Source organism: Lactuca serriola, chromosome 4, assembly GCF_051521515.1.
Source record: "Lactuca serriola cultivar US96UC23 chromosome 4, Lser_US96UC23_V15, whole genome shotgun sequence".
NCBI lineage: Eukaryota > Viridiplantae > Streptophyta > Magnoliopsida > Asterales > Asteraceae > Lactuca > Lactuca serriola.
In genome coordinates, this window is record NC_136411.1 from 302314818 (window position 1) to 302386906 (window position 72089).

Consider the following 72089-nt stretch of genomic DNA (forward strand, 5'->3'; position numbering starts at 1 on the left):
CTTGATCAAACTAATCAAATAATATTATTAATATATTAGAACTTATAATATATTAATAATCTCCAAGTGTTATTTCTCTCATTTAGTCTATCCAATTGCATGGTGCCATGCAACCCAAATGGACCATGCCGGGTCGGGTCAAGTACACACCAGAAATAGTTATGGACTTAGACACCTTATCCAACAAAGTGTTCCTCCAATTCACTCAAACCAAGGCTCTGATACCAACTTGTAACACCCATAAAAATCATGCCAAATTTAAACTTTTAAAACATTTAAGATCCATCACCATTACAAAACTTATTTTCAAAATGTATCATATCAGCGTATCCCAGAAACAAAGTCATAAAAAGTGAGGAGCTGTACGATCACGCCTTTGCCTTATCACGATCCTCTGATGCACCTGAAACAATAAACTGAAACTGTAAGCCCGAAAGCTTAGTGAGTTCCCCCAAAATACCCATACCCATAACAATACACATATAATCATAACAACATACTATGGGTCCAATCAACCATCGGGTTGGAATACCCCAGGCCCCCAACCAACATGTTGGAATGCCAACACACTACGGGTCCGATCAACCATCATGTTGGAATACCCCAGGCCCTCAACCAACAGGTTAGATTGCCAACACACTATGGGTCCAATCAACCATCAGGTTGGAATACCCCAGGCCCAACCAATAGGTTGGAATACCCACATACTATGAGTCCAATCATCCTCGGGATGGAATACTCACTGCCCACAACCAACAGGATGGAATGCCCAGGTCTATTGGATTTCGCACAAAGCAGATAAGCCTCAACCGCCAAACAAACAGGTGCACATATATAACAAATAATCACATAACAGTCTATAGACAATACTTGATCCAACAGATCATACCATATAGCACATAACACCATCCCATCTACCAGGATGCAAATCTAACAGATCATACCACATATCATATAATATTATCCTACCTTCTAGGATACCAATCTAACAGATCATACTAGCATAAACATAACCATATAACAATCCAAAGGGCCGTCCTTGGTGCCTTAGACCCTTGATTATAGTGACGATAACTCACCTGGCACTGTTGAAGTCCCGCAGATAAAACTCCAGCTGCTGGTTGACAGATTCCCTAACTGTCAACATCAAACAATACCCAATTAATAATTGGGTTCCAAGCACGAGGTCCAACTCACACTACAAAACCCAATATCCAAGTAACAGGACAAAGCCCAAAAAATGGCCCAATTTTCCAAATTGGGCCTAGATCTCTACATGGTCTTTCCTTAAGGCCCGTTCAATTATTCTAGTCTAAACTATTTGTATTCCCACAGCCCAATATCACATAATCATACAGGCCCAATTATGGCCCATCTATGGCCTAATTTTCCAAAAGTGGCCCAAGACTCTCACATGGGCCTTGTCCTAAACCTAATATGATTATTTAGTCCATTTGCTTATTCTTGGAAAGCCCATTAGTAGTCCAATCGCCAAAGCCCGATAGAAAGGCCCAACACAAAGTCCAAGTGAAATTAGGGTTTCATATAAAATGACAATTAGGGTTAAGTGTTTCTCAATTAACCCATTAAGGACTTAATCCATTAAGTCCCTCACTTTACTAAATAAGTCATATGGTGTGATTGGGCTTAATACACAATTCCATTCCAATGGCCCAAATGTGGTTCTCGATAAGTCCAAGCCCATAATCCCAAAATTAGGGTTTTAAGTCGTTAGGGTTTTCCAAACCCTAATCAGGGTTTCCTACCCAATACTAGCCCATTAGTCAATTTTTTGGGCTTTTAGATCACTGTGGGCCTTATTGGGCCCATTAGGGTTTTATGCATCCCAAACGAATCAAACATAACCAGGCAAAGCACATCGCCACCCGACACGGTGGCCGGTGGCGGCATGAGGCGGCAGCCACCACCTTACGGTAGTGGTTTAGAGTTTTCTTTTTCATTATTCTGATATGGTTACAAATTTTACAATTAATTACCCACTAAACACACACACTAAATAAACGCACATGCATACAGCCACCCTTGTGGTGGTAGATGGCGGTGGCGGTGGCTTTTCCGGCCAACTAAACACCCCATCCTGCCTCACTAAAATGAACACACGCATAAACAAGCCTTCTGTTTGCTAAATAAGCCCAACCACCCACCTGGTGGCTTATGGCGGTGGTAGCGACACAAGAAGGCAACTAACGGTGGTTGACGGCGGCACAACAACGGTTGTCGATGGCAGCATCACCGACAACCGCATCTTCACGAGTTTGGCGCACGACAGCAGCAACCCCGGTGGTTCACGACCTACTCGTTCACTCTTTGCTCTGTCTTCCACCTTCGGTAGGCCTCCGAAGTCGCTATGTTCCCGGCAGTGGTGGTCTTCCTACGATAGAAGAATAATGGCTAGCGGAAAAGGGCTTCCACGGTCGACAAGACAACATTATAAGCAACTCCTCGCCCTCTGGTCTTCCCAGCCGACTCACGTGGCAGTAGAGCAGCAACAGCAAGCTCCGTTGGTAACAATGGGAAAGGGTGACGGCGAAGTCTGGAAGGCAGTCGAACAACGAATGGCGGCAGCATCACTTGCGACTTCATTTCCCCGGTGTTAGGGTGAGCGAGAGGTGGTTTCTCCGGTGGTTTGGGGCTCCAACTGTGGTGGTGTGCGACTCGACAGAGGAAAATGGCGGTTGAATGAAAGGATTCTTAGGGCTAGGGTTTAAACGATAGTGAGGCTATATACCCGGTTCCCACCAGTTTTTCCCATAATAACACAAATGGTCCCTCCTTGCCATATTCTTTTCAAAACAAATCCCAAATTTACAAATTAGACCCCGCCTTTCCAAAATCCTTTCCTCTTAGGTCCATAATTTACTTTTTAAACCCTACTTCCATAAATTCTTACATATTAAGTCCAAATAATACCTTACACCCCTTGACATATAAAAATATTTACAAATTAAGTCCCACAACTACACTTGAATCCCTGGAGTTCAATTCTTGTCATGTGACTTCCGAAACAAACACCCCACTAATTATAATTTAATTTCTGAGCTCTAACAATATAAAATAATAATAATTACTTCCTGGGGTTCCTGATTTATTATTTAATTAATCTCTTTAAAAATGGGATGTTACATAAAAGGTCAATATGAAATAATTGATTATGATGAAACCTATGCTCCAATCACTAGACTTGAGGCTATATGCATCTTCATGGTGTATGTGGCACAAAAGAATGTCAAGGTACATCAAGTTGATGTTAAAGGTGTTTTCCTCAATGACAAGCCGAAAAAAAGTATATTAATAGCAACCTCCAGGGTTTGAGAACCTTGCGCTCTCGAATTACTACGATAAATACGAATTACTATGATAAATAGGAGAAAGTTGTATATGGTTTGAACTAGGCACCCAAAGCTTGGTATGAAACTCTCTTAATGTTTCTCACTAACTAAGGATTCCTCGATATATTGTTCAGGCTCTCAGTGATCCCCAATGGAAGTTTTCCATGGACAATGAGATGTATTCTCTTGATTCCAATCACACTTGGGATCTTGTTCCTCGTCCTCCATACGCTAACATTGTCAGGTGTTGATGGCTTTATCGGCACAAGTTTGACGGTTAAGGAAAACTTGATTATTACAAAGGTCATCTTGTTGCTTAAGGCTTCTCTCAATAACCTAGCATAGACTTTAATGATACTTTTAGCCTTATTGTCAAACTCACCACTATTCGTACCATTCTCAGCATTTCCAGTTTGAAAAATTGACCTATTAATCAACTTGATGTAAAAAATACCTTTCTTCATGATGATCTTACCAAGGAAGTTTACATGAAACAGCCTCCCAGATACATTCACCCTAACTTTCCTGGTCATGTATGTCGTCTTCGTAAAGCTCTTTACGGCTTCAAACAGGCATTGCATGCTTGGTACCATCGCTTTGCTGTTTTCATTACCTCTATCAGCTTCCACATCAGTCGCTCTGATTGTTCTCTCTTCACCCATCAGCAAGGATCCGGTCACATTTATCTGCTCCTTTATGTTGATGGCATCATTCTCCCTGCCTCCTTGCCTTCTCTTATTTGTTAAGTTTTCACTTGTCTATCTTCTGTGTTTCCCATGATGGACCTAGGTCCTCTCTCCTTCTTTCTTGGCATTGTTGCCTCTCGTACTAAAGAAGGTATGCTCTTATCTCAATCTGCCTTTGATCGTGATATCCTCTCTCGTGATGACATGCTTTGATGCAATCCTTGCAGTACTCCGACAGATACCAATCCGAAGATTTCTCCTCATGGGACCCCCGTTGCGGATCCCACTCTCTATAGGAGCTTAGCGGGAACCCTATAGTACTTGACTTTCACTCGTTTAGATATTGCATATGTGTTCAACAAATATGTCTTTTTATGCATGATCCTCATGAACTGTATTTTTTGGCACTTAAAATAATTCTTCGTTATATTAAAGGAACTCTTTCACATGGTTTGCGTCTTCGGTCGTCCTTTGTTGATCATTTGGTTTCTTATTCTGATGCAAATTGGGTTGGGTGTCCTCAGAGCCACAGGTCGACATCTGCATTTTGTGTCTACCTTGGTGATAATCCCGTGTCACACCCCCAAACCAGAACGGCGGAAACGTTTGGGGATGGAGGACATCATGCTCAGTATCATAACCATAGTAAAGAAAGTAAACACAACCATCATAAATATAATTTAAAAGGTTACACGGTTTCAAAAGTACATTTTTCCAAATAAATTACATATGATGTCAAAATATAGCAAAAGAATCTACACCTTAGCATCTTGACTTCAGGAATCTTGTGATTACCTGTATTACTTACTGATTACCTGAGAATACAAGTTGTTTTGAAAAAGTATCAACATAAAGTTGGTGAGTTCATAAGCAGTTTATGAATGAAGAACGAAAGTTGTTTCCTTAAAGTTTGTTACGTGTTTGTTTCCAGAAAATCCAATATTTTCTAAAAGGTTTATTGTAGTCTTATCCGAACCAAAACTTAGTATATGTAAGTAAATCGTCATACTTATGTGTGGTTTCCAGAAAATCCAATATTTTCTAAAAGGTTTATTATAGTCTTATCTGAACCAAGACTTAGTATATGTAAGAAAATCATCATACTTATGTGTGGTTTTATATTTAAATAAAACTCCTTTGTGTAAAGTCTTAGAATTTCCGTGAACTGTACGTTTTGTTAATACCCCATGTGAGATGTTATAACCATACTAAAGACTGGAAGACCTCGTATGCGATGTTTTTCAGGCGTCGGAATGTTATGACACTTGTCACCCCAGACATGTCGGTCTAGCTGTTGCAAGCAGCTTAGTTGCGGGTTTGTCAGACCCAGTATAAATCTAAACACAACTATCACACTCTCCCTCTAGGAGATTTTGATTATATCTATAGGAATTTTCTGTGGTACTTAAGATCACCCCGAATGAGAATGTCTCACAAATTTATTCGTTAACAAGTTCACATAGTGTGTAATGGAATACTTGTTTTGTAAATTGATTGAGTTATTGTTTTTCTTTGTTAAATGAAGTGCACAAACTATACCTATTATAGTTTATCAAAAGTGTTGTATGTTTGAATGAAACCTTGTTATGCATGTATTTGTATTTCAATAAAATGACATTGAAAATACTAAGTGTAAATCGTACACACCTTAGCATGTTCCAAGGTGTGAATAACTCTTAAACATGTTTTTGACAGTTTTACCTTAAGTGTCCCTGTTTTAGAATATTTATAGAAAAATCATCGTAAGTCGAAAACTACATCCGTAAACTCTGAGAGTTTGGAAAAAGCGTCTAATATGTTCATAAAATTTCCTATAATTTTTGGTGGTCTCAAACCAGTGTGAAAATGTTCATCTTCACAACCTGGTCCGATTTTGTTGCTGCAGCGATAGACAGTTTTGTAAAAATCACCATAAATTATAGAAAAATCATATGGAGATGTTCAAGTAGTCATTTTAAAGGTATAAACCTTAAATATTTTCATATTAAACAGTTTTGAAAAATATTAAGCTTAAGTTGGGTAAAACAGTTCGTGAACAGGTCACAACTTTTCTATTGTAAGCTGTCAAGTTAAGTTTTGAATATGTTTTGGTGTTTTAACTTGTATTCCCCACCTGAAAACTAAAGAAAACTAGAAAATGTAGGGGTATGAACTTACCTTGAGTGATTTCTTGAAGAGTGCAAGGTTGAAGTCGAGGAGTATCAAGTCAAGAACACTTGATGAACACGTGAGAGTTTGGATGATCCTAAGAACGATTTTTGGTGTTAAAATGTGGGTGGATGATCCAAGAGTGTTATGAAAACATGGAATAACACTTGAGTTTAGATGAAATAATTACCAAAAAGTGAAGTAGCAGCTCAAGAACACTTCCAAAAAGTGGCTGGAAGTAGAGAGAAAAAGAGGCTCTTTTGGTGGTTTGAGAAGTGTAAAAGTGTGGAAGGATTAAGGTAACCCAAGAAATCCTCCAGGGATTTCTTTATATAGTGAAGGATGCTGGAGCAATTTGCAAGTTGAAATGATGTTTACCTTGGTTTGCGTGATGTGGATAAGATTGGGTCAATGAGAAGATGACACATGGCTACCAGTGGGCACACTTGACCCACTTGTGGTGTAGAATGCTTTTATTAATGCAAAATAATGATTTATAATTAATAAATCCTTGAGAAATGAATAAAATATGAGTTTAGGGAGTTTAAAATGGTAAAAAAGATGAATTTGGTGAAAAATCCCCGTCAAAAACGCGCTTAACAGGCAAAAGTTGTCGAAAACCGGGAATTAGGAGCGAACCTGCGAGGTTCGGTCCTTAGGAGGTGAGAACCGAGAGAAGGGAGAAGGAGGATCGAAGTGGGAGAAGGAACCGAATATGGGTCTCGGTCCGAAGGTGCGAGAGGAGCGAAATGGACCGAGGGCTCGGTATATTTCGGATGTATAGAGGTTTCGGCTCTGACTGGCTTCGATTCGCAAGGGGTTCGGTCCGAGGGCTAAGTTCGGTCCTGAGGGGACCTTCGGCTCCATGTAGTTCGGTCCTAAAGGGACCTTCAGTCTTAGCAGGGTTCGGCTCTTTGAGGTTCGCCTCTAGGAGGGTTCGTTTCCTAAGAGGGGTTTCGGTCCTATTTAGCTGTTTTTCGATATAACATTCCGATTCAAGCGGTTTTTGGCCGAGTTAAGGGTCGAGATGATCTGGATTACTATAAAAAGTAGAGAGAGATTTGGGAGAGATTTGATTTTAGCCATTATTCTTGTATAATCTCGTAATGCAAGGTTCGTGAAGCTCCTTATGCTTCGTTTATGATTGTTTTAAGTCCCTGAAAGGGTCCTTAGTCGTGTTTTGATGCATTTAACTCCCTTTTTAGGGTTTTACATTGCTAAACACGTAAAATATCCAAAACACTTGAATTCTTGGCATACCAATACACATTTTTATAGAATAACTTTTCACATACAAGTATTAGTTAAGTTTGACCGGTTTGATTTGTTGACTTTGACTTTGACATTGACTTGTTGACTTTGTCTTTGACTTGAATTTGACGGTTGTCATATTATCCCCCCGTTAGAAGGAATTTTGTCCCGAAATTTGCATTTTGAGTGGGACTTCACGGGTTGGGGAATAGAATTAGATACTTTTGTTTCATTTGGTTCTCACGTTCCCAAGTAAATCCGGGTCCTCGTTTGGCGTTCCACCGGACCTTTACGATGGGAATGCGACTTTGTTTCGTCGTTTTGACCTCTCGGTCCATGATTTCAATAGGTTCCTCTACGAAGTGGAGGTTCTCATTGATCTCGATTTCTTCCAAGGGAATGACGAGGGTCTCATTAGACAAACATTTCTTTAAGTTCGACACATGAAAGGTAGGATGAACGTGATTGAGTTCCTATGGTAATCATAGCTTGTATGCCACCGGGCCAATCCTGGCGAGGATCTCGAATAGTCTGATAGACGTTGGATTTAGTTTCCCACGTTTTCCAAAATGTATTAATCCCTTCCAAGGCGATACTTTCAGTAGTAATCGATCCCCAACTTGGAACTCCAAAGGTTTCTGTCTCTTATCCGCGTAGCTATTTTGTCGGTCTTGCGAAGCCTTCATTCGTTCTCAAATTTTGACGATCTTTTCGGTTGTTTCCCTTATGATCTCTGGGCCAGTGAGTGCATTGTTAGGGACTTGCCCTCTTGCTAGTTGCGTATCTCCCACCTTAGCCCAGCACATGGGTGATCTGCACTTACGGCCATAGAGGGCTTCGAACAGAGCAACTTTGATGTTAGTCTGATAACTATTATTGTATGAGAATTCGATAAGAGGTAAATGAATATCCCAAGCTTTACCAAAGTCTATCACACAAGATCTTAGCATGCCCTCTAACGTTTGAATGGTTCTTTCACTCTGCCCATCAGTCTGTGGGTGGTAGGCTGTACTCATGTCCAGCCTAGTCCCCATAGATTTCTGCAGTGACTGCCAAAATCATGACGTGAACTAACTATCTATATCGGAGATAAAGGATATCGGTACTCCATGAAGGCGCACAATTTCTTTAATGTAGATTCTTGTCGGTTTCTCCATTTTGTCTGTCTCTTTTATTGGTAGGAAGTGTGCGGATTTGGTTAATCTGTCGACCATTACCCAAATGGTGTCATGTCCACCCGTGGTCTTAGGTAACTTGGTAATGAAATCCATCGTAATCCGCTCCGAATTCCACTCGGGTATCTCTAGTTGTTGAAGTAGTCCTGAGGGCTTTTGATACTCTAGCTTAACCTTGGCGCAAGTCAGGCACTTGCCCATAAAGGTAGCTATTTCGGCTTTCATTTTTGGCCACCAATACAGCTTCTTGAGGTCTAAGTACATCTTGTCTGAGCCGGGATGCACAGAGTAGTGAGTTTTATGAGCTTCATTCATGACAACGTCCCTGGATCCACCAAATTTTGGTGTCCAGATCTGGTTTATGAGACAACGAACTCCGTCATCCCTGACTTCAAGATTTTTGTCCATTCCTCTCAACGCTTCACCTGCCATGTTCTCTAGCTTCAAGGCTTCTTCCTGTGCCTCTTTGATTTGTGCAGACAGGTGTGAATGGATGGTCATGGTTAACGCCTTTACTCGGCAACCCGAGTACTCTTTTCTGCTCAAAGCGTCTGCTACCATGTTGGCTTTTCTGGGGTGATAACGAATCTCACATTCGTAATCATTTAGTAATTCCACCCATCGCCTTTGTATCATGTTGAGTTCTTTTTGATTGAGGATATGCTGAAGGCTTTTGTGATCGATGAAGATGGTACACTTGGTTCCGTAGAGGTAATGTATCCAGATTTTCTGGGCGAAAACTACTGCTTCCAGTTCGAGATCGTGCGTCATGTAGTTTACCTCGTGCGTCTTCAGTTGTCTTGAGGCGTAGGCAATGACTTTTCCACGTTGCATTAACACACACCATAGACCTTGGTTTGATGCATCACAATAAACCCAAAGTCTTTGGTTCCATCCGGTAGGTACAAGATCGGGGCACTGCACAGAGTTCGTTTTAATGTTTAGAACGCAGCCTCTTGCTTATCCCCCCTAGACAAACATCACTCCTTTCCGAGTCAAGGTGGTGAGGGGAATCGCGATTTTGGATAAGTTTTGAATGAATCTTTGATAGTAACCGGCGAGTCCTAAAAATTGTCGGATTTTTGTGGGTGTTCTTCTTGTTTCCCAGCTTTTAATTGCCTTGATCTTTGAAAGGTCCACATGTATTCCTTCCTTGCTGACTACATATCCAAGGAAATTCACTTCTCGAATCTAGAACTCGCACTTTGAGAAATTTGCATACAATTTCTCCGCCCTCAGCGTCTCCAGGACTTGATGTAAATGTTGGATGTGTTCTTCCTTATTTCGGGAGTAGACTAGTATATCATCGATGAAAACAGTTACGAATTTGTCTAAGTAAGGTCGACACACCCGATTCATTAGGTCTATAAACGATGTGGGCGCATTTGTTAAGCCTAAAGGCATCACTACAATTCATAGTGACCATAGCGCGTTCTGAAGGCTGTCTTGGGAATATTCTCCTCTTGAACTCGTAGTTGATGGTGCCCTGATCTAAGGTCAATCTTCGAGAAGAAACTTGCTCCTTGTAGATGGTCGAAGAGGTCATCGATTTGAGGCAAAGAGTATCGGTTTTTAATGGTGAGTTTGTTTAATTCACGGTAGTCAATGCACATACAGAATGATCCGTCCTTTTTCTTGACGAACAAAACCGACGCTCCCCAAGGTGAGAAGCTTGGTCTAATGAAACCTTTGCTTAGCAGTTCGTTCAGTTGACTGGATAGTTCGTGCATTTTAGCTGGGGCTAGACGGTATGGAGATTTGGCTACGGGGGTAGCTCAAGAATTAAGTCGATTCGGAATTCGACTTGTTGAGCAGGGGGCACTCCTGGGAGGTCTTCCGGGAATACATCAGGGAAATTACAGACCTCCGGAATGTCCTTGATGTCTTTCACTTCTTGTTTCTTGTCTACAACGTGGGCTAGGAAGGCGTGGTACTCCTTGCGGAGATACTTTTGAGCCTTGACACAAGAGATGATCTAAAAGTTTGAGCTAGGTTTGTTGCGATAGACGACGAGAGTTTCGCCACTTGGCAGATTAAGGCGAACGACCTTTTCGTGACATAGGATTTCAGCATGGTGAAGGCATAACCAATCCGTGCCAATGATAACATCAAAACTTTTTATGGTGACCGGCATAAGGTCTATTTGGAAAGAGTGATTGTATAAGGTGAGGGTACACCCGATGTAAATGTCGTTAGTGTTCTCTGTTCTTCCGTTAGTCATTTCTACAGTGAATGTGTCTTTTAGTGTATGTGGTGTTTGATTAAGCAAACGTTTGAATTGGTGGCTCACGAAGCTTTTCTCCGTGCCACTATCGAAAAGAATGCATGCGTAAGTATTGTTGTGGAGAAACGTATCGGTGAACACAGTTGGATTTGCGATGGCTTCCTCATGACCTATTGCCAGAACTCTGCCCACTTCACCGGGTTTGGGGTTTCCTGCTTTTGGGAAATTTCGTTTGACGTGTCCTGCTTCTCCACAACTATAGCAGATTCGACTTTCTCCGGCGTTGGCAGCTTGTGCGTTTTGTTGGATCGGAGCTCTAAAAAATCGGGCGGTGTTCCTCTTTTTGTTACAGTTGGTGCAATGCATTTCACGGCACGCACCGTTGTGGTGATAGCTGCACTTGTTACACTTGGGTAGGTTCCCGACGTATTGCCTTATCGGAGTTGGGTTGGCAGTGGTTGTGGCAGCGTGCACAACAACCACTTGTTGCTTTTTGGCAGGGTCTTGAGTAGGTTGGCCCTTCTTCTTGTCCCAGAACTTCCTTTTGTTGTTTCCCCCTTTTGCTTGCTCGGGGTTGGTTGTCACAGTGCCATGGTTGGCTTTATGGTTGATGAGTTGTTGTGCCAATTCCTTGGCACTGTCAAAGGTAGTTGGCTTTGAGGCTAATACGTTTCCTTGAACTTGGGGAGATAGTCCCCATATGTACCTTTCCGCCTTTTTGCTTTCAGTAGGAACCATCACGGGACACAGCATGGCTAGATCGCTCAACCTGACAAGATGTCAGAGCCCGTCATTTTGAGACCCCAAAATTCTTCTTCCAGGTTCTGTATCTCGCCTCTTGGGCAGTACTCCTTTATTAACATGGTTTTCAGGTCTTCCCATGTTATCGAATTAGCCACCGGGAGTGTTAGTGCTTTGACGTGGCCCTTCCACCAGGTGAGAGCCCTTTCAGAGAATGTGCATGCAACAAATTTGACCTTGCTTGTTTCATGGCATGCGCATATTTCGAAAATGGTCTCGGTTTTCTCAAACCATTGTAGCAACGCTATGACACCTCCGCTTCCGTTGAAGGTTTTGGGCTTGCCGTTAGTAAACTCTTTTTAGGTACACTCTCTCGAGTGTCCCTGGCCGTCCTCGTTATTAGAATTTGAGGCACCACTACCTGTACCACCCGAATTACTTGGGTTGATTTGGGTTATCGCGGCTGCCACTGCGGCCGTCACGGCAGCCTGGAACATTGCTAGGTCGAACTGAGGGGGTGGTGGTGGTGGTGGCGCGGTAGTCCCTATGACGCTGGTACATCTAGGATTTCTACGAGGTGGCATTTTCTGCCATTAACAAGAATGAAAAGACAATAAGTCTTTGATACCACTCACAAGTCGAGAGTTAAAACTAAACATTATTAGTTCTTTATATGCATCATGATTCCGACTTGTAAAGATGTTGTAAGAATCCATTCATACTAGAGGTCTATATATAATGAAATATAGACTTTATGAATTTTGATAGTATTGTTTCTCATGAAATGTTTGTGATAGTATCCATACCGGGTCCATCCAACAATCGCTTGATGTATAATATTTACATGTGATTAAGATTTAATAAACTTTCGAATCTAATGGGTCTGCCCTAGGCCCACAACCAAACAAGGAACAAGATCCGAGGCGGAACCACCATTTCTAGGTCGACATGGTCTCAATTACATATAACTTTGATTTATACATCAGACACTCATAGAATGACCACCAGTAAATTTTATTTGAAAATAGCCCATGCTATGAATCTGGTGTAGTGTTCCCAACAAACAAATAGCATGTCAATATCATTGATATAACTTAGTATACAATACTTTGGAAAATTTGACCCTTCGAGGGGTCTATGTTACATCAATGTATGGAAAAATTTTGATCGCTCAACAGATCTCGGAAGTGTAAACACTTAATTCGCGGGATCGGACATAGAATACTAGAAAATAATAGTAATATTTATCTACAAACTAGATTAAACTAAAGCGAGCAGTGCAACACTAATTGCGGTGGTTAAAGCTCTGAGGGTCATGAAGTGAAGACATGAAGTTCTTCATTTCGACTCTGGATTCTGCCGCTTGGCGTTCTGCGTCTGCCATACGTCCTTGTAAAGTGGATCGGTGTTCTCGGAGTTCTTGGACTTCGGCTCGGGTCGCGGCCATTTCCCGTCGAAGAACCTCAGTGCGTTCTCGAGTTCGATCGTGCTCATCATCCAACCGACGAATGCGAATAGAGTTGACTTGGCTGGTTGCGCCAATTTCCATGAGGTGGCGGGTTTTTACCCTTGTTTTCTCCTCATGGTATGCGACACGGCGAACCATGATAGGAAGAGCTCTGTCGGCTGACCATCCTCTGCTGAGGTCGTAGAAACTTCGTTCCATGCCATAGGGAGGACGTTGACCTTGTTCTCGGCTCCATCAATGTATAGTTTTAGCCCATTGGGGTGTCGGGTCCTAGAAGTGTTGCGGAGGGATAGGGGCAGGGTGTGGATCTTAAACTTCAGGTTCCGAGTCGATTCCATCTGAGTCTTCTTCTTCTTCTTCACCGTCTACTGATTCTTCCTCTTCCATGGGTTCCTCATCTTCCATGGATTCTTTGTCTTCCATGGGTTCCTCTTCGGACTCTTCCTCTGGGTCTTCCACGATCCAGCCGACATTCCCTTGGTTGGGGTAGTAGGGATCACCCGGCAAGTGAAATCCTGCCATCGTGCCTGTACGAGAATAGGGATAAGGAGGATATCGCGAGAAATTTTGGGGATAAGAAGTTAGTTATCGCAATTATGATGTGATTATTATGGCTTTTGTGTTAAAATAATCCTATAGTATTTTTGTGTTTGATTCTTGAAATTTTTGGTAAGTTGCAGACTTGTTGTTCATCATGATCCTTCTTCGGCATACATTGGTCACATCTTGGCTAAATATAGTTGATCAGTCTATATTCGTCCAAGACCTGATTAGATACCCCGAAGCTGGATCATGATATCCAATTTGTCTCAATACTTTTATGTTATTGCCTTTATGATACTGAATTAACGAGTGCGATTGTATGTGTACTTTTTATAAGAATAAAAAAAATATTTTTAAAGTACATTTAAAAAGCTACGTCAGAGAATTTTTTTTGTCCCGTTGTGTTTATAGTTTGTATATCTTACGTGGTTCGATATACTTATTTCACTATAAACAAAGCTCTGATACCAATCTGTCACACCCCCAAACTAGAATGACGAAAACGTTTGGGGGCGGAGGATGTCATGCTCAGTATCATAACCATAGTGAAGAAACTAAACACAACCATCATAAATATAATTTAAAAGGATACACCGTTTCAAAAGTACATGTTTCCAAATAAATTACATATGATGTCAAAATATAGCAAAAGAATCTACGCCTTAGCGTATTCACTTCAGAAATCTTGTCATTACCTGTATTACTGATTACCTGAGAATACAAGTTGTTTTGAAAGAGTATCAGCGTAAAGCTGGTGAGTTCATAATCAGTTTATGAATGAAAAATGAAAGTTGTTTCCTTAAAGTTTGTTATGAGTTTGTTTCCGGAAAATCCAATATTTTCTAAAAGGTTTATTGTAGTCTTATCTGAACCAAAACTTAGTATATGTAAGTAAATCGTCATACTTATGTGTGGTTTCCAGAAAATCCAATATTTTCTAAAAGGTTTATTGTAGTTTTATCTGAACCAAGACTTAGTATATGTAAGTAATCGTCATACTTATGTGTGGTTTTTATATTTAAATAAAACTTCTTTGTGTAAAGTCTTAGAATTTCCGTGAACTGTAGGTTTTGTTAATACCCCATGTGAGATGTTATAACCATACTAAAGACTAGAAGGCCTCGTATGCGACATTCTTCAGGCGTCGGAATGTTATGAAACTTGTCACCCCAGACTTGCCGGTCTAGCTGTTGCAAACAACTTAAGTGCGGGTTTGTCAGACCCAGTATAAATCTATACACAACTATCACTCTCTCCCTCTAGGAGATTCTGATTATAACTATAGGACTTTTCTACGGTACTTAACAGTACCCCGAAGGAGAATGTCTCACAAAGGAGAACGCTCTCCCTCCAGGAGATTCTGATTATAACTATAGGACTTTTCTAGGACTTTTTTGTAGTGTGTAATGGAATACTTGTTTTGTAAATTGATTGAGTTATTGTTTTTCTTTGTTAAACGAAGTGCTCAAACTATACCTATTATAGTTTATCAAAAGTGTTGTATGTTTGAATGAAACCTTGTTATGCATGTATTTGTATTTCAATAAAATGACATTGAAAATACTAAGTGTAAATCGTACACACCTTAGCATGTTCCAAGGTGTGAATAACTCTTAAACATGTTTTTGACAGTTTTACCTTAAGTGTCCCTGTTTTAGAATATTTATAGAAAAATCATCGTAAGTCGAAAACTGCATCCGTAAACTCTGAGAGTTTGGAAAAAGCGTCTAATATGTTCATAAAATTTCCTATAATTTTTGGTGGTCTCAAACCAGTGTGAAAATGTTCATCTTCACAACCTGGTCCGATTTTGTTGCTGCAGCGATAGACAGTTTTGTAAAAATCACCATAAATTATAGAAAAATCATATGGAGATGTTCAAGTAGTCATTTTAAAGGTATAAACCTTAAATATTTTCATATTAAACAGTTTTGAAAAATATTAAGCTTAAGTTGGGTAAAACAGTTCGTGAACAGGTCACAACTTTTCTATTGTAAGCTGTCAAGTTAAGTTTTGAATATGTTTTGGTGTTTTAACTTGTATTCCCCATCTGAAAACTAAAGAAAACTAGAAAATGTAGGGGTATGAACTTACCTTGAGTGATTTCTTGAAGAGTGCAAGGTTGAAGTCGAGGAGTATCAAGTCAAGAACACTTGATGAACACGTGAGAGTTTGGATGATCCTAAGAACGATTTTTGGTGTTAAAATGTGGGTGGATGATCCAAGAGTGTTATGAAAACATGGAATAACACTTGAGTTTAGATGAAATAATTACCAAAAAGTGAAGTAGCAGCTCAAGAACACTTCCAAAAAGTGGCTGGAAGTAGAGAGAAAAAGAGGCTCTTTTGGTGGTTTGAGAAGTGTAAAAGTGTGGAAGGATTAAGGTAACCCAAGAAATCCTCTAGGGATTTCTTTATATAGTGAAGGATGCTGGAGCAATTTGCAAGTTGAAATGATGTTTACCTTGGTTTGCGTGATGTGGATAAGATTGGGTCAATGAGAAGATGACACATGGCTACCAATGGGCACACTTGACCCACTTGTGGTGTAGAATGCTTTTATTAATGCAAAATAATGATTTATAATTAATAAATCCTTGAGAAATGAATAAAATATGAGTTTAAGGAGTTTAAAATGGTAAAAAAGATGAATTTGGTGAAAAATCCCCGTCAAAAACGCGCTTAACAGGCAAAAGTTGTCGAAAACCGGGAATTAGGAGCGAACCTGCGAGGTTCGGTCCTTAGGAGGTGAGAACCGAGAGAAGGGAGAAGGAGGATCGAAGGGGGAGAAGGAACCGAATATGGGTCTCGGTCCGAAGGTGCGAGAGGAGCGAAATGGACCGAGGGCTCGGTATATTTCGGATGTATAGAGGTTTCGGCTCTGACTGGCTTCGATTCGCAAGGGGGTTCGGTCTGAGGGCTAAGTTCGGTCCTGAGGGGACCTTCGGCTCCATGTAGTTCGGTCCTAAAGGGACCTTCGGTCTTAGCACGGTTCGGCTCTTTGAGGGTCGCCTCTAAGAGGGTTCGGTTCCTAAGAGGGGTTTCGGTCCTATTTAGTTGTTTTTCGATATAACTTCCTGATTCAAGCGGTTTTTGGCCGAGTTCAGGGTCAGTATGACCCGAATGACTATAAAAAGTAGAGAGAGATTTGGGAGAGATTTGATTTTAGCCACTATTATTGCATAATCTCGTAATGCAAGGTTCGTGAGCCTCGTTATGCTTCGTTTATGATTGTTTTAAGTCCCCGAAAGGGTCCTTAGTCGTGTTTTGATGCATTTAACTCCCTTTTTAGGGTTTTGCATTGCTAAACACGTAAAATATCGGAAACACTTGAATTCTTGGCATACCAATACACATTTTTATAGAATAACTTTTCACATACAAGTATTAGTTAAGTTTGACCGGTTTGACTTGTTGACTTTGACTTTGACTTCGACTTTGACTTTGACTTGAATTTGACGGTTGTCACATCCCGTGTCGTGGTACTCCAAGCATCATCACGTTGTCTCTCGTTCCTCAGCTCCTTCCCCGGCTGAAGTTGAGTGTCGGGGGGGGGGGGGGGGTAGAAAATGTCGTTGTTGAAGTTGCATGGCTTTGCAATCTTTTTCTAGAGTTATCTTATCCATTGTCTAAAGCAACGGTTTTCTTTTTTGATAAGGTGAGTGATATGTATTTAGCTTCTAACCAGGTACAACATCAACAGACCAAATATGTGGAAATTGACTTATATTTTGTTAGAGAACGTGTTTCCATAGGTTATGTGCGTGTTTTACATGTTTCATCGGCTCACTAGTTTGCAGATATATTTACAAAGAGACACCCAACTCAGTTATTTTCAGATTTTCGGCACAGTTTAAGCATTTGTGAACCCCGTTCAAACTGAGGGGGTTTGTTAAATTATACTTACAGTAAATTACAGAAATGGTCCTTGTAGTTTAGCCGAATTCTCAATTTTGGTCCCTAAGTTTAAATTTTGATAGGTTACATCTGTGTGGTTTGTGAAAGTTGCACTGCAGGTCCTTGGTCCATATAAGAAGACCAAATTACCCTTTCTTTATTTTTTCTTTTTCTGTTAACAATTTATATATATATATATATATATATATATATATATATATATATATATATATATATATATATACACACACACACACACACACATACTATTGTTTTTTATCTTTATTTTAATAGAAATAATATAGATTATTTATGAAATTATTTTATTTTTTAAATTAGTTACCTAAATTATATAAAATCATATTATTATTATTATTATTATTATTATTATTATTATTATTATTATTTATTTTTTTCTTTATTTATTTATCTTTCTTTTTGTGGTTTAAAAATCTTTTAATATTTTTGACGTTTTATTTAAATATATTTTTTAATGTTTTTTTTATGTTTTGTTCATTTAAATTATATAATGATTTTTATGACATTTTTTCGAATAAATAAATTAAAACAATAACCCGAACATAGACAAAAATTATTGTTCGGTTAGTTAAACGAACAAACATGAACAATAGTCTCGTTCGTTAATTTATGTTTATGAATGTTGGTTTATGATGTCCGTTTATATTCATTTATGCTTGTTAATTTAATTTATTTATATTCATTTATGTTCTTTTTTTATTATCTTACCATATTATATGTTCGTTTATGTTCATATAAATTCAATTGTATTTGTTTATCATTGTTCCTTTATGTTCTTTAATTTATGTTCGTTTAGTACGTTCACGAATATAAACGAACGAACGCAAATAAGAAAATCTAGTTCATTTATCCGTTCGTGTTCGTTTGTTAGTTCGGCTAACTTAAAGGAACGAACACGAAGATAAACAAACACCACATGTTCATTTGTTCGTTCGTGTTCATCTATTTGTTAAACGAATATGAACAAAATCATTCGTTTATATGTTTGTGCTTCTCTATTTGTTCCCTAAATAATTATATTATATATTAGCGACGGCGATGGCTTGAAGCTCACCTTTCTCACTAAAGAAGCAATAAATGAAGGTAAGCTTCAAGACGTTCCTGCTGCTAAGATATAATATAATTATTTAGATAATAAATCAAGAAGCACTGTTATATAAATGAATGATTTTGTTCATGTTCGTTTAACAAATAAAAGAACACGAACGAACAAAAGAACAGACGGTGTTTGTTTATCTTTGTGTTCGTTCGTTTAAGTTAATCGGATAAACAAACGAACACGATTTTCTTTTTCGTGTTCGTTCGGTTAACAAATTTTCTTGGTCATGTTCGTTCATTTATGTACGTGAACATATTAAACGAACAAAGATAAACAAACACAATGTAATATATGTGAACAGAAACGAAAATAAAAAAAAGAACATAAATAAATATAAATAAATTAAATGAACACACTTAAATGAGCATAAACAGACATCATAAACGAATGTTCACGAACATAAATAAACGAACAAGACCATTATTTATGTTCGTTCATCTAACTAAAAGAACTATAATTTTTGTTCATGTTTGGGTTATTGTTTTAATTTGTTTATTCAAAAAAAAAATCAAAAAATCATTATATAATTTAAACGAACAAAATGTCAAAAAAAAAATTAAAAATATATTTAAATAAAACATAAAAAACATTAAAATATTTTTAAACCACAAAAACAAAGATAAATAATAATAATAATAATATTATTATTATTATTATTATTATTATTATTTAATATAATTTAGATAATTGATTTAAAAAGTAAATATAATTTTATATATATATATATATATATATATATATATATAATAATAATAATAATAATAATAATAATAATAATAATAATAATAATAAATTGGTAAAAGAAAAAGAAAAAAGGAAAGAAAAGATAATTTGGTTTTTTTATATGGACCAAGGACCTGCAGTGCTATTTTTACAAACCACATAGATATAACCTATCAAATTTAAAATTAGGAACCAAAACTGAGAATTTGACAAAACACAAGAACCATTTCTGTAATTCACTCTTATAGTTATATCTCTTTTATTAATTTATGTATAATATAGGCCTTATTTCTAACATGCTGTAATTCACATATATTGGTGTCAAAAGTTATAAGCCTTTTTAAATAAATAAGCTTTGCTGAACACCCTCTAAGTCTATATAATCTGATGATCTATTTCACGCGCAATGGCTAAGTGATCTCTACTCTTTAAATTTGATTTCATGCTCAACACCTCAACTCTCTCTCAAATCAAAATATATGGTTTTACACAGGGTTAAAGGCCGAATTTGGGAGGTAAGCTTGAAGCATTATGTGCTGTGATTCTTCCTAGTTCTTTATTCAATGTTTGTAACGCTTTTGATTTCACAAGGGCACAAGGGACATAATTCGATTGAGACGTTAGATGGGTATGAACCCTCCCCCAACGATTCATTTCGCCTGTTGACTAATTAGGTAATCTGTGTTAATACTGATGAACTTTTTCTCTATTTCTATCGTTTACCCTTTCTAAGGCTGACTGAAATAAGGTACGCATGTTGAGAAAGAATCTCCTCCAATGTCCGAATAGAGAAAATAGGGTGTGGGTGTTTAGTGGTGCTCTTAGTTGAAACTTTCTATATTTCTTGTTGCAGCTATTAGTGATTTCATTTACATTGTATATGCTGCACCAAAATCAAAAGGAACAAGCATCAATGGTTGTTTAGATCTCTTCTTAAACATGTTTAAAAGCTCTTTTTTACGCCTAGATTTTAGAATTTAATCCACTCTTGATATTAAAAGGATTGAATTAATACGTGTTTAAGTGTCTTTTCAAACTATAGTGTTCTAATAAGTAAAACTCCTACCAGTTATAGCAGTATACTTTTAACTTTTTCTTATTACAGCATAATCTTTGAAAATCTACCAAACGTAGCAATGTACTTTAAAGATTCAAATTTTGTCTTATTAGAACATTATACTTTGATTCATATACCCATTACCCAGTCAGAGAAGTGAAATTGCTTTGTACGATAGAAAAACAAATGAAAGTACGTTTCTAATTCATACATTTAACCCCAAACATAGATATCTCATATTTCTTAGCATCTTATTTCTGCAAAGCCATTGAATTTAACTATTTCATGGGAAAACATCAAGAGAAGATATGAAATTAAGATGAACCAGGTTACCTAAGTCTTTTCAATTTATTGCTCACTAAAATGTAGAATAATACTGGAACTTCAGTAATGAGGCACCCAACAAAACAATTAAGATACAAGTATCAATTAGAATCCATAACACTTTCATCTCCTGAGCAATTATGAGATCAGATAAAAAAAAATAGATTGCCTATTTAGGGTTCACTTCACTACTTCAGTTTCCAAGATTGTTGAAGAGCGAAATCTATCTAGTCTTCCATCCTCCATGATCAGTGCAATAAAACTACTTTGGCAGCTGCCTGGTAGAAATCAATTATATGATGAAATAACTTTTTGGAATATATACATAAACCCTATGAAATCAAGGAAAAAAACAAAGTTAACATACAATCACTACCCATGATTAGTTCCAAAAAAAATTAGTTCATAAAGAAATGTGTGTTATGTTTCATGTCCAGTTCTATTAGCAGCGCACACACAACAATAAACTTGTCCCTCTATAATATAACATGAAGAAAGTTACATGTGGAAAATTTCCTTTTTCTATTATAAGTCACTGGATTAGTAGAGACCCATCATATCAACCTTTTCCAAAGTCAAGAGACTAACCACCTAACTTAATTTTTGGCTAAAAAATAATTATTACCCTATACATCAACTAGAAAACAGTGAAAGTGCAATAGTTCTTTGTGAAATGACTTTTATGGGCCTCCAGAGCTTCTTAAAATCATCCTGTTGTGAGTGCCTGCATTATGTGCACCCTACATAGCAGAACGTTTTTCCTATTGTAACAACTTTCTACAGATTGTATGGCAACTTTTAACCTGAAACCTATCAAAACTCTATTCACAAACAATTAAGGATGCAATCAACACACATATGAGATTATTCATAACTTTCAAAACTACAATCTTATTGTTAATCAGGATACGGTTTGGGTTGATCCATGAAAAATCAGATTGGTAAGCTAAAATTATATTTCTAAATACAAAGCATTAAGCTTTAAGTCTAAAAACAAAGTTACAAACAAGACCTACGATCAATTTTTCGATTGTTCCATTAAATGAAGAATGGAACAAATTTATTATCAAAATCTAGCAGTTCAAATGACTTTTGGAAATTAAGTCCCAACCTAATATCTCTTGAGCCATGGTTCTAATGGAGATCACTTCCAACTCATTCTCGTTGTGCACTATGTGTTTCTTCTTTTGAAGAAGTCTCACATTGATTTCAACTAGTAACAATGCTTCAATCAACAGGAATCCCCAACACAAAGTCAACGATACTGAACTTGGAATCCCTTATCTGCACGCACATGAACACATAGATTATATTGTGGATGATAAAAGATCAACCGTTTCTAAATTGTAATATATGTTGGTGTTAATCCAAACCAAGTCAAAGTCATGTGTTTTATTCAGGGGTATTTTAGTCTTTTGTTAGGAGTATGACTAAGTATACCACGTAGAGATTTAGTGGGCAGTAGGTGCAGTAATTTTAGGATAAGTAGTTGAATTTATCTTGTTTAAATATCCTTGTAGTCGATGAGTTAATTGAATTGAAAAATACAGAAAAGTTGCCCCTATCTTCTCCCTTTTTTTTCTCTGTTTTTGCTGTGTGAAACAGGGCCTGAACCAACAATATAATGTGGAAAATAATGTTGATACATACATACATTTATCATTTATACACATGTATATTCATACATAAATATCGGACTAATCTTAGACATAGCAACGTACTTCCATTTATTTATGTAGCATGGCATCCTACATTCATTTCATTTGATTACAACACGTTCCTTTGTTTTTCTTATTAAAACATTATGCTTTGAAAAATCTGCCTAATTATAACATTGTACATCCAATGTTATTCTTATTAGAGCATTATACTTTCCAGATATAGCGTTCTACTTTCTTTTCTTAATAAAACATTACACTTCGAAAAATCTACCCAATTATTGCATTGTACTTTCAAAAAAAAATTCTTATTACAACATTATACTTTTAATTTGCACTTATTGGAACATTATACTTTGAAATTCTGCATAACAAGAGCATTGTACTTTCAACTATTACTTATTAGAACATTATAATGTGAATGGTCTAGCCAATTATAGCATTGTACTTTCAACTTTCATTTTTTTTCTTATTTAAACATATACTTCAATAAATCTACCCAGTTAGGGTAGTAAAATTGCTTTGTAATTTAATGTCATTGATAACTGGGTAGATATTTTGTAGTATAATGCTGTAATAGGAAGAACTAGAATTAGGATGTTATGATAAGAGAGACAGATAGAAATTTACCCGAGTGTAGGCTTAATTCATTTTTTGAGCATCTATTTTCTGCAAAAACCCATTGAATTTAGCTTTTTAACAGAAAAAAAAATCAAGAGAGGAGGACAAATTAAGATGAACGTTGTTTGCATGTATAGTACCTTATTTTCTTATTTGTCAAGTTATCACTCGTCTGTCTTTTGAGTTTTCCATGACGGACCTAGGTCCGCTCTCCTTCTTTCTAGGCATTGCTGCCTCTTGTACTAAAGAAGGTATGCTCTTATCTCAATCTGCCTTTGATCGTGATATCCTCTCTCATGTTGACATGCTTTCATGCAATCCTTGCAGTACTTCGACGGATACCAATCCAAAGCTTTCTCCTCATGGGACCCCCATTTCGGATCCCACTCTCTGGAGGAGCTTAGCGGGAGCCATATAGTACTTGACTTTCACTCGTTCAGATATTGCATATGTGTTTAACAAATATGTATTTTTATGCATGATCCTCATGAACCGTATTTTTTTGGCGCTTAAAAGAATTCTTCATTATATTAAAGGAACTCTTACACATTGTTTGCATCTTCGGTCGTCCTTTGTTGATCATTTGGTTTCTTATTCTGAAGCAGATTGGGTTGGGTGTCCTCAAAGCCACAAGTCGACATCTGCATTTGTGTCTACCTTGGTGATAATCCTATGTCGTGGTACTCTAAGCATCATCATGATGTCTCTCGTTCCTCAGCTCCTTCCTCGGCTGAAGCTGAGTATCGGGGGTAGAAAATGTCGTTGCTGAAGCTGCATGGCTTCGTAATCTTTTTCTCGAGTTATCTTGTCTATTGTCTACAGCAACGGTTTTCTTTTGTGATAACGTGAGTGCTATGTATTTAGCTTCTAACCCGGTACAGTATCAACGGACCAAACATGTGGAAATTGACTTATATTTTGTTACAGAACATGTTGCCATAGGTCATGTGTGTGTTTTACATGCTCCATCGGCTCACTGGTTTGCAGATATATTTACAAAGGGACCCAACTCAGTTATTTTTAGATTTTCGGCATAGTTTAAACATTTGTGAACCTCGTGTTCAAAAGGGGGTGTTCAAAAGGGGGTTTATTAAATTGTACTTAGAGTAAATTACAGAAGGTCATTCTGGTTTAGTCGAATTCTCAGTTTTGGTCACTAAGTTTAAATTTTGATAGGTTACATCCCTGTGGTTTGTGAAAATTGCACTACAGCTCATTGGTCCATATAAAAAAAACCAAATTACCCTTTCTTTCTTTTTCCTTTTTCTTTTAACAATTTATTATATATATATATATATATATATATATATACACACACACACACACACACATGCTATTGTTTTTTATCTTTATTTTAATAGAATTAATATAGATTATATATAAAATTATTTTTATTTTTTAATTAAGTTATCTAAATTTTATAAAATCATATTATTATTATTATTGTTGTTGTTGTTGTTGTTGTTGTTGTTATTATTATTTCTTTCTTTCTTTCTTTCCGTATTTATTTATCTTTCTTTTTGTGGTTTAAAAATCTTTTAATATTTTTGACGTTTTATTTAAATATATTTCTTAATGTTGTTTTTTTTACGTTTTGTTCATTTAAATTATATAATGATTTTTATGACATCTTTTTTCGAATAAACAAATTAAAACAATAACCCGAACATGTACAAAAATTATCGTTCATCTAGTTAAACGAACGAACATGAACAATGGTCTTGTTCGTTCATTTATGTTCGTGAACGTTGGTTTATGATGTCCGTTTACGTTCATTTATGTTCGTTAATTTAATTTATTTATATTCATTTATGTTCAATTTTTTTAAATTATTTTACCATATTATATGTTCGTTTATGTTCATATACGTTCAATTGTGTTTGTTTATCATTGTTCGTTTATGTTCTTTCATTTATGTTCGTTTACTATGTTTACGAATATAAACGAACAAATATGAACAAGATAATTTGTTAAACGAATGAACGCGAAAAAGAAAATCTCGTTCATTATCAATTCGTGTTCGTTTGTTAGTTCGGCTAACTTAAACAAACGAACACGACGATAAACAAACACCGCACGTTCGTTTGTTCGTTCATGTTCATTTATTTGTTAAACGAACATGAACAAAATCATTCATTTATATGTCAATGCTTCTTCATTTGTTGCCTAAATAATTATATTATATCTTAGCGACAGAATGGCTTGAAGCTCACATTTCTCACTAAAGAAGCAATATTTGAAGGTAATATTCAAGACGTTCCTGTTGCTAAGATATAATATAATTATTTAGACAATAAATGAAGAAGCATTGACATATAAATGAATGATTTTGTTCATGTTCGTTTAACAAATAAAAGAACACGAACGAACAAAATAACAGACAGTTTTTGTATATCTTCTTGTTTGTTCGTTTAAGTTAGTCGGAACGAACACAATTTTCTTTTTCGTGTGCGTTCGTTTAACAAATTTTCTTGTTTATGTTCGTGAACATACTAAACGAACAAAGATAAACTAACACAATTGAATGTATATGAAAATAAACGAACATATAATATGGTAATATAATAAAAAATGAACATAAATGAATATAAATAAATTAAATGAACACACTTAAATGAGCATAAAGAGACATCATAAGCGAATGTTTATGAACATAAATAAACGAACAAGACCATTGTTTATGTTCGTTCATTTAACTAAATGAACTATAATTTTTGTTCATGTTCGGGTTATTGTTTTAATTTGTTTATTCGAAAAAATGTCAAAAAATATTATATAATTTAAATGAACAAAATTTCAAAAAAAAACAACATTAAAAAATATATTTAAATAAAACGTCAAAAACATTAAAATATTTTTAAACCACAAAAACAAAGATAAATAAATAAAGCAAAAAAATAAATAATAATAATAATAATAATAATAATAATAATAATAATAATAATAATTGTATTATGATTTTATATAATTTAGATAATTGATTTAAAAAATAAAAACAAATTTATAAATAATATATATTAATTCTACTGAAATAAAGATAAAAACAATATTATATATATATATATATATATATATATATATATATATATATAATAAATTGGTAAAAGTAAAAGAAAAAAGAAAGAAAGGGTAATTTGGTATTTTTATATGGACCAAAGACCTCCAGTGCAATTTTCACAAACCATAAGGATGTAACCTATCAAAATTTAAACTTAAGGACCAAAACTGAGAATTTGACAAAACCACAAGGACCATTTCTGTAATTTGATCTTATACTTATGTCTCTTTTTATTCATTTATGTATAATATAGGGGTCTCTTTTGTAACATACTGTAATTCATATATATATTGGTGTTAATACAATGTTCTCCCTAAGGGGTTTAATAGTTATAAGTCAAAAAGTTATAAGCTTTTTAAATAAATAAGCTTTGCTAAACACCCTCTAAGTCTATATAATATGATGATGTATTTCACGCGCAATGGCTAAGTATATCTCTACTCTTTAAATTTGATTTCATGCTCAAAACCTCAATTCTCTCTCGAATCAAAATATATGGTTTTACACAGGGTTAAAGGCTGAATTTGGGAGGTAAGCTTGAAGCATTATGTGTTGTGATTCTTCCTAGTTCTTTATTCAATGTTTGTAACGCTTTTGATTTCACAAGGGCCGCAGGGGACATAATTCGATTGAGACGTTAGATGGGTATGAACCCTCCCCCAACGATTCATTCCGCATGTTGAGTGTTGACTAATTAGGTAATTTGTCTTAATAATGATGATCTTTTTCTCTATTTCTATCATTTACCCTTTCTAAGGCTGACTGAAATAAGGTACGCATGTTGAGAAAGAATCTCCTCCAATGTCCGAATAGAGAAAATAGGGTGTGGGTGTTTAGTGGTGCTCTTAGTTGAAACTTTCTATATTTCTTGTTGCAGCTATTAGTGATTTCATTTACATTGTATATGCTGGACCAAAATCAAAAGGAACAAGCATCAATGGTTGTTTAGATCTCTTCTTAAACATGTTTAAAAGCTCTTTTTTACGCCTAGATTTTAGAATTTAATCCACTCTTGATATTAAAAGGATTGAATTAATACGTGTTTAAGTGTCTTTTCAAACTATAGTGTTCTAATAAGTAAAACTCTTACCAGTTATAGCAGTATACTTTTAACTTTTTCTTATTACAGCATAATCTTTGAAAATCTACCAAATGTAGCAATGTACTTTAAAGATTCAAATTTTTTCTTATTAGAACATTATACTTTGATTGATATACACAGTCAGGGAAGTGAAATTGCTTTGTATTTTAATGCATGGCAATAGTTGGGGCTAGCAGGGCCGGCCTGGCCTGGGCAAGCTAGGCAACCGCCCCAAAGGGACCCCATTTTATAACCTATTATATTAATTATATAGTAACAGCCCAACTATTTTAAGCCTAGTGGACTGTCTGTTCAAAGCCCAAATACCCAATACCTCTAATGAGCGGGAGTGGAAGCGAAGTAGCGACTGAGACACGAAGTAGCGACCGAGACAGTGGCGTGCGTTTGACTTGCGATTTCCAAGGCTCGTAGCTCTTGAATAATCGATTTTCATGGAGAATCCAAAAGACAGAATCCAGTTCTCCAAGTAACGGTTAGCTCTTCTTCTATAATTCTATTTCTTTCTCAAATCGATTGATTTCTTACCCTTTTTCTAATTTCTGAATTTGTCCAAAATACCACCAAAGTCCCAAACAAGCTTGATTCAAGAGTCAGTGAACTAAAATTGAATTTAGAAACGATAATATGATAACTCTCCTTCCTTTCACGTTTTCAAAAGGTGCAAATCGATTTCAGAAAAGTGAAAATCGATTAGAGAGCCGCTGCCTCAATTCGATTTATTTTTCAATTGCCGAAAATTTCAAGTTACCCTCATTCATTTCGGAAATGTAGGGTTAGAGACAATCTGAATTCAGACACAGTCGACTTCTATGTAAGGTCTAGCCTTCTTATAGTCTCTTTCTTTTTTGAAATTCTCAGAAATCTGATTTAGAGGTTTTTAAAAATCAACTTGAATTTGATTTTGAACTTCATTTTCTTAATTTGTTTTAATCTATTTAGAAATCCAATTTTAATTGATTTTAGTTTGTTTTAATATCTTTTAACAATCAACTTGAAAAGTGAAATCGGATTCTGTTTTAATCTGTTTTTAAATGTATCCAGCTTAATTTTTGTTTTCTCTATACTTCAGGAATAAGGATTTGCTGCTTTATTTGGCCATTTTACAACTAGTCAGCCGTAGAGGTTTTCTACGGTCAACAACACAATCAACATCACATTAGTATATATTTTTTTTGTTAATTTCTTAGTTGTGATGGGAGAGTTATATAAAAAGTGTCAAAGTTATATATATTTTAATAGAATTATGTTTATTATGTGATGATGTAAATATTACTTTCTTATAAGAAAGTTTAGTTAATGCTATTGAAATGATGAATTTCTATTTGGTGTGGCAATTTGGTGATATTTTATTGAAAAATATAATGAATTTTTTTAAAAAAATTATAGAAATGAAGATTAATGCTTAGGCCATTACATTTGATATGAATGTTGAACCTACTTTTCCATAAAATCACCAAATTATTAGAAAAAAATGACTTGAATAATGAAAATGAAGTACAATCACCCGAAGAATCTTCTAGAATTACTTCTTACTTGATGGTAAGGTTTTTTCCTGCATTATTTAGTTTTTTTTTTGTTATGTTTATATATTAGAGTGTAGAGCATGTTTTGGCATTTTATTTTTCTGTTTTGCATTAATAATTTTAGGTTGTTTGGCTATTGGGGTTTGTCTTTAAGCCTTTTTATTTTCTATAGGTAGGTAGTCTCCAATTTAAATATATTTTTTTAATTAATAAAATATCCTGAAGCTGGTGCCCTCCTTTACAAAAAAAAAAATGTTATAGGGGCCTCATTCTTTTACTTTGCCCCGGGTCTCAAATTGTCTTGGACCGGCACTTGGCTAGATGTTTGTGGGGATATTAGGAATAAATCAACATAATCAATTACATTAAATAATTAATTTGTTTTATCTTGTAAGTTATTCTCTGTATATCTTTTCTGTAGTAACTATATTTTGTTAATATATATTCAAATCCTCCCATATTGGTGAGGTGTCCCTTTCAATTATCACAGGATATACGATAAAAAAATGAAATTATGTTTCTAATTCATACATTTAACCCCAAACATACATACGTCATATTTCTTAGCATCTTATTTCTGCAAAACCATTGAATTTAACTTTTTCATGGGAGCCTTTTCAATTTATTGCTCACTAAAATGTAGAAAAATACTTGAACTTCAGTAATGAGGCACCCAACAAAACAATTAAGATATACAAGTATCAATTAAAAACCATAACACTTCCATCTCCTGTGCAATTATGAGATCAGATTTAAAAAAATAGATTGCCTATTTAGGGATCAAATGAAGGTCAATTAACAATATTCACTTCAGTTTCCAAGATTGTTGAAGAGCGAAATCTATCTAGTGTTCCATCCTCCATGATCAATGCAATAAAACTACTTTGCCAGTTGCCTGGTAGAAATCAATTATATGATGAAATAACTTTTTGGAATATATACATAAACCCTATGAAATCAAGGAAAAAAACAAAGTTAACATACCATCAACACCCAGGATTAGTTCCAAAAAAAATTAGTTCATAAAGAAATGTGTGTAATGTTTCACGTCCAGTTCTAAGAGGAGCATACACACAAGTACACAACAATAAACTTGTCCCTCTATAAAATAACATGAAGAAAGTTACATGTGGAAAAATTTTCTTTTTCTATTATAAGTCACTGGATTAGTAGAGACCCATCATATCAACCTTTTCCAAAGTCGAGAGACGCACTTAACTTAATTTTTGGGTTTTTGGCTAAAAAATAATTATTACCATCTACAACAAGACCAAAAAGACCACCTTTTAATTCAGAGTACGATGATCAACTAGAAAATAGAGAAAGTACAACAGTTCTTTGTGAAATGACTTTTATGGGCCTCTAGAGCTTCTCAAAATCATCCTGTTGTGGGTGCGTGCATTATGTGCACCCTACATATGTAGCAGAACGTTTTTCCTATTGTAACAACTTTTTATCAAAACTCTATTCACAAACAATTAAGGTTGCAATCAACACATACATGAGATGATTCATAACTTTCAAAACTACAATCTTATTGTTAATCAGGATACGGTCTTGGGTTCATCCATGAAAAATTAGAGTGGTAACCTAAATTATATTTCAAAATACAAAGCATTAAGCTCTAAGTCTAAAAACAAAGTTACAAACAAGACCAACGATCAATTTTTGATTGTCCCATTAAATGAAGAATGGAACGAATTTATTATCAAAATCTTGCAGTTCAAATGACATTTGGAAAGTCCCAACCTAACATCTCTTGAGCCATGGTTCTAATGGAGATCACTTCCAACTCATTCTCTTTGTCCACTATGTGTTTCTTCTTTTGAAGAAGTCTCACATTGATTTCAACTAGTAACAATGCTTCAATCATCAGGAATCCCCAACATAAAGTCAAAGATATTGAACTTGGAATCAACCCTTCTTCTACCCGTATCTGCACACACATTTCAAGGTGAACACATAGATTATATTGTGGATGATAAAAGATCAACCGTTTCTAAATTGTAATATAATGTGGAAAATAATGTTGATACATACATACATACATTTATACACATGTATATTCATACATAAGTATCGGACTAATCTAAGATATAGCAACATACTTTCATTTATTGATGTAGTATGGCCTCCCACATTCATTTCATTTGATTACAGCATGTTCCTTTGTTTTTCTTATTAAAGCAATGTAGTTTGAAAAATCGACTCAAGTTAGCATTGTACTTTCAAAACCTTTTCTTATTAGAACACTATACTTTGAATGATCTACCCAAATATAGCAATGTACTTACATTTTTTTCTTATTAAAACATTATGCTCTGAAAAATCTACCTAATTATAACATTGTACATCCAATGTTATTCTTATAAAACATTATGCTTTCCAGATATAGCGTTCTACTTTCTTTTCTTATTAAAACATTACACTTTGATTAATCTACCCAATTATAGCATTGTACTTTCAAAAAAGAATTCTTATTACAACATTATACTTAGATAATCTACCCAACCATGGGATTGTACTTTTAATTTATACTTATTGTAACATTATACTTTGAAATTCTACACAACAAGAACTTGAATTAGGCTTAATCCCTTTTTTCAGCACCTCTTTTCTGCAAAAATCATTGAATTTAGCTTTTTAAGAGAAAAAATCAAGAGAAGAGAACAGATTAAGACGAACATTGTCTGCATGTATAGTACTTTATTTTCTTTTAATTATTAATTTTGATTTGTGGCTGAAATTTAGTAACCGACATATCAATTTTATTATTTAAATCAGTGTGACATGATCAATAAAGAACACAGAAAGTACCTGTTACAAAGCTTCAAAAAATTCATCCCTGGAGACTTCTGCTTTGGGCAGCTGTATGTAGCAGCAGTAAGATAGTGAGCCTCGTATCTCCGATGTAAACCCACACGACTCAAGAAGTTCCCTCGACCCGGAGATACGCAGACCTTTTACCAAAAGAATGCTCTGTGGAAGATGAATTATGCGTGTACCTCGTACACATAACTCTACTAAATGTTCTAAACGTCCAAGTTCCTCAGGTAACTTTTCAAACAACAAACAATGATCAAGTTCGAGAGAAGTTAAACGTTTCAACATACAAATGCTATCGGGTAAATGCTTAATCATCGTATATGACAAAGTGAGCTTCCTTAAACTTTCTAATTTGCCAATACCCTCGGGTAACTTTTCAAGAAGCCAACAGAATGTAAGTCTGAGAGATTTCAAATGTTTCAACATACAAATGCTATCCGGAATATGTTTAATTGTTGTAGATGACAAAGTTAGATTCTCTAAACATTCTAATCGGTCAAGATCCTCAGGTAACCTCTCAAGTAGCAGACAATCTATAAGTTGAAGAGATTTCAAATGTTTCAACATACAAATGCTATCTGGAAGATGGTTTATCTTTGTATAAGACAAAATTAGCTCCTCCACACAATCAAACTGGTCAAAATCCTTGACCGCCTCTAGAAAACTGCCTTTGAGTTCAAGCTTTCTTAAATGTCGTAACCCACAAATGCTTTGTGATAATGTTTCAAGGTTTGTGCAAGCACACATACCTACAGAAAGAAGCATCTCAAGATTTCTAGTAAATGAGATTCGATCTTTATAAAAACACTTAAACCGAAACTTTGGCAAGTTATTGTTGGGGTGAAGCAGGCATATTTCTATGGTCTCGACAATCAGTTGTAATTCAGCTGAAGGACCAACCTCAAGTGATTCATCCACACTACAAGAAGTATAATCCTTAATCTGAAACAAAAAAGAGCTAAACCTCAAACAACCACTTAAGTCTACATGGACAAGCTTGTTTAGACTTCCAATGGGAGTGTGAAGTTCTACCAATTTATGACAGTCATTGAGATATAACTTCTTGAGATTTGGAGTCATCCCAAGGTCAAGGGTCCTCAATTTTGAATGACTAATTTTGAGTACGGCGAGCTTTTGACATTCATTGGCCATGTGAAGTTCTTCCAAACAACAAGATTCCTGAAGATTTAACTTCTCTAGATTTGGAGTCATCCCAAGGTCAAGGGTCCTCAATTTTGAATGACTAATTTTGAGTTTGGTGAGCTTTTGACATTTATTGGCCATGTGAAGTTCTTCCAAACAACAAGATTCTTGAAGATTTAACTTCTCTAGATTTGGAGTCATCCCAAGGTCAAGGGTCCTCAATTTTGAATGACTAATTTTGAGTTTGGTGAGCTTTTTACATTTATTGGCCATGTGAAGTTCTTCCAAACAACAAGATTCTTGAAGATTTAACTTCTCTAGATTTGGAGTCATCCCAAGGTCAAGGATCCTCAACTTTGAATGACTAATGTCGAGAGAGGCGAGCTTTCTACATTCATTGGCCATGTTAAGTTCTTCCAAACTCTTAGGTTTATAAATATGTAACCACCTAAGATTTGGAGTCAGTCCAATGTCAAGGGTCCTCAACTTTAAATTGATGAGTGTTAATTCTGTTAGATTTAGACATCTTCGGGGCAAGTGAAGTTTTTCCAAATAGTTGCATTCAGAAAGAAGCAACTTTTCAAGATTTGGAGCCAGCCCAAGGTCAAGGGCACTCAACCTTGAACCTTCAATGTCAACAGAGGTGAGCTTTAAACATCCAACACTCATATGAAATTCTAGCAAATCATTGCATTGATGAAGAGTCAACGTCTCGAGATTTGGAGTAAGCCCAAGGTCAATGGTACTCAACATTGAATAACTGATGTTAAGAAATCTGAGCTTGTTAAAGACCTAAAATAAGCGAAAAACAAAATGAATATTGGTGTAATAACAAAACAATGTATGTATAACATTATATAATGAATCATACCGATCAATTGATCAACCATAATTTTACCTTACTTTCTCCACCTTCCCAAAGTTGTACAATTCTGCTGCGAACCATTTTAAGTGCAACAAGATTATTTGCTTGAAACATTGTGGGTAAAGAACTAAAAGGGTAATAGGTCCAATCCACATATCGTAGAGCATTTGGGAAGTCTGAGCCGGCCATACTAAACTCCAAATCACTGGAAGAATATGCATAAACAGAAAGAAATCTAAGTTCCTTCATCTTTCTCAGACCTTTTATAAAATTATGAGGATTGAATTTCATAGACGAGAATCGTATACATCTTGTTGCTTTAGTACCCTACAATCCAAAAGAAATCACCATGAAACTTGTGTCATAATAACTATAAATGTGTTGGTTTTTTTACCAAATATAAGTAAACATTATCCTCACCAAATCATTAGCTAATATCTCTTCAATTTCATCTTCACTCCACAATCGGCTATGATTGTGAGGCTCATCTGGGTGCCCACGACGAATAATATTCTTGCCCATTTCTACAATATGGTCATGCATGCCTAGGTGATTATAATCATAGTTCTTGTAAATAGTTATAAGAGATTTTTGCTGAAGAACTCTTAAACCATTTCTAGCTTGAAACCCACAACATTCAAGCGCTTTGATAGCCTCATCTTTCAGCCAATCTTTCATGATGCATGCAACATCTAGAAACATTTCCTTGTAATCCTCCTCTAGAGATATATAGCTTATTTCCAACTTTTTCAAAGTTTGTGTTTCCGGAATCGTTTTTAGTCTTTCTAGGGCATCTATCCATTCAAGCTCATCTTTTCCACAAAGAAACGAACCCAAAACTTTAATCGTCAAGGGAAGACCAGCCGCATAATATACAACTTGTCTTGATAGCTCTTCATACCCTTGAATTGGATTATCTCTCCCAAATGCAAACTTACTGAAGAGGCAAATTGCCTCCTCATATGATAGCAGATTGACATCATGAATGAACTTCACTCGGTGTGCTACCAACACTTGCTCGTCTCTTGTTGTGATGATAATTACACTCCCCGGCTTAAACCAATTAAGCTGGCCTGCTAACGCCTCAAGTTGGTCTATATGATCCACATCATCTATAACAACAAGAACCTTGCTATTAGGCATCCTCCTTTTCATCATGTGTTTCCCTTCAAAAACACCACTTACTTTTATGTCTTCATTGAAGACATCTGAAAGGACTTGCTTTTGCAAAGACTTTAAACCGGAGAAAGAAGCATTTTCCCTGACATTTTCAACGAAGCTTGTACCTTCGAACTGAAAGGATATGTGATCAAAAACAGCTCTTGCTAAAGTTGTCTTTCCACCACCTCCCATGCCCTTGATCCCGATCATGCGGACATCGTCACAGCCAATTCCTAGAGATGGTACAAGATTTTTGATCCGGGTCTCCATTCCTACTAGCTTTTCATCAATGCTTAAACTAATGGAACGTAACTCTAGTGAAACCACCTCAACTATTTTTCTGATGAATTTAGCTTCATGCCTGCATTTTAAAGAAGATTCAGTTAGCTTACTCAAAATCCCATATGACCAGTCACTTTCAGATCTATAATTAACATATGAAAAATTACGTATTAAAATTTGACAATCTAAGATGCCATATAAGAGCCATTTATATCCAGGACTCCAGGTTATACAGTAGATCAAAAAGATTCAAAATATTGCAGAGATCTAATGAAGGAATTACCCGTCAGCAGTGTTCTTCAACTCCCACCCAGCCAGATCCGCTGCTTCTTTGAGAGCCTCTCTCCATATTCCAGCAGCCTCTTTATTTTGAAGGTCGTAAAAGGCGTCTGCTACTGCCCCCTCTTGTTTCCGGACTTCCCGTGGTTCCACATCATAGAAAACGGGGTAAGCGGTATGCTCGTTCGTCTTCTGACACTCCATTATCTTAACAAGTTCATTCAAGCACCATGATGAAGAGGCATATCCCTTGGAGAAAACAATGATGTAGAATTTGGAGTCTTCAATGGATCCGATGAGCTCATCACTGATGTTTTCCCCTTTTTTGATTTCTTCGTCGTCCTTGTAAGTATGAATGCTTTTTTGCTTAAGAGCATGATAAAGATGGTCAACGAAGTTCGTACGAGTGTCTTCGCCCCTGAAACTTAAAAATACATCATACTTAAAGATCTTGCGAATGGATGAAGTTGAAGAAGATGCCATTGAAGGTGTGATTGAAGGATCCTGATAAAAATCAAATCTTTGTTAAGCAAGGTTAAAATGATTGCGAAGAAATTTGGATGAGATGAATCTGGATGATCATCAAAAGCAGCGAGATGGTGATGGGCGTGCGTGGGTGGAAGACTTTTGGACTTCTGCGGAGAAAGCCAAACCACTAGTTTAGTCAACGAACTGCAAATTTACTTATCAGATCGCATTTCTAATTACATTTGTCTTTTAATTTTTTTTACCAAGAGAAAGGGAAGTGCAGGAAGATGAGTTTCAAGTTATGTATCCTATCTTTTAATTTTTTTCAGTAGTCGTATGTTGTTTTAATTTTTTGATTTTTTGTGCTTTTCTTAATCTTTTTGATTTTTTGTATTTTTGTTTTTTTGTTTTTTGTATTTTTTGATATTTTGTATTTAATAATTAAAAGAAATTCATCATGAGTAATGCAAATATATAAATACAATTACACCTCATTAGCTTCTTTTATGACTTTATGTTTATTTGTTTAATTTGCTTAATCGAATATAAAATTTTAATTTTTTAATTAAATTAATCGAATGTAAAATTTTAATTTTTTAATGTTTAATTTTAATTTGTTTAAAAATAACATTGTGTTGTTTAATAATAACGTTGTAGTGACAATCTTTAGAAATTGTTCATTTTTTAAGGGTAAAATTGTAAATTAATAATTTCGTTTTGATGTTTGTAACATTTTTAAGGTCAAATTTAAATTCACAAAAAAATCAAAATTTTTATTTGTTTAAATTCAAAAAAAAAATCAATATTTTTACTTTCGATTTGTTTCAGTCATTTAATTTAGGATTGCAATCAGTCTGAACGGAAAAATAACATAGAGACAGTCTTAATAAAAAAGAGTTAAAAAAAAAGCAAAAAAAAGTATGTATTTATAAAAAAGAAAAAAAATATATGTATTTATTTAAAAATAGTTCAAAAAAAAAAAAAAACGACAAAAAAGAGGGGTAAATGAGGAATTAGGGGGTGAATAGAAAAATCCCCTTTCAAGAATATTATTTCCTTTTCCACGTCTCTGTATTTCCCCTTAGTATTTAGTAGGGGTGCTGATCGGGTAAAATTTTTGGGTTTCTGATAAAACGGGTTTGGTAGTTTTGGTATTTCCTTAAAATATTACTACCCGATACCCGAGGGTTCACGGGTTTTAGGTCGGGTCGGGTATACCTGAAAATTACTTAAGTGTCACTTATTGACTTTTTTTAATTCTTTTTTGCATTTCGGTTGCTTTAATAAAAAGTTGGATAACAAAATATTTCATACAATGAACAAGTACATATACGATAATAATAGAAGTCATTATAATATGTTGTGTATTTTTTCATTCCATTTCAAATTTTGATAAAAAAAACAGTTTATGGAGTACATGATCAGTATTAACCAAACATGTTACATAATTTAATGCGAAAGGTGAGTACATAAAAGTTATAAATAAAAAAAATTTAGCATGTAACGACCCGAAAAACCTTCCATTAATGATGTTAGTTTTTCCGTTGCATGAATATTTGATGGTGTAAAATTATTTCGGTTCCAAATTATAAAATGAATAAATTAAACAGAAAATGAATTAATAATCAAAATGTATAAAGTTAATTAATTAAATTGCAAGATAATTAAGATAAATAAAAAAACGGCATAATTAATATCTTAATTTAGTAAAAGGAGCTTAAGTTCCAATTAAGTTCAAATAAAATGAGTTAGGTGCAATTACGAAGACTTAAAATTAAGGATAAATTACATAAAATTCAATGAGTACAAAAATATGAAACTTCAAGGTGCAAATTGACCAGTTAACAAATCACTAATTAAAGAATAATGAAGATAGGTATATTATGAACACGGAAAGAGAGTTCAAGGACCAATGGTGTAAATTAAGAATAAGCTTATATAAACTTATATACGTTACCTAGATATGGACTCATGAGGGCTATGGGGATATGGACTCATGAGGGCTATGGGGAGATTTCTTGACGTACGAGAGAGTAACAGAGAGTAACGAGAGAAAAAAAAAAGTTGATAAGCTTTATCTCCGGCGATGGCGGAATCACAAAAAGATGTTGAATAATGGTGCTCAAAATTTCCGGTAGCTTCTGTCCCACTACTTAGCATCTAAGATTTCAGTTTTGTTTTTGGTAGCCGTTACTTAATTTCAAATAAGTGGTCCATGATTACCCATAAATTAGTATTAGCAGTTGCTTATTTCTAGCTTTGTCGGTTTTTTTTTTGTTTTTTTTTTTGGTATTTATATGGCTGTGTACTTAATCAAATGTGGGCAGAATATTGAATAAGAGATCTTTACACAGCAAATTATTCTTGAGTTTTTTCATGTTCTCCTTGTTCTGTATCAGAATTTCTTGTTTAAGTCTTTTTTTTCTTCTAACGAAATTTGTATCAGAACCTGTATAATGACAAACAATGTTACAAGTTCTAAAGCACAACCATTGATTCCAGTTTTCAAGGGGGAGAAGTACCACCTTTGGAGCCTCAAAATGAAGACAATGTTAAAGTCTCAAGAGCTATGGGATTTGGTGGATAATGGGTATGCAGAACCAAACCCGGCACCAACAGAGCCAAATCAACAATTACGAGAAACTCGAAAGAAGGATGCAAAGGCTTTATTCTTCATCCAATCACCATTGGATGATGAGTTTTTTTCACGTATTGCAGAAGCGACAACATCGAACCAGGCATGGGCAATTTTGAAACAAGAATTTCTTGGTGATCGAAAAGTCATCAATGTCAAACTACAATCTCTCCGTCGTGAATTCGAGACCTTGGGCATGAAAGAGAAGGAAAAGGTGCAAGTTTTTTTGTTTCGAGAGTGTTTGAAATTGTCAGCCACATGAGGTCATACGGTGAAAATATTAGCAATAAAAATGTAGTCAGTAAAGTTTTAAGGAGTTTGACCAAGGATTTCAATCATGTCGTGGCTGCAATCGAGGAAACAAAGGACTTGTCCACTTACACTTTTGATGAACTAATGAGTTCTTTGATAGCTCATGAAGATAGGATGAATAGGTGTTGTGAGAAAGTTGATGAGAAGGCGTTTCAAGCAACTGGGGATCAGAATAAACGAAGTGCAGAAAGTTCACGTGGTCGTGGACGAGGAATAGGTGGATTTTGTAGTCGTGGCAGAGGAAGAGTTCAGTTTGGTGATCAACGCCAACAAAAAAACATCCCTCGATGTCAACATTGCAACAAACTTGGCCATAGAGAAGCTGATTATTGGAACAAGCAGAGAGAAGAACAGAACCCTCAATGTCGATATTGCAACAAACTTGGCCACAAAGAAGTTGATTGTTGGACCAAGAAACGAGAACAAAATCATGCAAACTTTTCAGAAAAATTTGAAAAGGAAAGTAAGTTATTCATGGCACATTCTTCCATAGTTGATACATCTAATGGCGTGTGGTTTGTGGACAGCGGATGTTCAAACCATATGACAGGAACAAAGTCTTTGTTTAAAGAGCTTGATGAGACTCAAAAGGGTGTAGTTCATTTTGGAGACGACAATACATTGCAAATTGAAGGACAAGGTACAATCTCCATCAAAACCACTCAAGGTAATGGAAAACTTCTTCACGATGTGCAATATGTTCCTATATTAGCTCATAATTTGCTAAGTGTTGGGCAATTAATGTGTTATGGGTATTCAGTACTTTTGATGATGGGTATTTTTTAATTAGAGACAAAAAAATCTGGTTAGCCCATTGCTAACATTCCAGTGACACAAAATAGAATGTTTCCTCTTAAAATTTCAACCATGGGGAAGTGTGCTTTAGTTGCTACTAGTGAGTCAAGCATTTGGCATCTACGTTATGGTCACTTAAATATAAATGGGTTGAAATTGTTACATCAGAAAAATATGGTTTTAGGGATGTGAAAAATAGATACAATGGATTTTTGTGAAGGGTGTGTATATGGGAAACAAACTCAAAATCTGTTTCCTGTAGGCAAGTCTTGGGGAGCTTCTTCTTGTCTTGAATTAGTACATACCAATGTTTGTGGTCCAATTATTGTTGATTCGTTTGGTGGAAGTCGATATTTCTTATTGTTTATAGATGATTACATCCGCATAAGTTGGGTATACTTCTTAAAAAATAAGTCAGAGACCTTTGATTGCTTCAAAAAATTTAAGGCTTTGGTAGAGAAAGAGAATGAGAATAACATAAATGTTCTTCGTTCCGATAATGGTGGTGAATTTACCTCATGAAAATTTAATGAATTTGTGATTTTAATGGTATTCGTAGGGAATTTATAGCACCGCACACTCCAGAACATAATGGAGTAGCAGAACGAAAAAACCGAACCATTGGTGACATGGTAAGAAGCATGATGGCAGCAAAAAATCTTCCAAAAAATTACGGGCTGAAGGCGTTGCAACTGTTGTATACATTTTGAACATCTCGCCCACAAAGGTTGTTCTAAATCGAACTCCCTATGAAGCATGGAAAGGTAGAAAGTCGCAAGTAAGTCACTTAAAAATCTTTGGGTGCATTGGTTATGCATTAGTCACATCATCTCGCACCAAGCTTGATCAAAAGTCAGAAAAATGCATTTTTATTGGCTATTCTACTTCCTCAAAAACATACAGGTTATTTAACCCGATTAGTGCAAAAATTATTATAAGCAGGAATGTTGAATTTAATGAAGTAGAACAATGGAGTTGGAAGATTACAGAAACATCGGCCTCACCGGAATCTGTTCTTGTTACATTTGAGGTCAATAACTTCACAGATGCAGAAACAAGCAATTCTCAAAATGGACATAATGTTACACCACCTTCAACTCCACCTTCTTCACCATCGGGATCTTCTTCACCTTCAAGCTCTTCATCTGAAAGTCCTCAAAAAAAGTTTCGATCACTGGAGGATATTTATGCCTCATGTAGCTTTGCATTTTATGCATCTGATCCTGATCCTATATCTTATGATGATGCAGCAGAGAAACAGGTGTGGTAAGATGCAATGAAAGATGAGATTGCGGCTATTAGAAAGAATTAGACTTGGGATTTGGTTGATTTGCCTAAAGAAAAAAATGTCATAGCCTCAAATGGGTGTACCGTACAAAATACAATGCTGATGGTACATTCCAGAAGCATAAAGCTCGTTTGGTTGTAAAAGGGTATGCTCAACAACACGGAGTCGATTACGAAGAAACCTTTTTTCCAGTTGCTCGGTTTGAAACCATTTGATTTTTTCTTGTCTTAGCCGTACAATTAAAATGGAAAGTGTACCAATTTGATGTTAAATCGGCGTTTCTAAATGGAGAGCTAGAAGAAGAAGTGTATGTCTCTCAACCGGAAGGATTTTCATGTGGCGATGATAGCAAAGTGTATAGGTTGAAAAAAGCCTTATACGAGCTTAAGCAAGCCCCCCGAGCATGGTACAACAAGATAGATTCGTACTTTCAAGAAAACGGATTTGATAGAAGTAAAAGTGAGCCTACTCACTATGTGAAAAAGCAAGGTAAAGCTGATTTTTTAGTTGTCCGCATCTATGTAGATGCCCTTATTTATATGGGGTCGTGTGAATCTAATGTTGTTGGGTTCAAATCTTCGATGATTAAAAAATTTGAGATGTCAGATATAGGCTTGTTACGTTACTTTCTTGACCGGAGGTGAACCAGTGTGATGATGGAATTTTTATTTGTCAAAAAAAAGTATGCTACTGACTTGCTTAAATGATTCAGTATGTTGAATGTGAATTCGTGTTTAACACCAATGAATATGAATGAATCGCTTGTTGCAAATGAAGGCACAAAGTTGGCAAATGTGAAACACTTAAGGAGTATAGTTGGAGGCTTGAACTACCTAACTCACACTAGACCTGATATTGCATTCTAGTTAGCAAAGTTTCAAGATTTATGCACAGTCCTTCAGTTCATCATCTAGGAGCAGCAAAGAGGATTCTTCGCTATATAGCTGGAACGGTTGAGTTTGGGATTTGATACTCAAATGTACCTAATCCAAAATTATATGGGTTTACTGACAGTGATTGGGGTGGCTGTTTGGATGATCGAAGGAGCACCTCTGGTTATGTTTTTTCTCTTGGTCCACGTGTTGTTTCAGGGAGCTCAAAAAAACCAAGATATTTTAGCACTATCCTCATCAGAAGCGGAGTACGTTACAACAACATCATCAGCTTGTCAAGCAGTGTGGTTAAGAAGGATACTTGCTGATCTTCTCCAAAAGCAAGTTGGTCCAACAGAAATATTTTGTGACAATCAAGCAGCAATTGCAATGACAAAGAATCCATCCTTCCACAGCAGGACAAAACACATAGACATTCGTTATTATTTTATTCGCGATTGAGTTGTTGAGAAAGAAATCATTTTGAAGCATTGTGGAACTAACGAGCAAGTTGCAGATGTGCTCACAAAGTCTCTTCCAAGTGTCAAGCATAATTTCTTCAGGTTCCATATGGGAGTAACAAGTTTTGAAGCAAGGGGGTGTGTTGAATAAAGGTGCTCAAAACTTCCAGTAGCTTCTGTCCAACTACTTAGCATTTAAGATTTCAGTTTTGTTTTTTGTAGCTGTTACTTAATTTCAAATAAGTGGTCCATGATTACCCATAAATTACTATTTGCAGTTGCTTATTTCTTGCTTTGTCAGTTTTTTTTTTTTGGTATTTATATGGATGTGTACTCAATCAAATGTGGGCAGAATATTGAATAAGAGATCTTTTCACAGCAAATTGTTCTTGAGTTTTTTCCTATTCTACAGAATTTCTTGTTTAAGTCTTTCTTTCTTCCAACAAGAGATACCCGACAATTGAGTTGTATCCAGAGAAGAAGAGAACGAGTCGGGGTTAAATAAGGACTGTTGTACCAGTGAGATAACCCCTTGATTATTTATATTGTGTTTGGAAAAGAGAAACGGGGTTTGCGGTAACAGTCTTGTATGTGTAAATAGGTGCATAGTATATGAAGCTTTTGTACAACGGAAGGTGACCAACCTCCTACTTTAATCATCGGTGGTGACAGAGAACTAGGCCACGGCAGGTTGCAACTCTTCCCAATCAAATTTTGGTGCTCCTTCCCCACATGAACAGTGTACGAAACAAAGTTATTTCCATCCTAAGTGTCCGGGTTCCTCTTGTTTCCATTCATGATTTCCGACAAAGTCACCAATACGAGATGAAACCACAAATCCAAGGCACCTTAAGAGATCATGAAGCTTCTTTTGGATGCAACCCTATATGGTTGAGCAAGGTCGATGAATGCGTTGTACCTTTATGTTCTAGTTCATATTTATGTAGAGAAGATTTTCTAAAGAGGTGGCAACATGAACTATAGTGAGGAAATGGGAAGCCATTAAAGGCTTTTACTGAATTTCATGAGGTTAGTGAGGAATCATGCGAGCAAACATATTATGGCTACTGTTGGTTTAGAAAGGTACACTCCTTTCTCTTGTTGTTCTTTGCCTGGGCACATAAAATTACTTCTATTGATTATTATAATTAATCTTAGCCACAATATGGTTCGATTATTATGAATTTTAAATGGTAGTAATGTGTATTGTTATGAAGTTACCATTGAGTGTTTAAAATAATAAACAAGATTGAAATTAATCATAAAATATATTGCGAGATAAAAATATCTAATTATTAACTAAAGGATTAGGGTATCCGTAAATTAAAAGTGATAATAATATATCATTTCATTGTTAACGATTTGATTTAATTTTTGAAAAATAAATCTAACCTTAGAAAAATAAAATAGGTTAATCACGTGGGTTAATTAGGAGCTTAATCCATATGACCATATACGGTAGTTTTATAAATAGTCACATGATATTTAGAATTGTCTTTAATGGGAAGTAGTAAGTAGAATTATTGATTTATTAATATGTTGTGGGAGAATATCTAAACGCTAATTGTTATTTAGGTTTATTTGACGAATAAAGAGCTTATAAAGACATGTAGAGAAATTCATTTTCCGAATATTCAGGTGAGTTCATAATTTTATCTCACTAAGGTTGCATGATTGAAACGTGTAATCCGTAGATGGTGATTTGATTCACTTTAGGATGATCGTGTTATTAATTGTGCTTGATGATGATAAGATAATTGTGATGATACTATATGTTTTGTGTTATTGCCATGTTATGACCTAATTGTTATGTTGTTTACACTTTGATGTACTTAATGTATATGAAAAGCTAATTTTTGGTATGAGTCGATAATTTTCTTAACTTTAGTGCATATCTGAGAACTACATCGCATAAGTGGGTTATTGATGCTAATTAGGATTATGCTAAAATTGCTAATGCTTGTTTGATAAATCCTATTGTTTGCACATTCTGTATAGTTATGCCTCGGTATCTGTTGATATGATGTTATGATTGATATATGCTAGTTGAATTTGTTTGCGATGATCATGCCTAATGAAATCAAGAGTCGTATGTTATGCTTGATTGATGGTATGCCATTTTGTTACGTGCTATATTGCTTGAATTGGTTGATCATCTAGCATGCTCATTTTGAATTAAAGTTGTAATGAATTTTTAGACATGTGCTATTGTAAGGCGATAATATGATAAATTTTATTACATGTTTTATGTTCGTTAAGGTTGTATGAGTAACATGTCTACATTGATGTATGATTGTTTGTTTGTGGGGTATAATGGTGTCATGGGTAGAACCTTGCAATTTTAATCGGTTGAAAGAGCTTAAGCCATAATGATGATTAGTTACACGGTCTTTCTAGACGGCTGTGTGACACGTGTTTCATGTGTACCTCGGTGTACGGGAACTAGAGTGGTGTTGGCTTTATGGTGTGGCCGGATCAAACATCATGTGGGAATTGGGAGGTGTATCGGTAGAATTGACACCATTTGTATCAATCCTAAATGACACCGTGAAGTACTTGTACTTTGCACGTCGGAGTAGCGAAAATGGAAGTCTTGGGGTTGGTGAATTCGGGTGGAAGTCATGAGCCACTTAGAGCACTAAACTGGTTGAGCATACGAGTAGTGAACGGGGTTAAGTTGTTGGGTGGGTTGTCACTAAGAAAACCCCAAAGTAGATAATCGGTTGAAAGGTGAATATATACAATAACCGGTTGAGTTGAACTTGCATATGATAATCCGTTGATAGCAATTACATATAATAAACAATGAGTTAAATTATATGTAATAATCGGTTGTTTTAAGGTGATAACTATAATCGGTTGAATTGAACTTTAATATTATTGAAAGAAATTACGTATAATAAACGGTGAATTAATTTATATGTAATAAACGGTTGATAACTATATTTGGTTGAATTGAAATGAAATGATATGGTGAAATGTTGTATTGCAAATGGTTTAAATTAAGTATGATGTAAATGATTCAACGCTGTTCGCTAGTTGGTTGGTTATATAATTGAAGCTTGAATATATAATCAAATGTTGTTACATGAAATGTGATTATTTATATGCTATGTGTGATAACCGTCACTTTCTGGTCAAGTCAAAGTCAAATAAAGTCAACAAGTCAAACCGCTCAACTCAATTAACCCTTGTATATTAAGGTTTAAATTATGTTTACTATTGTACGACACACTATCTTATTACAAAAGTATTACTTAGAGTTTTCACATGTTTGGAAAATCTAAACCCTAATCAGGGTAAATGATGTAACTACTCGATAAAATACTATTACATACCTTTCGGGGGCGTATAACACTCATAACAAGGCCAAACGGGGTTTAAAAACCTTGCATTTCGAAGTTAAACACTCACAAAGGACACAAACAAAGTCTCTCTCAATCTTTCTCACTATATATATATATATATATATATATATATATATATATATATCCCAAATCCCTCTCAAAATCTCTTTCAACTTTTTATAATCACTCGGGGCATCCCGACCCTTAATTTAGCCGAAAACAACTCGAAACGGGAAGATTAATGGAAAAACAGCCTTAAAGGACCGAAACCTCTTAGGAACCGAAACCTTTTAGGAACTGAACTTTCCAAGAATCGAAACAGCCCTTAAGGACCGAACTCACCCTTTGGTTCGGATCAGGCCTCTCGGAACGAAGCTCCGTCTGCTTTCTCCTTCGCTCCTCTTACCCATTCGCCTGCCTTCACTTTCAGTTCCCTTCTGACGAGTTTGCCTGTAAGCTTCTCGGACCGAGCCTCCTCTCGGTTCTCAGGGACCAAACTTCGCAGATTCGCCTCCTTTGCCTGGTTTTCGACCCTTTTCGCGTTTTAAGCCCGTTTTCGATGATTTTTGTGTGGGATTTTCACCCAAACTTATATTTTGACATATAAGACCCTATATATTCATATTTTAATCACATTTTTAGGGAAATCTTTATCTAAGAATAATATTTTTTGTGCAAGATATTGGTTTTGAGTGTCGACTTTCCCATAAAGTAATGACACAAGCTATCTCCCATACCCACCCTATGACAACCTCCAGTCACTATTCATCTCTATCTAGTCAACTATTTGTCCTCGCACACTCTTCTCCATCAAGTCATCTGAATCAAAAGCTGGAAAAAATCCTTATCTCTCCTCCTAAAATATTCATTATTCTCACCAAATATCAAACCCATTTCTCTCTCACTTTCTCTCTCTAAACTCGAGATTTCAAGGTTGTTCTTGAGCATTCTCCTCCAGTTTTGGTAAGTATCTTCATCCTACACTTGAATAATCTACACTCCTCTACTCAAATCATGAATCTCTTACACAAATATCGTCATATTTGTGCCTAGGATCTTCAAATCTTCAAGCACCTCCCAAGTGTTCTTGACTTGGAAACCTCTCTTCTTCCACATTCATCTCATAAAATCACTCAAGGTTAGTTCATACCCCTACATTTTCATGTTTTCTTCAAGTTTTATGGGAGGGGGGATAGAAGTTAAAACACCATAACATAACTCAAACTCATATTTCATCTTTTCACATAAAAGTTGAGCTCTATTCACAGATTATTTTGACCACCTTATACTTAGTATTTTTCAAAACTGTTCGATATGCAAGTGGTTCAATTTGATACCTTTCTAAAGAATACTTGCACATCTCCGTATGATTTTTCTATAATTTATGGTGATTTTTACAAATCTGCCTATCATTTCAGAAACGAATTCAGACCATTCTGTGAATATGAACATTTTTGCACAAGTTAGAGTTCACTAAAAATCATAGTAAAATTTATGAACAAACTAGACACATTTTATAAACTCTCAGAGTTTACGGATTCAATTTTTGACTTCGTATGATTTTTCTGTAAATTTTCTAAAACAGTGCAGAAAAGTTAAAAACAAGTTACATGGCTTACAATATTAACAACACTTTGTAACATGTTGAGCAAAGTGTATAACAATAAGTTTCTAAATGTTGAATGTATTTCTTGTTAGTTTAGCATCATAAATAGAAATTAAACATTCATGATAAAGGCTTTCATTCACTTCGAACAAATACAATAAACTATAATAGGTATAGTTTATGGATTCTACATTACAACCAAACTACACAAAGGGAGATTTCAACTCCACCATAGAAAAGGTTTTACATGCATACTATACGTAAACTCGTTATCGTAAATTGTGAAACTAGTCTTCATTGTACTCTTAGAGTACGGGTTAAAATTCCTGAAAAGTTATAACCAGTGTCTCTTATATGGAGAGCGTGATAATTGTGTATAGATCTATATTGGGATTGACAACCCACACTCATGTTGCTGTTGGATTAGTGTCTAAGTCCATAACTATTTTGGTATGTACTTGACCCGATGGTGCATGGTCCTTTTGGGTTGCCTTCACCAAAGCAACTTGATAGGATGAATTATGGAGAGAAAGGATCAAATATGATTTATTAACATATTATGAGAATAATATGTTAAAGGAGAAATCATATTGTTTAATTAATATTAGTCAAGAATTAATAAGAATTAAGTTTGTGACTAAAAGAGATTAATTAAACTTAAGGGACTGGAATTGTAATTATAAGATAATTGCAATTGGGCTATGGATTACCTTATTATATAAGGTTGGACGAATTCTATGGGGAAACCCATTAGAAATGGTCCAAGGCCTTTAGGAAAAGAATCCATGGGCTGCTTAGGGCTTAAGCAGTCAGATTAGGGTTTCCTAGTTTAAATCCCTAATAGCCTACATGTATAAATAGAACCCTTAAGCCCCAAAAACGTGGTGAACTGGTTTTCTAGGGTTTTGGACGGTTTTGTGCAGCCTCCTCCTCTTCTCCTCTTCATCCTCTTGCTCTTGGTGTTTGTGAACCATTAGAGGAGTGACATTTGTGACTCTAAGCTTTCTAAAGTCATTACAAGAAGGTATTGTGATTGTTATTGCTATATAACAATCAAGGTAATATCTTAAACCCATTATTATGTTAATGTCGATCATCATATGCTAGAATTAGGGTTTATAGTCTTGGATGAACTGCATGTACAATAGAGAAACCTAGAACCAAGCATTAGGGTTTGTATGAGCACATAGGATGTTCTTATGATCAAAACCCATCAGTGGTATCAGAGCCTAGATTGGTTTCTATTGTATTGATGCATTGTGTAGCTGAAAATCATTTTCTGGCCTTTTGTTTGACCTGACTCGGCGAGTCACTATCTGGACTCGGCGAGTCAGCCCTACTCGGCGAGTTCCAGAATGTGACTCGGCGAGTCGGAGCGTCAGACAGAGGGATTTTCGAATTTATTTGCTGTTTTGCTTAAGGATAATTACCATATTCGTTTTAAACCTATAAAATACGAATTTTATTGTTTCTTGATGAATATCCTTGCCAAAACACAAGATAATTACCAATTGAGTAGATAATAACTTCCTTATACGATAAAGATTGGATTATTTGTATTAATTGGGTAACTTATTTTTCAAGAAATTGAAATTAGGTCAAATAGAGATAATTATGAAATTAATTGTTTAATTTATATTATTTGTTATTTGATCCTTGTGTTATGAAAAGTTTCAATTTTCCCCTTTAGGTTTTATAATTTAAATTTGAACTTAAAAGTTTTGTTTTTGAAATTTAAATAGTTAAAACCCAAATGTTTTGAATAGTTTCAAAACTTGCCCTCAAGTTTTGGAATTTAAATTTTGATTAAAAGTTTAATTTTGATATATATTTAAATTCTAAACCCTAATGTTTTGAATAGTTTCAAAACTTATCCTCAAGTTTTTGGAATTTAAAAGTTGATTTGTGGAAATGTTAAATTCTAAAACCCTAGTATTATTTTGAAAAGTTCAAATTCCCCCTTATGGTTTTATTAATTAATTAAGGTGTATAATTTAAAGAGGTTTAATAAATCCATAAAGTTTTGGTTTACAATTTAATTGAATTAAAAGTATAATTGTTAAATTTGACCACCTAGTATTTTAAAAGTGTAAAATACACCCTATACTATATATAACATTAAAAGTCTAACATTATATATATACGTATGAGTAAAAGTCAGTCTTACCGTTAGTAGGCCTCATTCACGAAGCTGGTCTATAAGGGGTGTTTAAGGAAATTGCCTATAAAATGGCGATTGAATGGGTATCCACTCTTACCCACCGCACTCTTGACTAGTGGAGGGTCGTTAGCCGAACGGGTAGGATAGGACAAAACCTTCCATTATAAGTATAGTGAAGTACAAAAGTAACTAAATGTTTTTACAAATTCCCAATCTTAGTTACTTAGGCAAAAGTGAATTGATGCAATTCCATGAAATTACACTTTGTGCCCTTGCGAAGACGTTAGTGGAGCGTGTATGGTTTACCGGCACACTAAATGGTTCTAAGCAAAGGTAGCAAAGGGTGACTTAATGTTTGTCATAGTTCGGTGGAGTGTGTGTGGTTTACCGGCACATCAAATAGGTGATCGTAACATGTGAGGGCACCATGTAAGTTTGCATGGTTATTCACACCCGCTTTGTGATCCTCGGCATCCCAGTCACAAACTAGAGGGGCATATCGAGATTTAAACATGCCATTGAAATGTTCAATGAATCTCAAAGGAACTAGGAGTTTTCATAGATTTAAAACTTAAATTTCTTTTTCGTTTTTCATGGTGGAAAATTAGTGAATCGTCATTCACTTACCTTCAAATATTCTGCAACTAGATTACGGCATCCCTTTTCTAGGTTGTAGCGTATTGTGTTGGGTCCTAGCCTTAGTATCTCATTTGGGTGATTTACTAAGGACTCAATCAATCAACTAACTTGAATTTGTTTTCTCCCATTTTGTAGATGTCAAAGTTCGACAACTATGGTCTTCCCAAATCCCGTGGAACAAGCTTTCCACATGAAGATGATATTCCACGATTCAATCGAGGAACAAGAAATCATGCTTCACTTCCTCCTCCTCCTCCCGTTGTTCTCCCTAACCCACAAGATCGAAGAATTGAAAGGTTCAATGTCACTAAAGCCTTATTGGAAATGAAACATGAAGATGGTAAACCCGTGTGTGCTCACGTTCTAGGAATGAAATCACACATTGATAGGTTGAGAATGTTGGGTGTGTCATTCCCGGATAAGTTGGTTGTAAACTGGGTTCTGCAGTCACTTCCCGAATCATATAATGAGTTCAAAAGAAAGTATTATATGATGGATCATGACGAAAGCCTCATTGACCTAACTTACATGCTCATTGCTGCTGAATCAGAAATGATTTGGCAAAGCAATGGAGCGTATTTGTTGGGAAAGTCAACCAACCATGCTTCCGAGGACGTTTTAGGAGAACCGACCTGTGTTTGCTGCCAAGAGAAAGGGCGTTGGATACAAGTCTGCCCTATTTACCTAAGAGATCTAAGAGATGGGAGAGTCAAAACGTATGGCTCTACTTTAGGTAAAATCCACTATCTAACTCGATTAAGTTCCTATTCGTTGATTCTTAATACATAATGTAATAAGATTGCATTTGAATGTTTTGCAGGATCGATGAAAAAGAGAGGAAGCTTGATGAAATAGCAAGATGAATCTAATCACGAAGACATGGATTCGAAGATTAGATTTTGAGCTTAGATAGAGTTGTTAGGAATATTTATTACATAGTTTTTCGGTTGATTTTGCATTTTAAGGACAAATGTTTTTCCGCTGCTTTTATAAATAAAATAAATTTTGTTTGACGTGTTTATTTATTTATTTCCTTTCAATGAAATCGTTATGAAAAATTGATGTTCGTATATTTACAACAAATGGATATGATTCTTAATTATGTTGTTTGTGGAAATGTCAAAAATTTACCAAATAGGGAAAGTTTCTCATCGCCCAAGTTTCTATTGGATAGAGATATGGCATCGTACAACAAGAATTGTATGATAAATGAATAAACTTTCACATTTGCAAATTAGACTAATTCGTTGACAAAGTGTCAAGTGAAGGACTAGGAGATCGAGTACACAAGGTTATGTGTTTATCAAGTCCACCACAAGAGTAACAAAGATATTCGTCATGATTTACTAAAAGTTTAGCAAATATGATTACACTTATAAGATTAAGTGTAATTATGAATTGATTGAAAAAGGTTTAAATCGATAGCATAACAAATAAGAAGAATAAAGTAGGCAGAAAGATAAAAGTTTCTCCATTTTAAGAAAAAGGGAGAGTACCTTTTACACTTTATGATAGGTCTTAATGATAAGAACCATATCTCAATTGATCCTCGAAGCAAGTCTTAGTACAATTGTATGTCTAAGAAGAGGAATCAAGAATTGAAGAAATGGTTAAATCAAGAAGTCAATCATACTTCATTCCAAAACAAGTCTTAGAGTTAAGATTGTGACATTGAGTGATAAGTATTAAGAAGGTTTATAACATTCATCAAATGAGGAAAGTTGTGATGTCTTGGATAAGACAAAGACCAACTAGGACCTATTTATGAAGTGCTTTGATAAAAACTACACTAACTCTTGAATATTTGTCAAGAAATGTTTATTGACAAGAGAATTTTATAGAGTCAGTGGGAGTCTTAATGGTCTTGAAAGGTTTCAATAACAAATCAAAATAAACCTTATCTAACATCACTAGCATACGACTTGAGGTTTACAACCTATCGTGTTGACATTATCTTGTTTATATGCCATTCCAATAGAGTTAATTATGTATGTGAGCCCTTCGAGTTCTCATTTGAATGCATAAAAGGCAAGGACCTTTATCAATGAATGGTACATTGATGAGATAGGGTGAGTTGCTTAACTACTTGGAAGACATGGTGGGCAGCTGTGTTACCATAAGGCAAGAAATCAAGATTAAGAAAGTTCGGTCCATATGAGTTTGAATTTGTCGTAAATCTTGGTTTTGTCAAATTCACATTGATAGGAACACATACACCATTAAAATCTAAGTGTCATAAGATTTTTTCCTTCATGAAAATGACTATGAGAAAATACTTTCACTAAGAGAGATTTTAAGAAGATAGCAATTGTAAAATTGCATTCTCAAATTTGATTATGGTTACGGTATCCCTCTCCATGATTCGAATTGTGAGATTTGGCAATTAGTCTTAATTGTTTAAGACACATATGAGCTATCTTGGAAAAAGGTGTATGAGATTAAGAAGCTTAGATAAAGGATTATCAAAGCATTAGGTAAACATGAACTTAAGAAATTCAACAAGTATTGTTTTTTTGAAAGTTAAGCTGGTTTCTGAATACATGTCAAAGCTAGTGGGAGCATAAATGTTATGATTGTATGATTATTATGGAAAGTATTGCAAGTTAGCAATATTAATTATAGAAAAACAAGAGTTATACCTTGCAAAGTCATGAGGGTTGTAAAGTTGTTTTGCTATAATTAAGGGAGAGAATATTATGCTTCATTTTAAATCTAAAGGCTTAGGTTGTGGAATGTTAATAAATTTAGTCAAGGATACATAATGTGTTCTTAAATTTCGATTATGATTACGGGATTCCTCTTCATAATTCGAATTGTGAGAACATAGTACATAGAATATTATGGCGGAAGATTGATAAAGTATCAAATGTTTATGTAAGACATTATGAATCGTGTCCCATACGCTTCGGGTATAGGATCGATTGCAACTGCTATAATATTTGACTATTCTAAAATTTTCCAAATGTCTAGCGCATTTAAAAGGAAAAAGGACAAGAATCATTTTGACTAAGATAATTAAACAACTATCAAAGGACAATCCAAAGTTCGCCGAGGATTGGTCGCTTGTGAGTAGTTGGAAGTATAGTATTGGATGGAGTATATCGACATTATTATGAATAGATAAGATTTTATAAGTTGTCATATGGTAGATATGGAAAGGTTTCCATATTAGGAGTTAGATATTAAGAGTCTATGTCTAGATTAGAAATCTTATGCAAAAGGATGTTCAAAGGAATGTACTTTGAGTGATAGACATCATATCTAAGGAATTGTATTGTAACAATCTCCGATAGAGGACTTTGTAATTTCATTGGCAATAGTCATTGTGACTTTAGTGCAGTGACATTATGAAAGGATCATTGCATAAAATGTTAGAATCTAACATATTTTATAAGTGGCAAGAATTTGATATTCTATCACTTGTGGAAAGGATTAGGAGTTGTGAAATGAGTATGATTGGAAATGTGTTCATTTGATCTATTTCACAAAGTAAGAACCATAGGTAAACATTGTGTGCATGCTGAGAGCATGGGACAAGTGTTGTAATTCAAGTAAGAGGTTGATTACCCGAAACAACAAATAATGAGTAATCAATATGGTGATGAATAAAAGGTGTTTTATTTATACTCAAGGGTTTGAGGCCATATGGGATTAGTATTATTCTTGTATTTCACTTTGCATGTTTTGAATTCCTGAATAATTTAATGGGTTTAGAACAGTCAAATTATTCAATCGGACGACAGTCGTTCATATGTTGGAAGTAGGTATGAATGAAGACTGTCGTGAATTGGTGTGTGGATTGTCTAAAGAGCATTAGACATAAGAAAATGTTTGTTGCAACGTTCATGAGTGCTTATGAATATGATTTTAGCATTGGATTAAACCCCACGCTCACTTGGATCATTTCATGGATTTTATCACGAGTGATTGATGAGACGATAACATCTTATATTCTAGAAACCGAGATGTGTGAGTTGTATCTTGCAAATCAGTTGCACATTGATAATATGTAAACGCACCAGTAACTTGGTGTCATAAAACATATTGTTGCGTGTAATTCGGTAAGTGAGTGCAAGCGAGCATTGAGTCAAAGTTTATCCGTTCCTTTTATCCAAAGTAGGATAAAAGCGATATCTTTGGGCCCCTCAATGATTTAGTGATGACAAACATAAATGCTCGGCCGGGCTAGGGCTAATTTGATTTGTTCAATTAGTCAGTTGTCATAAATCGGAAGTCGGGAAATAGTATAGAGAGAATGATTAGAATTCATGTCTTACGATATCTAGAATGGAGGAATATATGATCCCTTATCTAAAGGACACGCGTATCTGATAGGATCAGAGTTGACAGCGGCTTTGGAAAACTATGATTGCAAATCAGGATCTGAAGTCACACGTAGAATAGTTATTAGACTTATCCAAGTGGGAGACTGTTGGATTAGTGTCTAAGTCCATAACTATTTTGGTATGTACTTGACCCGATGGTGCATGGTCCTTTTGGGTTGCCTTCACCAAAGCAACTTGATAGGATGAATTATGGAGAGAAAGGATTAAATATGATTTATTAACATATTATGAGAATAATATATTAAAGGAGAAATCATATTGTTTAATTAATATTAGTCAAGAATTAATAAGAATTAAGTTTGTGACTAAAAGAGATTAATTAAACTTAAGGGACTGGAATTGTAATTATAAGATAATTGCAATTGGGCTATGGATTACCTTATTATATAAGGTTGGACGAATTCTATGGGGAAACCCATTAGAAATGGTCCAAGGCCTTTAGGAAAAGAATCCATGGGCTGCTTAGGGCTTAAGCAGTCAGATTAGGGTTTCCTAGTTTAAATCCCTAATAGCCTACATGTATAAATAGAACCCTTAAGCCCCAAAAACGTGGTGAACTGGTTTTCTAGGGTTTTGGACGGTTTTGTGCAGCCTCCTCCTCTTCTCCTCTTCATCCTCTTGATCTTGGTGTTTGTGAACCATTAGAGGAGTGACATCTGTGACTCTAAGCTTTCTAAAGTCATTACAAGAAGGTATTGTGATTGTTATTGCTACATAACAATCAAGGTAATATCTTAAACCCATTATTATGTTAATGTCGATTATCATATGCTAGAATTAGGGTTTATAGTCTTGGATGAATTGCATGTATAATAAAGAAACCTAGATCCAAGCATTAGGGTTTGTATGAGTACATAGGATGTTCTTATGATCAAAACTCATCAGTTGCTTGCAACAGCCCGATCGGCCGATCGGGGGTGACAAATGTCATTGCGATTCCGACGCCTGAAGAACGTCACAACATGCATCTCTGATATAGTATGGTTATAGCGACTCACATAGGGAGATAATGACACACATAGTTTACGGGAATTCTACTTTAAAAATGGGTTTTTATCTATTTAAAAATGCATACATCGTTATAAAGTAAGAAACACATACATAGATTCGGTCTTGGGATTTAAGACTACATAACATTTTATAAGGAAAATATTGGAATTTTTCTTGAGTATACATTACATTTACCAATAAAGATTTTTCAAACTCTACATCCAAAAACTTATGAACTCACCAACTTAATAATTGACACTCTTTCAAAATTTACTTGTATTCTCATGTAAACCATAGAAATCGGTGACTACTAGCTTTTGAGGATGGAATGCTTCGGCGTTAATCAAAACATTTTGTCATTATTTTGTAATCGATTTCGAAACATGTAACTTTCTCGATTATATTTATAATGGTTGTATTTACTCTGAGCACTATTATACTCGTTGTTGTGATGCTAAACATGAAGTCCTCCACCCCCAGACGTTTCTGCCATCCTTGGTTTGGGGGTGTGACACTGTGCGGTTGTTTATATGGTACTTGGCTGATCGTATAAGGTATGTGGTAGAATTGCAGTTGAATATGTGATTGAAGAATTATGATATATGGTTGTTTGCTATCCGCTATTTGTCTATAATTTTTATGGTTCATCATAAAACGAATGATTGACCCATTTGGGGTTTCTATGTTTTATATGCAACTTTATGAACTTACTCAGCGGGGGCTGACACTTGTATCTTTTCTCTTTTGTGCCTTGATTGGTGTAGGCAGTTTAGAAGATTGGCATTGGTGAGAGGGGTTCTTATGGGTAGTATATTTATTTTAACGATACCATTCTTGGACACATTTTGATTCTTTGCTTTAAAGTACTTTGTTTACTTTTAAATGAGTTAGAATCATGATTTTAATTTTCTAGGTAACATTGTGATTTGAAAATGTTTTAAAAACTAAGTCTTCCGCCAACGTATTCCGTTAAATAAATGTTTTAAAAAGAAAAAAAAATTATGGTGAAAATCACAACGTTACATAGCATGTTATCTAAATTGCAGGGACCAATTATATAGCTATATTTCAATTCACAAAGAAGAAACGTATGACTTGTTGACAAAAAAGAAACATGTGCATAGTTGAAAAAAAGAAACAGGTCCGTAGTGCACAAAAAAAATGGAAGAGAGTTTGATAATTGAGAGAAAATATGGAGTGAAATCATCTATTGGATTGTGAAATGAAGACGATCTCTATTTTATAACTTAAATAGGAAGGAAAGGATAAGGGGTTGAGGTGATGTTTATGTTGGTTATTGGAATTATCTTCTTGGGAAGCTGAATAGGATAAATGTTAGAACAAAGTTATTTTAGGATCGTATGATTCTAAGCAGGATATTAAATAAGAACGTAATTCCAATTCAAGAAAGCGCATTGGAAAGCTCATAGTTGGGCTTTTGATAATTCCAATGCCTTTTCCGTTCATTCAGATTCGTGGCATATCTCTGATTTCTCAAGCGTTTCTATTCAGCTAGCTCCTTCTGAGATTTGTGGATATTGAAGCTGGCCTTTGGTTTCTCCTTTTGAGTTACAATTGTCTTACCTTCCATTTTAGATTCTGTACTCTTCTTAGTTTGAACTTTCGGTGCTTCCTCTCTCTTGAGTAGAACTTTCGGTTCTTCCCTCTTGATTGGAACATTAGGTTCAACCATTGGTTCCTCAGGAATATCTTTGGTTCCACTTGTGCTTGGAATGTCGAAACTGGAGGGTTTGTTGATGGGTTCAGGTATGTATCTACCTTTGACTCTCCATGTGGTTTTCTCAGATAGTCCCACAGTCTCGTCTGCGTTGTCAATAGGAGCAGACCAGAAATAGTCTTCGCATCCTTCAACGTTATCTTCGTCAACTATGATTCTTAATTCTGCCATTTTCCTTTGAGTGACCCTAGTCACAACATAAACCTAATTTGGCACGGTCTGAACTTTTTGATAGAACAAGGCCTTTTCCTTGAGTTTTGGTTTATGTTCTTCTGACAGACGAGCAAACTCAACCGAGTTTTCTAATATAAGAGGTTTTTCATTCTCGGTTTCATTTTTCATAAACTTAGAGCAATCAACTTCATCCTCTACTAAGATTTCACTTATCTCACTTTCCGCATCAAATTCAGACGAATTATCTAATTTTATTTTATTATCTTTAACAATTTTGGCATTTGACAGATCGAATGTTTGTATAGTTTCAGTTTTAATCTTTAGCCTATCATTTTCATCTAAGATATATTTTAACATACTTTTATGTTCCTTAGAATCGATGAAGGTTTCTATCTTATCCAAACCTAGCCTATACGACATTGATGTTTCTTCAGAGGACACTTCTGATTCACATTCTGCTATAACTTCATCTTCCTTAAATTCAAGAAAGGGCAAAATCATTTTATGAATTTTCTTTCCAATTTCACAGCTTAAATGTAATTGAGCAATATTAGTATAAAGACGCTTAGCAATTAAACAGAAAACATTTCTTTGTTTTAATAACTTTAAATTGTCTCTTTGCAAATAAATACTTACATCCCTAGCTCTAACTAACTCCGCTTCCTTCAGCTCAATCCAGATTCTCCTTTCCTCACTTTTTGAAGACACCCTACCGAGTTGGTCAGTTAGGTTAGAATTCGCTAAGCGGGTTTTCATGAGGCTACTACTTAGGTTAGAAAATTTAAAGTTTAATTCATTTAATTCTTCTTGATAATCAGTTTTTGAAATTTTAAGAGACTCAAGAATAGAATGTACCTTTTTGATCAATCGATCCCAGTCGTTGATCTTCTCACTCACCGGCTTGGCCGCAAAACACTTGTTTTCTGTCAGGTTCAGTTCCGTATCTGCACTTTCGGTTGATGGACCAGCAGTGACGATAAAGCACTTTCCACCCGAACCTTCATTGTTTGCCACGTATGCCTTTCCATGAGTGGGCCTTCTAACCTCTTCGTCTTCAGAATCGGTTGACCAGACTTCTACGCCACCGAACTCATCTTCCCCAACATTCTCCTGTACGATTAAGGCATTCATCGAGCTGTTGGACGCCTTTTTCTTCTTGATTTCTTCTAATTTGCGCATATAATACGCCTCATCATCTTCACCCTCTCTTTTTCTCAGCCATCTTTCTCAACATGCAATCTTTGGCAAAATGGTTCTTGCCATGACAATAGTTGCAGTCCTATCCAGAGTCTCCTGCAAGCTTGCTCTCCATTTTCTCTTCATCCTTTTGAGAGGAGACTTTCGGTTCATCCTTCATCTTCTTAGAACTATAACTTCCCTGCCAGTTTCGGTTATTGCTGACGAGAAATTTTCTCCTTGCAAATTTCTTTGGATTTGTGATCATCAAGGCATACTCCTCACTTGTAAGGTCGCATTCTGACATGTGTGACTCTTCTTCTTCTTCTGCAGTACTTTTTCTTTTAGAAACAAGAGCCAACGATCCCACACCAGAGACCACTTTCGCTTCCTTGGTTACAACACTTTCATGGGACTTTAGTATCCCTACTAGTTTCGCCAACGAGTACGATTTGAATTGTTCATGCGCCTTAAAAGTGGAAACCACGGCCATCCATTCTGGTCTCAGCCCGTTCATGAACATTACTTTCTGCTCGATCAGCTTCCTCTCTATCCCATGCTTGATCATCTTACTTAAGAGATGATTGAACCGATCAAAGGTCTGTACAAGCTTCTCTTCAGGTTTCTGTTCGAAAACTCCAAATTCTGACAGTAACAGAGTTTGAATGGAGTGTTCCAGATCTTCATCAGTTGAGTAAAGTTCCTTCAACCTATCCCAGATCTCTTTAGCAGTTGTGCATGAACCTACTAGCCGAAAAGTGTCAGATTGCAGGGCGAATCTTGTCATTCACATGGCTTTAACGTTACACAAGAGCTTGTCCTTCTCATCCTGTGGCATCTTCTCAACATTTGTCACCAACGTGTTGTAATCCTTTTGCGTCTTAACAGTCGTGTTTATCCCCGAATGTACAAACGTTCCAAGAGTGATAGCTTCCCAGATGAGATAGCCATTGTCTTCAGATCCAACCACGTAATCTTCAATGTGATGAGCCCATACTTTGTAGTCTTGAGTATAGAGTATGGGTACTCTGGTTGTTGATCCGATGTTGTTTGAGATGTTAATGGGGTTTGTATGCGAATCTTCGTGAGACATGGTGAGCTGCTAGAATCAAACCTGTAAACTTGAGATTAGGGTTTTATCAAAAACAGAGTTGTCGTCGATATGAAGACGACGGATTCTATTTATACGATAAAAGCGGAAACCCTAAAGTATTATGAATACAGAAGGAATGTGTATTGATCACACAGTCTCCTGCTCTGATACCAATTGTTAGAACAAAGTTCTTTTTGGATCGTATGATTCTAACCAGGATATTAAATAAGAAAGTAATAAAGAACACAAGTATGGCACTGAATATGTCGAATGATTAATGCTATAACACCTCAGAAGAGCTCGATAAAGAACTTCAGTCTGTAGAGGTGTTTAGGGTTACAAGAATCAACGTAATTCACAACTTGTAATATACGCATATATGCATGCATATATATACTAAAACCCTAACAGCTAATCTAGATGACAATGAAACTAATCTAGATAGACACGGATGGACATGCCCAATCCGGATACAAAATATATAGCCCAAGACGCAACACAAATGGACTCAACAATAAACTATCTAGATGTTTAAGGGTGTTTTCGGATGAATAAAATATGTATAAAGAGAGTTTTCGGATCTATAGTCAAAGGGAAAAAGAGTTTTCGCTCATGGTCTTCTAGAAAGGAGGTGTTTTCGGATTCTAGTCTCTTCAAAGCATGTGTTTTTGTTTCTACCTTATTGGGTTCTCTCCCTAAGTGAGCTTTCTGTAACAACCATAAAAATCATGCCAAATTTAAACTTTTTAAGACATTTAAAAGCTAATAGTTATTACAATTTTGTTTTCAAAATAGTCTATATCAGAGTCTCCCAAAAACAAAGTCATAAAAGATGAGGAGCTGTACGATCACGCATTTTCCTTGCCACGATCCCCTGATGTACCTAAAACAATAAACTGAAACTGTAAGCCCGAGAGCTTAGTGAGTTCCCCCAAAATACTCATACACATAATAATACACATATAATCATAATTAGCATACTATGGGTCCAGTCAACCATCAGGTTGGAATACCCCAGGCCCTCAACCATCCGGTTTGAATGCCAACATACTATGGGTCCAATCATCCTTAGGATGGAATACCCGAGGCCCATAACCAACAAGTTGGAATGCCCACATACTATGAGTCCAATCATCCTTGGGATGGAATACTCACGACCCACAACCAACATGTTGGAATGCTCTGGTCTATTGGCTTTCGCACAAAGCAGATAAGCCTCAATCGCCAAAAAGCATGTGCACATATAACAGATAATCACATAACAGTCTATAGACAAACAAACCAATCTAACAGATCATACCACACAATACCATCCTATCTACCAGGATACCGATCTAGCAAATCATACTAGCATAACATATCCAGATAAAAATCCATAGGGCCAGCCTTGGTGCCTTAGACCCTTGAGTATAGTGAGGATAACTCTCCTCGCAAGTAGTGCCGAAGTACTGAAAATCTCTAACTGCTATCTCATAGAAAATCCCAAACTATAACACAAAAGATACTAAGTCAATACACAAAATAACAGTCTTGACTACAGTCCACACAATCCATTATTTCCTTTCTCTCTATTGGGCCAAGGTCCAATGCCAAATCCAGAATCTTGAAAGTCCTTATGTAAAGCCTATTATTGGCCCAATTTTACCAATTTGGGCTCAACTCCTTAATTGGGCCTAATCCTAAGATCCATTCTCAAAATTTGGCCCAAAATATCTTATTCATAAAGTCTAGCAAACTTTCAAATCCAATTAGTCTATAAACAGCCCAAACCCGAAGCCCAATTGCCAAAGGTCAAACAGAGGACGTACGTGGGGCGTACCCCTCTGGTATGCAAGGCGTACTCGTTCAGATGTTTGACCACCGTTGGGGTGGTTGACCCAGTATGCTGGGCGTACTGGATTTACGCTGGGTGTACGCAGTGGTTTGCCAAAAATTTATTAAGTGCTTAATTGCTTAAGCACTTATGCCCAAACTTCATATTCAGTGACCTAACGTGCCTAGGACCCATCAAGTCACAAACTTTATCACTTTAGACGTCTAGAAAGATCTTAATACTAGGTCTTAATCCATTAATACCTTCTTACTCCATGCATGGGACACATTCAGTTGTTGGGACATCATTTTTATCACTCAAAGCCCCTTCAAGAGTCTAGAAGGACTGTTCTTTTCGTCCAAATCACACTGTGCACCATCTTGGGACTTTTTGGGATAATAAATGGTTTTTTAAAGCAAAATGGCAAGATCTATACATATATGCATAATGTTTGAAGCTTTTTTGACCTTCTGAAGCTTCTAGGGCACAACCCAACTTTAGATCTACAAGCTTGATCTTCTTCTCCAACTCCTTAATGCAACACCTTCTTCTTAAAACACTCAATAAGCTCAAACACTCAAGGAAATGGCTAGGGCTTGAGGAAAACGACTCTAAGCAGTCGAGGCTAGGGTAAGGGAAGGTTAGATGCTCATAATGTTGCTTATATATCCCCCAAACCCTAAATATCAGGGTTTCATCCTGACATTAGTATGCCCAACGTACAAAAGTTTACGCCAACGTACTAAGGAAGACCTTAGTATGCTTAGCGTACTCTTATGTACGTGTAGCGTACTCCTTCTTGGCCCACGGTTGCAACGTTGGCCCTTAAACTTATCTTGACACTTCCAACCCCAAGGACTATAAATGACAAGGTAATGATAGAGGAGGGTTCAGAAATGTTGGGTTTTGAGCATTCTAACACTCCTATGGTGTACATGCAACCCTATAAAACTTGGATCTATGTTTCCTCTATCATACATGCAAATAAGAACTTTCCAAGGCTTTAATCCTAAGTAGCATAATATGAGGCAACTATACTACAAAGACTAGTTAGATGACATACCTTTTGGTGTAGCTTGATGTCTTCAAGCTTTAAGAGCTTAGCCCTAATAGTGTGGAAGCCTCAAGTGGAATCACAAATCACCAAAACACATTGGAAGAACTTGAGAGAATATATATGCACACTAAAATCGGCCCACTCTTATTTCCATACACTAGTGCCAATTTTGTTAGCCAAGGACCCCTTTACATATTATGGAGGATTAGGGTCACATCCATGTAAACCCTAATACCCATGATCTTTCATTTACGTAGGATCCATGGGTTAAAAGCTCCATGGACTATCCATGATAGCTTAGCCCAACCTAAATGAACTTAGCCCATTCCATATATATAAGAGTCTGTATTTAATTAGTTCATTTTGATCACTTAATTAATTCTAAATTAATTCTTGATCAATACGAATTAAATAATATGATTCCATATTAATATATTAGGACTTATAATATATTAATATTCATCATAAATATACTATTCTCCAAAGACTATCCATATAAATAGTGTCGGTGAAGTGCAACCCAAATGGACCATGCCGGGTCGGGTCAAGTACATGCCAAATATATGGACTTAGACATTAATCCAACAGTCTCCCACTTGGATAAGTCTAAAACTATTATTGAGTATGACTTCAAAACCTAACTGGCAATCGTAGCTCTTAAAGCCGTTGTCGAACTCTGACCTTGTCAATGACTTGTCCATTAGATAAGGGATCATATATTCCTCCATTCTAGATATCATATGGACTGAGACATGGATTATAATCATTCTCTCAGTCCATTTTTTGTTTCCCGATTTCTTATTTATGATGACTGACTGATTGAACAAATCAAATCAGTCCTGGCTTGGCCAAGCACTCACATGTGTCATCCCTAAATCATCGGGGGGCCCATAGATATCGCTTTTATCAGGAAGGTAAAAGGAATGGATAAACTTTGACTCATATGGCTTGTTCTACTACTTGTTGAGTCATACACAAAGGCATGTTTTATAACATCGAGTTACCAATGCGTTTTTGTGCAATCAATGTACTATTAACTCATAGTAACAACTCATATCTCTAGGTTTGAAGAATATAAGATATTATCGTCTCATGATCACTCGTGATAAAATCCATGAAGTGATTCAAATGAGCGCGGGTTGAATCCAATACTCAGAACTTATGAGCACTCATGAGTGTTGTAGCACCACTTTGTCCGCCAACATGGAGCTCTACAAGCCAACCCATGACAGTCTTGATTCATATCTACTTCCAACATATGACTGACTGTGGATGGTTTGAATAACTTAGTCATTCAGGAAGAATAACCTAGTTTATTCTGGAAGTCAAAACATGCAAAATGAAACACAAGAATAAATGAATCTAATATGGTATCAAAACTATGTATATAAATAAAACAATTTTTATTTACACCATACTGATTACTCATTATTCATTGTTTCGGTTTTATCAACTTTATACTTAAATTTAAAAAACACTAGTTGTCCCAGGCTCCAAGCATGTACACTATGTTTTCTAACCAATAACTTTGTAATACATCAAGTATGCACTCTATGTTTGTCTATGATCCTAACTTTGTGAAATAGATCGATTGAACGTACTTTCAATGATTCTCTTTTCACGCTCCCAAATCCTTATCGGAAAAATGTAAGAATTCCAAATTCCTAACATTTACCAAAATTTGTTTAGATTTTAAGCTTATATGCACAGACCCTCTTGTAATAAATATGTACAAAGTCACAAAGACTTGTCAATAGTCATTACAGGTTATTCCAATGGAGATCAATTCCATGGAGACATAGTCTCAAAGCACATTGCTTTGAATATCCTTCTTGCATTAAGTTTCTAATCTTACACATATAACTTCCACCTATTGAGACAACTCCATATTCCTATTTTGACTACTACTTCTGAACAAGACTTGTCTCTTTTCCGGAATATGTCAATATGGTCCTTCTAATATTAACAATATACTTCCAACTGTCCTTGAGCCACCAATCTTTGGTAAAACCTTAGATTGTCCTCGACAATTGCTTAATCACTTTAGTCATATCTAATTCTAGACCTTTTTCCCCTTAATGTCCCAAGGCATTTGGAAAATTTAGAAAGGATAAATATTATAGCACATGCAATCGATCTTGTACCCAAAGCAAACGGGACACGATTCATGATGTCTCACATAAAGACATGATTTTAGACCAGTCTTTTGCTACAATAATTTTTTTGTTTGCCATGTTTTCAAAATTTGACTATGAAGAGGGATGTCGTAATCATAACCGAATTTTGAGAACGCAATATATAGAATTTCCTTAAGTTGAGCCAATCCAACATGAAATTCATATATATATTCTTGACGAAAATGATTAAAATCTCAATCTAAGCCTTTTAGAATTGAAATGAAGTATAATTTCCTCTCCCTTAATTATAGCAAAACAACTTTTTCAACCCTTGCAACCTCACGAGTTGAACTTTTTTTTTTCTATAATTAACATTGCTAACTTGCAATACTTATTATAATTATGATGCTCCCACTAACATGATGATTATTAGCATAACACTTATGCTCCCACTAGCTTTGACATGTACTCAGAAATCAGCTGGACTTCTAGAAATCAATACTTTATTGACTTTCTTACCAAAGTTCAGATTTCTAATACTAGATTGCTTTGATAAAACTTTATCATAATCATAGACCTTATCTTAGATAGCTCACTGTTTTGTCTACACAATTTCAGAACTATGAAAAGGGATGCCGTAATCATAGTCTCAATTGTTTAGACCTTTTCCACTTCTCACAAGTCTATGTTAGTGTGCCGGTAAACCACACACGCTCCACTAACGACTTTTAGAATGAAAATATCACAATTGCTATCTACTTAAAAAATCTACTTAGTGAAAGTGTTTCCTCACCATCATTTTCATGAATCGGAGAGAAACCTTATGACACTTAGATTTTTATGGTGTATGTGTTCTTATCCATGTGAATTTGTCAAAACCATAGTCACAAGACAAGGATAATGATAAATCCAAACTCATATGGACTGAACTGAATCTTATTTTCTTGCCACCTGGCAGCTCAAGGGCATGCCATTGCTTCCAAGTAGCTATGCAAACAATTGAGAACATGTAGAACTCAAATGTATAGCCAACTTAACTGGAATGGGCACAGAAATGTCAACACGATAGGTTATAAACCTCTAGTTGTGTGCTAGTGATGAAATACAGGTTTTATTCTTGATTACTTCTTGAAACCCTTTCAGGATCTTTTAGACTCCCACTGTCTCCTTAACCTATAAGACTTTCTTGCCAAATATTCAAGAGATTGTGTGGATTCTAATCAAGACAAACACTTAACACAATTAGCCTTAGTTGGTCCTTGTTTTATCCAAAACATCACAACTTACCAATTTCAAATGTACAAGAGTAGAAAACTTTTACTCTTATATTTGACAAGTGTTTTAAACCTTCTTTAAGACATGTCACTCAAGTTACAATCTTAGAGTATAACTCTATGAATTGTTTTTGGAACGAAGTATGAATCATCTTCTTGATTTAACCACTTCAACAATTCATAACTCCTCTTCTTAACTAACATAATGCACTTAGAGGATGAATTGTGATAAGGTCTCAAAATCATTAAGATGATCTTAAAACATGATACTAAAGTACTCTGTTATCTTTTCAGATTTGAGAAACTTTTATCCTTCTGCCTAATTTGATTCTTCTTATTCGTTCTGTCATACATTGAAATTTTCCAATGTTTCAGAATTATACTTAAGCTTGTAAGTACAATCATATTTACTAACCCTTAGTAAATCATGATGAATAGTCTTATCCATCTTTTGTGGTGGACTTTGAAAAGTGCACAAGAAGGTGTACTTGATCCCTTAGTCCTTCTCTTGATTCACATACATATGTGAACATGGAACTAGTCTTAATTTTCCAAAGTTGAAAATTCTCACACATCACACTAAACACCTTGTATGATTCCAAGTTTCGGTCTAATTGAAACTTGGGTGATGAGAATACTTCCTTATTTGGTAAATTTAGACACTACCACAAATGAAAGAATCAAATTCCTATTTCCAATGTTGCTAGAAACATACAGACATCAAGTTTTCATAAATGCCATTGTAAGGAGATAAAAATAAAGTAAAACAAACTTTTATTTATTTTAAAGTGCGGAAAAAACTTTTTCCTTACAATGTAACTTGAAATGAAAACTATGCTATTACATGTTTCCTAGCAATCTATCATAACTCCTAAGAAGTAGCTCAGGAATCTGATCTTCAATCAGGCGATAGAAATCCATCTTCGCGGTCAAATTTAGCATACTCTTTCTTTAAGTTTCCTTCACTTATTCTTAAAACATCAACATGTGACCCAGTCACATCATGTAATAAGAAACTCAGAATGGAAACTTAACCAAGTTAGATAGTGGACTTTACCTGAAGTAGAGTCAAACTTATTGACTTTACTAGCTTTATGATCTTTCAGGTAAAATTGACAGCTTTGCAACCAATGCCCTTTCCTTTTGGCAATAGAAACATATGGACCCTTTGGGAATGGTACATGGGAAAATCTCAGACTTAGCCTTTCTCTTTACCATTTGGTCAACCGAGTTGACTATGGCCAATCCCTTTCAATTGGGAAGAGAATGCTTTTTCTGGATTTCCAGTGTCATCATTGTCAATGTCCATAAAGTTTTGGGAAGTCGATCTTCTAATCAAATTTGCTTTACTAGCCTTCCAAATCATTGTTGATTTAGCATCACCAAGCAAATAGATAAGATCATTAAGGGTCTTGTCATAGTCTGTTTCATAGGAATCCCAAAGGAACTCACTATGCGACTTAGAAAGTGATTGAACCACTAACTTTCTCAAGACTTTGACACCCAACTCTCCCGGCTTGTCAATATGTGACTTCATCTCCAAGATGTCATCACACCTAGACCTTGCCTTGCCAATAGGGGTAGAGTGACCTTGAACTTGTGGGTAACGGAGAATAATTGGAGGAGGTGGAGGAGGTGAAGTTCCAAGAGGTTTGGGAAGATCATAGATGTCTGAACTAGACATCTTTTGGGAGATATTCAAGATAGTTGATTTAAAGTCCTTAATATAACACCCAATATGAAATATTAAGTCTAGGACCCAACAAACTATTTTATAACTTAGAAGAGGGATGTTGTAAACCAAGCTATAAAATATTTGAAGGTAGGTGAATGACGATTCACCAATTTCCACCAAGATAAACGAAATGTATTATTAGGTTTTAAATGGATTTGAAACTCCTAGATCTTTTGAGATTCATTGAACTATTCAATGGCATGTTTCAATCTCGAGTGTGCCCTTCAGCTTTTGTGACTGGGATGTTGAGGATCACAAAACAAGGTGTGAAGTAACCATGCAAATTACTTGGTACCCTTAAGTGTTTACCCCTCAATCGATGTGCCGGTTAACCATACACGCTCCATCGATACTATGATAAACATTAAGTTAACCTTTGCCTACATTGTTAAGTCCAGGTTAGTGTGTCGGTTAACCACACACGCTCCACTAACGGCTTAAACAAAGTGCAAAGTGTAATTTCATGGATTAGCACCTTATTCACATTTTCCTAAGTAACTAAGATTGGGAATTTATAAGTGTTTAGTTACTTAGTATTTATCATTAATTCTTTTAATGAAGGGAGAATTCTAGTCCTTGTCCTACCCATTTGGCGAACGACCCTCCACCAGTCAAGGAAGCGGTGGGTGAGAGTGGACACCCATTAAACTGCCATTTTATAGGCAGTAACCTTATACCCCCTTATAGACCGGCTTTGTGAATGAGGCCTACTAACGGTAAGACAGACTTTACTCTTATACATATATATATATATATATATATATATATATATATATAAATATTATTAACGTATAATATTATAAAGTATAAGGGTTGAATTTTAACTTTTAAAATTCTAAGGGATTAACTTGGAATTAAAGTATTCATAAGTGAAAACTTTTCAAATTCCAAAACTTGAGGGCAAGTTTTGAAACTATTCAAAACTAATTAATTCCATAACTTATGTGTTTAAAGTAGTTTTAATTAAAAACTCTTCAAGTTCCATAACTTCAGGACAAGTTATGGAAGACTTTAAACTAATAAAAGAATGTAACTTTTCTTTATTTTATAACATATGGAACTAAGGTTACACATTTTATTACTTAATGAAGTGACTCTTGAACCTCCATAACTTGAGGACAAGTTATGGAGTCATAAAACCATTTAATGAGAACATGACTCTTCATTTTGTAACCTTTGCCATCTTTTATGTGTTTTAATAAACTTAAATGTGACCTTTCATGTAACTTGAGGACAAGTTACACAAACACATTTTAGAATCATATCTTAGATTTAAATGGATTGAAAACACATAATCAATTAACTTATCTATTAATCTAAGCAACTCATATGAACAAAGATAATACACATCAAACTTTTTCATGTAATTAGCATAACTTTTAAACTAATACAAAACATGAATCTATTGACAATTATCTTTGAAATTGGATTAGCATGAACATTACCACATCAAAAACAAGTTTATAAGTCCAAAACATCTTAGGTGTAATGTTCCTAGTCCAATTCCAGCCAAAAAAAGTCGAATATATGTTGTCTGGGGGTCCAACTTGTCGAGTGCACGAACAAACTCGGTGAGTTGGATGCATTTTGCCTTGGAGTTGGCGAGTCCAGTGCCCAGAAAGCCAGAAAATCGATTTTTTTAGCATTTTTAATCACTTTGCATCAAGTATAATTGAAAACAATCCTAAAGCTCTGATACCACTGTTGGGTTTTGAGCATTCTAACACTCCTAGTTGTACATGAAACCCTATAAACCTTGGATCTATGTTTTCTCTATCATACATGCAAATAAGAACTTTCCAAGGCTTTAAACCTAACTAGCATAATATGAGGCAACTATACTACAAAGACTAGTTAGATGAAATACCTTTTGGTGTAGCTTGATGTCTTCAAGATTTAAGAGCTTAGCCCCAATAGCGTGGAAGCCTCAAGTGGAATAACAAATCACCAAAACACCTTGGAAGAACTTGAGAGAATATGTATGCACACTAAAATCGTCCCACTCTTATTTCCATACACTAGTGCCAATTTTGTTAGCCAAGGACCCCTTTATATATTATGGAGGATTAGGGTCACATCCATGTACACCCTAATACCCATGATCTTTCATTTACGTAGGATCCATGGGTTAAAAGCTCCATGGACTATCCATGATAGTTTAGCCCAACCTAAATGAACTTAGCCCATTCCATATATATAAGAGTCCATATTTAATTAGTTCTTTTTGATCACTTAATTAATTCTAAATTAATTCTTGATCAATACTAATTAAATAATATGATTCCATATTAATATATTAGGACTTATAATATATTAATATTAATCATAAATATACTACTCTCCAAAGACTATCCATATAAATTGTGTCAGTGAAGTGTAACCCAAATGGACCATGTCGGGTCGGGTCAAGTACATACCAAATATAATTATGGTCTTAGACATTAATCCAACAAGAAATACCTGCAAAAATCTTGGGATGTTACACTTTCAATGAGTTTTTGGATCAAGGAAAAAGAAAACTCATATATGCTAACATTGTCGGGTGTTGATGACTTTATCGGCACAAGTTTGACACTCAAGGAAAACTTGATCGTTACAAAGGCCATATTGTTTCTCAAGGCTTCTCTCAATAACCTGACATAGACTTTGATGATACCTTAAGCCCTATTGTCAAACTCACCACTATTCGTACCATTCTTAGCATTGCCAGTTCGAAAAATTGGCCTATTAATCAACTTGAAGTAAAAAAATGAAGGGTTTTGAACATTCTAACACCCCTATGGTATACATGCAACCCTATATGCTTTGGATCTATGTTTTGTCTAATATACATGCAAACTTAATTTTCCAAAGCATCATCCTAACTAGCATACATTAGAGTATCGTTACTACAAAGTTCTAGTTAGATGACATACCTTTTGTTGTAGTTGGAAACCTTCTTGAGTTTGGACATTAAGAACTTAGGACCAATAGTATGAATGCCACAAATGGAATCACAACACACCTAGGACAAAGGATAACTTGAGATGAGGTTACTTAGACTCATAAAATCAGATTTCCCTCTTATGTGTCCACTAGTTACCAATTTCATGAGCTAGAGGGGTTCTTATATAGTGTGGCTTAATTAGGGTTACACCATGCAAACCCTAATGTGCATGACCTTCCATATTCCTCATGCTTCATGGGTTTAAACCTCCATGGATCACCACATGGGTTTAGCCCAATATAAGGAACTATGGATCATAAGCCCACATTATAAGAATGAATGATTTACATAATCAATCTCCATATATTTAATTAATCTCTTTTGATCACAAAATTATTTCCCAATTAATTATTGATAATACTAATCAAATAACATGATTGCATATTAATATATTAGAGCTTATAATATATTAATAAACCATATATAACCTCTTCTCAAAAGTCTATCCTATCAAATTGTCCTTATGATATGCAACCCAAATGGACCATGCTACTCTCAGGTCAAGTACATACCAATTATAGTTATGGACTTAGACACTAATCCAACAGTCTCCCACTTGGATAAGTCTAATAACTATTATCGCAAGTACGACTCCATAACCCACTAGCAATCATAGCTCTTAAAAGCCGGTGTCGAACTCTGACCTAGTCAATGACATGTCCATTAGACAAGGGATCATATATTCCTCCATTCTAGATATCATATGGACTGAGACAGGGATTATAATCATTCTCTTTGTCCATATGTTGTTTCCCGATTTCCGATTTATGAAGACCAACTAATTGAACAAATCAAATCAGTCCAGGCTTGGCTAAGCACTTAGGGATATCATCACTAAATCATCGAAGGGCCCACATATATTGCTTTTATCCTTCCAAGGGTAAAAGGAATGGATAAACTTCGACTCAAATGCTTTCTTGTACTTACTCATCAAATCACACACAACAATATGTTTTGTAGCACCAAGTTACTGGTCATTTACATACATCAACGTGCAACCAAGTTATAAACTACAACTCATATGGCTTGGTTTCAAGAATATAAGATATTATCATCTCATGATCACTCGTGATAAAATCCATGAAGTGATTTAGATGAGCATGGGTTGAATCCAATACTCGAGTCTTATTCCAGGAGCACTCATGAACACTGTAGCTATGTCTAAAACACCTAGACAAACTACAAACCCATTCATGACAGTCTTGTCTCAATACCTACTTCCAAAGTATGATCGACTGTGGATGGTTTGAATAACCTAGTTATTCGGGAAGTGAAAACATGCAAAGTGAAACACAAGAATAATACTAATCCTATATGACCCCAAAACTTTTGAGCCATATTGATTACTCATCATTCATTGTATAATGTTTCGAATAATCAACTTAATACTTGAATTAAAACAATAGCTATGCCATGCTCCAAGCATGCACACTATATTTGTCTAAAAAAATAGTCATGCCATGCTCCAAGCATGCACACTATGTTTGTCTATGGTCCTTAGTTTCTGAAATAGATCAATTGAAAAACATTTCAGTGATGCTCATTTCAAAATTTCAAGTCCTTATTGCAAGTATAAGAATTCCAAACTCTTATCACTGCCAGAATGTGTTAGATTCTAAACTATCATGCAATGATTCTCTTGTAATGTCTAGGTACCAAAAGTCAAAGAAACTTGACCAATGATATTACAGAATATTACGTTGGAGATTGTTATAGGACAATTCCATGGAAATGAAGTCTCAAATTCAAAGTACATTCCTTTGA

General features: G+C 35.4%; 2 protein-coding genes and 1 long non-coding RNA gene across 4 annotated transcripts; 2 read left to right on the forward strand and 1 right to left on the reverse strand.

Annotated features, from left to right (window-relative positions):
- The first annotated feature begins 27519 nt into the window (after positions 1-27519).
- LOC145100665 (uncharacterized) lies at positions 27520-28466 on the forward strand. 2 transcript variants are annotated; one of them, XR_013705187.1, is made up of 3 exons: positions 27520-27635; positions 27822-27979; positions 28233-28466. It is a non-coding gene; the product is annotated as an uncharacterized LOC145100665 (long non-coding RNA). The 2 variants fall into 2 exon arrangements; XR_013705188.1 differs by having other exon boundaries at positions 27822-27974.
- Positions 28467-30170: 1704 nt separating this feature from the next.
- Positions 30171-35900, reverse strand: LOC145097216 (TMV resistance protein N-like). Its single transcript, XM_079034739.1, has 5 exons — positions 35247-35900; positions 33941-35042; positions 33554-33847; positions 31504-33447; positions 30171-30622 (listed from the first exon to the last, which is right to left on the reverse strand). Exons 1-4 carry the CDS (start codon positions 35723-35725, stop codon positions 31507-31509), a joined length of 3816 nt encoding a protein of 1271 aa, XP_078890865.1. The 5' UTR covers positions 35726-35900; the 3' UTR covers positions 30171-30622; positions 31504-31506.
- A 2703-nt stretch (positions 35901-38603) lies between these two features.
- Positions 38604-42074, forward strand: LOC145099479 (uncharacterized). The gene is made up of 6 exons (XM_079037051.1): positions 38604-39391; positions 40012-40149; positions 40356-40718; positions 40808-40939; positions 41453-41534; positions 41832-42074. Exons 1-6 carry the CDS (start codon positions 38604-38606, stop codon positions 42072-42074), a joined length of 1746 nt encoding a protein of 581 aa, XP_078893177.1.
- The last annotated feature ends 30015 nt before the right edge of the window (positions 42075-72089 follow it).

Bases quoted from the DNA above. Each gene is read 5' to 3' on its own strand.
- LOC145097216 (XM_079034739.1), bottom strand. From the start codon at position 35,725: ATGGCATCTTCTTCAACTTCATCCATTCGCAAGATCTTTAAGTATGAT. The intron at 35,043-35,246 runs GTAATTCCTTCA...TTTAAAATGCAG, and splicing joins TTGAAGAACACTGCTGACGG to GCATGAAGCTAAATTCATCA. The intron at 33,848-33,940 runs GTGAGGATAATG...TTTGGATTGTAG, and splicing joins AGATATTAGCTAATGATTTG to GGTACTAAAGCAACAAGATG.
- LOC145099479 (XM_079037051.1), top strand. From the start codon at position 38,604: ATGAGGTCATACGGTGAAAATATTAGCAATAAAAATGTAGTCAGTAAA. The intron at 39,392-40,011 runs GCAATTAATGTG...TGGTATTCGTAG, and splicing joins CATAATTTGCTAAGTGTTGG to GGAATTTATAGCACCGCACA. The intron at 40,940-41,452 runs GTTTGAAACCAT...TAAATGATTCAG, and splicing joins ACCTTTTTTCCAGTTGCTCG to TATGTTGAATGTGAATTCGT.